We start from the raw sequence: 56201 nt of genomic DNA, 5'->3' as shown, positions 1-56201 counted from the left end.
AATTTTAATGAAAAATAAAAATACAAATCAATGTTTACACATATGCATGATTTCAACCTTGTGGAAAAAAAATATGTGCATATAGAAAAGGAAGGAAATATGCCAGAATGTTAGCAGTGGTTACTTCTGGATGGTGAGACTATGTGTGACTTTAGTTGTTTACATTATATATTTCTGAGTTTTCTATAGTGATATTTTATATTTACATTATGATAAATACATTATAACTCAAAAAATAAGCAAATGGACAGACAGAACTTACACACATAATGTGGTACAGAGAGAGAAGGTTCAGGAGGTATCCCTTTTCTCTTAGGGGTAAGTATGATTTGGGTCCCCCGTTCAAAGCCTTTCCCATTAACCCCAAGTTCTATAGGGTCAGCTCTTTATTAGGGTGCCTTTCTCCCATAGCACATGAATTACTGGGTCTGGGTCTGAACCGGGTTGCCCTAGTCCTTACACTCATTACACAGCCCAGATAGACTATAATTCAGAGTTTGAAGGAACACTTCGTTGTAAGCAGACTTGTTAGAACAAGGCCAAGAAGGTAAAGACAGGAGCAGGAGGCCGCCTGCTGGGGATGGGTGCCGGAAGCAGCTTCGCCCTAGATCTATCACCCCACCTGACTATGAATGAAGCACTTAGTTTCTTGCTTTGAATCTCCAGTACCTCTCAGTTCTTCCAATCACTTTTAGTGGCCGAGTGAAGGAAACACTTATGAAGTTTCAAAATAAACTTACAACTACATCCATTAACATGAACTGTTGAGTGATGTCTTTTTTTGTTTGTTTAAGCTCTTATAACACCTAGCATAGATTTTATTTACATAATATGCTCAATAAAATAACTGTGAAATGGAACGTAATGGAGTGAAATAATTGTGATCAGTTCACATCCCTTCTCTAACTCATGCTACAGGGATTGAGGCTTGACATACACTTGACTTCCACTCCAATGCAGTAGAAGAACACCCTGATGCTACCACAGTACTGAGAAACCATGAAGAATACTTTGTACTCAAATATAAGCTTCTTTCTGCAGGTGCTACTTCCCACAGACTGCCCCAAGCCTGGAAGTCTTTCCATGAGCCAGTAAGGAAATGGGATATAGAGCTTCCAGAAAGAAAAGTATCAGAGATGGTCTCCTCACCTGGTATTCATACCTCTCCCACCATGATCTAGACCAATTAATCGTTTCAAGTTTTATTCTTCCTTTATACTGTATCATAACAGCACACCTTAGATTTGGGGGGAAAGTCACAATTTTAAATATCTTCTCCCATTATTCTCCAAAGTGTGGCAATACTTGGCTATTGTAACCATCAGCACAAAGCACATCAGCCAAACCAGACTCTCCACCATTTCCCAGACATAGGCTGTAATTCACTTCTTGTTTTCATCATTCTTTCTCAAGAAATACCTTCTTCTTTCCCTTTCATCCAATTCCATATGCCTCATCCCATCTCTACCAAAATGCCATCATCCAATGAAAGCTTTCTTAATTACAGCAGCCTGGAAAGGTGTCTTTACTCTGAATTTTCACAGTATTTGGTTATGCTTCTGTATGTCAGCTACCAACTGATCCTTCCTATTTTAGTAACTTTAGGTTTATAATAGTTGTATTGAGATAAAGTCCATTCACCATACAATTCATTTACTTACAGTATATATAATTCAATGGTTTTTAGTACATTCACAAGTTGTGCAACCATCGTCTTACTCAATTTTAGAACATTTTCATTACCCCAAAAAGAAACTCTGTGCCAAGCAGTCACTCCTCATTCCTTCCATCCTCAGTCCCTGACAACCACTAATCTATTTTCTGTTTCTATAGATTTGCCTATTTTGGACATTTCATGTAAATGGGATGACATGTTATAAGGTCTTTTGTGACTGCTTTCTTTCACTTATGTGTTCTCATGTTTTCAAAATGTATCCATGTTGTAACATGTATCGGTACTTCATTTATTTGTATTGCCAAATAAAATTCCATTGTATGGATAACCACATTTTATTTGTCAATTTATCAGTTGATAGAACTTTGAGTTGTTTCCACTTTTTAGCTCTGATGAATAATTCTGCTATGACCATTTGTGTACAAATTTTTGTGTGAACATGTTTTTAGTTCTCTTGGATCTATACCTAAGAGTGGAATTTCTGGGTTGTATATGGTAATTCTTTTTTTTTTTTTTTAACTTTTGAGGAACTAACTACCAGACTGGTTTCCAAAGTAACTGTACCATATTAGATCTCCACCAGCAGGGTAGGAGGGTTCCAATTTCTCTACATCTTCACCAACACTCATTATTTTTTGGTTTTAGCCATCCTCGTGGGTATGAATAGTATCTCTTTGTAGTTTTGATTTGCTTTTGTTAATGATATTGAGCATCTTTTCATATATTTATTAGTTATTTGTATATCTTCTTTGAAGAAATGTCTATCGGATCCTTTGTCCATTTTTAAACTGAATTATTTGTTTTATTATAGGTTCATGTTTAATCTCTGTTACTATAAGTATCTTGAAGGCAGTGATTGTATTTGGATAAAATCATAAACTTTGGAGTCATATTCCACTATTTGTTTATCCAGCCCCATCATAGCTGTGTGAATTGGCAAGTTACTTCATTTTACCACATCTCAGTTTTCTTGTTTGTAAATAGGGATAATAATATCTACCTTATAGAATGAGTATGGGGATTAAATAAAATAGTGACTACAAAGCCCCTAGGACAGTGCCTGGCACTTGAAAACAACCAATAAATGTTAGCCATTATTTTTAGTTATCTCTATACATTTCCAATGTATCGTTCACTTTTTTACACAAAAAAGGTGCTCCATGAGTATTTGAGAATGAATAAATTGGGGACTAGAAGTATTTTAACTTGTTTATAGTTGTTGCTATGGCTAGCTATCCATGAAAAGGTAAAACAACCCAATTATGAAACATAGGCTAAGCAAGTGCATAAAATTAAAAAGATATATAGCCATCCAGATTCCCAAAACAGTTGCCAAGGTAAATATCTCACTAAGTAAGAGAAAACCCCCTAAATGGAGTGATTTCAATGGGAATAGTCATCAGGATGCTTTTATAGCTCTAATAAATGCTTAGCCAAAGACTTCCAGATCCAAAAAAATGTCACGTCATTATTTGAATCTTCAAAAAATTTCAATAAAGAAGACTGGTTTGGGGAAAGATATTCAGGAAAACCACTTAATCTATCAATTCTACAGTGAGAATATACTAAGGAAAAGAAATAAACTGCTAATAATAACTGAACTGTAGACCCTAAATGACCAAACTGTCTGCAGACTCACTCTGGGCCCCTGTAAATATAGAGGCCATTGTCTCTTCACAATGTATCTCCCTCTGCCTTCAATGCTACCTTAAACTGGCTTTTTGAGATTTGGACTACAGTTGGTAGGAATTTGGCAGAACTTTAAACCATCCCAGGCCAAAGTAGATAAGCCAAACTGAGAGGGATTCAGCAATGGAGATAATTCGAAACCTTGCATGCCAGGCTAAGCAACTGACCTTCATCTGGTAACTAAAGAGGAGACATGGGGTCAGAGGAGGAGGGAGAGGGATGGATTGAAATAATGAAAGCAGTGCTTCAGAACGCCTATCTGAATCCAGAGGTAGCTGCAATGAAGGTAGAAATCCAGTTTACGAGGCATGATGTCTTGCTATAACTAGGGGACAGGACAATAAGCATAAATTTTGGGAGTCAAGACTCAGGGATGAGGAGAGTTTAGACCAACCTCTCAATTTTAATCCCTGAAACATGGCATGGCCCTGGCAGAAAACCACAGTTTATGCAGTAAATTATGCCATCATGAGTAAAGATTGTTCTCAACTTTCTCTTTACCTCGATCATGATAAAATAAGGGTGAGAAAGTAATGGTTGTAACAATAAATACTATTACTATTAATGCTAATAATATTAATAATTGCCACTACTGGGGCGCCTGGGTGGCGCAGTCGGTTGAGCGTCCGACTTCAGCCAGGTCATGATCTCGCGGTCCGTGAGTTCGAGCCCCGCGTCAGGCTCTGGGCTGATGGCTCAGAGCCTGGAGCCTGTTTCCGATTCTGTGTCTCCCTCTCTCTCTGCCCCTCCCCCATTCATGCTCTGTCTCTCTCTGTCCCAAAAATAAATAAACGTTGAAAAAAAAATTTTTTTTTAAAAATAATTGCCACTACTCATGGAATATTTACCTTGAACTAGTTACTATGGTAAGCACTTTAGATTTAGCCTTATAATGACCCTATGAAACAGACAATGTTCTTCATAATTAGATGAAATTAAAGCTTAAAGGTATTAAGTAACAAAATCAGGATTAAATGAAAGAAATCTGATTTCCAGAGGGGGGAGATCTGAAACCTATATCTCATAATAGCCAAAGCCCATGCTTTAACTGCATCAGTATGTTGCCTCCCAGCTAGTATGGTTTACAGAAGGATCCTCCATTCAGCTTATTTCCTGGCTTTTCTGCAGTTATTTGGGCAATAGGGCCATCTTAATCAGGTATGCCAAAACCTATTCATGCTTTATTTCATTTACTATTTTTTTTAATGTTTTAATTTATTTTTGAGACACAGAGAGACAGAGCATGAGCAGGGGAGGCGCAGAGAGAGAGAGAGAGAGACAGAATCCAAAGCAGGCTCCAGGCTCTGAGCTGTCAGCACAGAGCCCAACACGGGGTTCGAACTCTGGACTGTGAGATTTTGACCTGAGCCGAAGTTGGACGCTCAATCGACTGAGCCACCCAGGTGCCCCAATTTTATTCACTATTTATTAGGCACATACTATGTCTCAGTGTGGGGTAGAGAGAGTTCCTGCCCTCAGGAAACCTAGAAAGAGTGGCCAAAGGAGGAAATGCCCTTCATTTGGTCTCCCTTCTTTTTTTCAATAAAAATCCTAATCAGGAGACCTATCCTGAAATATACTCAATTTTACCCAAGAGTAGCCTGATGGTTAAGTTTTAATAAGTGGACAAATATGCCATGTACTCTCGCAATTCCTTGAAATCCTTATCCCTTTCCCTAGATAATGCATTGTGCTGTGCTGTCTCCTTTTCCCTTCACACTCTCCAGTGCCCCCCACTGCGTCTCTGGCATCTCCTTCAGCTAGCCACAAGACACAGCCCATCACTGTGAATGACAACAAGCCACCAATGCTCCTTTACCTTCCACGGGGTTTTTAGAACTCTCCAGGCTGCCTGGATAGTTTTAAGGACCACTATAGTGTTGGGGGATGCTGCTTACACTTATCTGGCCTCAAGGAAAAGAGATGCAACCATGGTTGTTGAGATAGGGCTCATTATGAGCAAGAAGGGGATTCTCACATGAAACATTTCTTCAAAACTTTCTGTCAGGCAGCTTCGTTCTCTATTATTGAGGTTATCTCCATCTTTCCCCCTTCATTTTACTGATTTGTAATCTTAACTATTTGTGAATCACATTCAAATAGTTTTTTTCTCATTTTATATGACATTCCTGTCACTTAATTTTTATCAGACATATAAACATTTTTAGAAGCATAAAACTGTATTAAGTAATTGCAATTTCCACATATAAGGGCCCTGCCAGTATGTGATCTTGATCCAAAGCAAGGTCTAATTTTTTAAGAGGACCCTTTAGAAACAGGTTTCAAAAGCAGGGACACTATAGGTTTTAAAACATTCGATCTCTGGTTTAAACTGTCCAAGTATATCCTCCCACTATAACTCAACCAGGGTTACTATAACTCAACCAGAAATTAAAATTTGGCAGCCAGTAAGAGGCATAAAGTTTCTCACACAAATAAGTGTCAAGAAAAAAGTTACTTTATTCCTTTAGGAGGAAAGCAAATTAATGTCATTGATTATATACTAATTTTATACAATTAGTAAAAAAAATTACTTGATATTTTTCTCATTTCTACTCACGACTTTTCAAAATCAAAAAGTAATTTCAGAGGAGACTGAGTTTAGGGCAAATATGTTAATTATAAGTACTAAATTAAAGCCAGCGTCAGGATTTTGCCAGTTAATTGCAGTTTTAACCTGCAGTAAAGTGTCAATGCTTGGTTCTTAAACTAATCAGTTAATTTTAGCTATCTGAAATTAACAAACCCCCTTGGCTCCCAGATTCATTTCTAGCCACTACAACTTAAAAACCACGGAAAAGCTTCTGTAGCTAAAAAATAGAAACACCATTACTTGATATACCTTATTTTTATCAATACTTTATGGATGGAGAAACGGAAATGAAATCCCTTGTCCAAGGACACATAGCTTATTTAATAAGAGAACCGGAGGAAGGATCCAGGGGTTCTGATTTTCTAGTCCAGCTGTCTTTGCATTTTGAAGTCAGTTTGGTTAATCCCCAGCCTCTAAATTCCTGGGATTGCTGTACTGAAGATGACTCATCACTAAATTCCTGTGTTCTCACTGAATCCTGCAGCGTAGAGGGCCCACTCCTAACCTGGGAACCAAGGGGGCGGTGCACCATGACGCGCGAACCCTCGAGGCCAGATAAGCAAACAGTCCTAGGGCTGTTTACCGAGGCAGTCCCTCACTCTGGGGACAGGTCATTGGGACCTCAGGGACTATAAACCCTCCGAGGTTCAAGGCTCTACCTGGCAGCCACCCGGCCCCTGCCCCCACGCCCGCTCTCTATCTCCGCGCTGCGCGCCGCGTGAAAAGCAGCCCAGCCCCCGAACGGCGCGCGCACCCCGCCGCCTAGCGTCGCGTGACCCGGCGGGGGCGCGCGGGGTTAGCGCCAGCTCGCGCCACTTCCGACGCAGCCCTCGGTTCAGGTTCCGGGGCGCGGCGGAGCTCCCGGCCTGTGGGTCGCGCGCGGTGCCCTTCGGTTCCGGGGCCACGCGCCCCGCGGCGGCCGCGATGGAGGAGGCCGGAGCGGCGGTGGTCGCTGCGGGGGAGGCTGAACTGAACATGTCCCGCCTCAACGTGTCCCCCGAGACGCTGGAGTTGGAGCTGGAGGCGCGGGGCGAGGAGCGGCGCGGCGCCAGGGAGGCGCTGCTCCGGCTGCTGCTGCCTCATAACCGTCTGGTGTCGCTGCCGCGGGCGCTGGGCAGCGGCTTTCCACACCTCCAGCTGTTGGACGTGAGCGGCAACGCGTTGACCGCGCTCGGGCCTGAGCTGCTGGCGCTGAGCAGCCTGCGCACGCTGCTGGCCAAAAACAACCGGCTCGGAGGGCCCGGCGCGCTGCCCAAGGGCCTGGCCCAGTCGCCGCTCTGCCGCAGCCTCCAGATGCTCAACCTCAGCGGGAACTGCTTCCAGGAGGTGCCCGCCTCGTTGCTGGAGCTGCGCGCGCTGCAGACCCTCAGCCTGGGCGGCAACCAGCTGCAGAGCATCCCGGCCGAGATCGAGAACTTGCAGAGGTGAGCTGGGCCGTGCCCCCAAAAGTCGGGGAGCCTGGGGCGGTGTCCGGGAGCCCCGGAGCGCTAGGCCTGGTCTTGGCGTCGTACAGTTGTCACGTAACCGCCTTCTTCCAGGCCCGCTCCTTAATTCTTTGGCAGTGAGCACTGCCCGGCCATCTCAGCGAGTTTGTACGTGAATAAATAAGATCGTTGTGTGTGACAGCGTTTGGGAATTGTGCTTGCCCCAAGCTGATTTTGGAAGCAGTTTTTCTTTTTTCTTTGTTCCGGGGGAGTGATCCGAACTGAGTAGGTACTCACACAAATGTAAATCTGAGGTTGTCATTTCCTTGCTCTGTCTGGTGGTTTTCCATACCTACAGATCAAAGTTTATGCCGTTTAGCATGACAAACAAGATACTCTGACCAAACCCTTGCTTTCCACTGCTCTGTATCGTTTCTCTGTAGCAACACTAGCACTCCTATCCTTTCTCTACTTTCCTTTCTCTGTCGCAATACTAGCACTACTACTTGTGAAAATAAGTGAGCCGTGCAGTTTATCAGCACCTTATGGACACTTACTAAATATGTGTTGAATGGATGCAGTGCCTCTGTACATGTGCAGTTCCCTTTGCCTGGAATGTTGCCTGCACCTGCCAAGCTCCTATTCATCCTTCAGAACCTATCTCCAGGGTTATCTATTTTCTTCCTCTACTGCTTCCTGAACAACAATTAGTTATTGACTAAACTGTCCTTTTGTACCTCATTCATCCTGCCATTGCGTTTACCTTATTAATTCTTTGTTCACAGGTCCGCCTCATGCACTACATTATTCAGTAAATAAATTTTGAATTAAATGGAAGGAGGAAGCAGAGGAAATAGGATAGCAAAAGTCTCCTAAAAGTGCTCTGCAAGGGTGTGAGAAAAAGAGCAAAAGGAAGTGTATTGTCCAAAGTGGAAAAAAAGTATCTGTCATCTGTAGAATATTTTCACATCTTGTTTTGAGTTTTCTAAGATAACAGAATATTAGAGCTAGAAAGAGTTAAATAGTGAAAAGAACATTAGCCTGAGAATAAGAACTCTTGGTGTCCCAGCCTTAGGCAGGTCACTTAACATATCCTGACCACAGCTTCCAAATCTGCAAAATAAGGCATTTGGACAAGATGTCCCTTCTTGACTCATCAACAGATATTTATAAAGTACTTGCCATGTATTATACACTGTCCTAGGTACTGGGGATACAAAGGTGAACATGATCCTATTCTCATGGAGCTAACACACTAACAGGAGACATTAAACAACTAACTTGTAAACCTCATTATTTAATTACAGTTATTATAAGTTCTATGAAGACAAATGGAGTGTGTTGAAATAACAGAGGGACATGACTTAGTTTGGTTCTTGAGGAAGTAATCTGAATTGAGCTTTTGAAGGAAGAATAAGAATTAACTAGGAGAGGGTGGGGTGGGATCAGTCCAGGTAAAAGGAACAGTGCATGTAAAAGCCTGAAGGCAAGAGGGACTGAAGGCCAACATTTTGAAAGGAGGACATTGTACTAGAGCATAGTAAGAAAGTGGCCAAAAGGGAAAGTGGCAAATGTGAACTTGGACCATTCCCAGGCCATGTTGGATCTTCAGGCCATGGTAGAGTTTGGATTTTATTCTAAGTACACAGGAGAGAGGTTTTTTGCTTTTGGTTTTTTGGTTTTGGTTTGTTTTTTAGTTTATTTATTTATTTTGAGAGACAGCAAATGCAAGCAGGGGAGGAGCAGAGAGAGGGAGAGACAGAATAGAGAATCCCAAGCAGGCTCTATGCTGTCAGTGCAGAGCCCAATATAGGGCTCATTCCCACATCCCTGAGATCATGACCTGAGCCGAAATCAAGAGTCGGATGCCCAACTGACTGAGCCACCCAGGTACCCCCACATGAGAGAGTTTTAAGCACATCTGTCTTGATGCTGCACAGCAATGGAGTGGGGAGAGGGTGGATAAGATAAGAGACTTTGAGGGCTGGTTAAAAGGAGGTCATTCTAGGAGAATGAGAGATGATGCTAGCTTACATGTAGATGATGCTAGGAGAGCTAGTAAGAAGTAGAAGTGTTGGAAAGAGATTTATACATAAAATTGACAGTTCTTGGTTTCCTCATAATTTGAAGTTCCATAATTCCAACCATCTCACTTAAGTCTTCTTGATATACTAAAAAAACAATTATTACTTCTATCACATTGGGGGAAAGGTAGGCAAAAATCATATTTATTGAGTACTTATAATGCTGTAGGCTCTGTAGTAGGGGCTCTAAATATGCTTTTTAATTCTCACAATACCTCTATGAGATGAGAGGAAGAAACTGAGGCTCTGAGAGGTTAAGTTATAAGAACCCAAAGCTAATGACTGATGGAATTGGATTTGATATGAGGATCTCTGACTCCAACCCCAAGAATTTTCCACAGTGACAGAGTAGGGCCAACACCTAATCCTTCTGACTTCTATTGCATATGTAATCAGGAGGATTGGTCAAAACTGTTTGCCTGGTTGACCTGGTTTTCTGAGCTAATAAACTGTGCTTTATGGTCATTGTACCTTTGGCTCAGTTGTGTGTAGGATCTTTTTTGTCTGTGTTATCATTTTTCAGTTGTATGCTCTATTTCTCTTTACTAATCAGAATCAGTAAAGGTTTAGGCCATGCTCCAAATTTAAATTCTAGTTGAGTGTAGGCTAAAAGGGTCATGTAGAAATACAGTCTTAGAAGTAGAAACAACCTGGGCAATGTCCTGATTCACCCCTTTTTATTATTCTTTTTTAATTTTTTAATTTTTTTAAATGTTTTTATTTATTTTTGAGAGAGATCAATCAGGGTAGGGGCAGAGAGAGAGAGGGGGACACAGAATCTGAAGCAGGATCCAGGCTTCGAGCTGTCAGCACAGAGTCTGACACTGGGCTCAAACCCACAAACCATGGGATCATGACCTGACCCGAAGTCGGATGCCCAACTGCCTGAGCCACCCAGGCACCTGTTTATTTTTATTTTTTAAAGTTTATTTATTTATTTTGAGAGAGAGAGAGAGAGAGCACAAGTAGGGGAGGGGCAGAGAGAGAGAAAGAGGCTCCATGCTGCCAGTGTAGAACCCCATCCAGGGCTTGAACCCATGAAACCACAATATCATGACCTGAGCCGAAACCAAGAGTCAGACGCTCAACCAACTGAGCCACCCAGGCACCCTACCCCTTTTTATTTGATCAGATGAGGACAATGAGATTTAGTATCAGTCACTTAGTTGAAACCAGCTAGTGACGATGAGATTTATGTGGTTCATGTACTTTAAAATAAAGCCTGTAGTGAGTGATAGTATTTGAAAATGATTCAGTATGAGGATGTCACCTCAAGAAAACTCCTTTCTTTATCCACAAGTGTATGGTTCTTATCTTTCTTTTTTTTAATTTTTTTTAACTTTTTTTTTTTTTTTTTTTGAGACAGAGAGAGACAGCATGAACAGGAGAGGGTCAGAGAGAGAGGGAGACATAGAATCTGAAACAGGCTCCAGGCTCTGAGCTGTCAGCACAGAGCCCGACGCGGGGCTCGAACTCACAGACTGTGAGATCATGACCTGAGCCAAAGTTGGATGCTTAACTGAGCCACCCAGGCGCCCCGGCTTTTTTTTTTAATTTTTAAAAAATGTTTATTTTTGAGAGAGAGAGAGAGAGAGAGACAGCGTGAGTGGGGGGAGGGATGGAGAGAGGGGGGAGACACAGAATCCAAAGCAACCTCCAGACCCTGAGCTGTCAGCTCAGAGCCTGACATGGGGCTCGAACTCAAGAGCCATGAGATCATGACCTGAGCTGAAGTTGGATGCTTAACTGACTGAGCCACCCAGGCGCCCCTGGTTCTTAATCTGTCTGTGTTTCTCTTCCGGTTTTCTGCCTTTTTGTTCAGAACTGTCTCACTATAATTCCATCTCCCTGTAACCAACCATAATGTAGAACTAATTTATATTTTTGTTTTTTTTTTTCTTTTTAACATTTGTTCATTTTTGAGAGACAGAGAGACACACAGCATGAGTGGGGGGAGGGGCAGAGAGAGAAGGAGACACAGAATCCAAAGCAGGCTCCAGGTCTGATCTGTCAGCACAGAGCTTGACATGAGGCTTGAACTCTCAGACTGCAAGATCATGACCTGAGCTGAAGTCGGACACTCAACCGACTGAGCCACCCAGGTGCCCCAATATATTTTTGATGTTCTTAATGTCATTTTTATTTGGGTGGAGAAGCAAAACGTTTTCTACTTGTACCTGTGGTTAAAGTTACTGGCACTAAGGGACTCTCATGTATTTTTTCAGTAGGTCATGGGCCCTTGCTAGAGAAAAGACACCCATTTCAGTATCCCTAATGATTGGAAAAGCAAAATACTTTCCAAGAAACAAATTTAAGGTTGGTCTGTTAATGCGAAACAGAAAGGAAAGGAAGAATTCTATAAATTCTGTGAATGAGTTTTCTGTTTTCAATATTCATCAAATACTAAAAAATAAAATTGTTCCAAGCCTGATGAACAGAAATGCAATGTTGACAAATACACACCACAGGAACTTGTAAACACTACAGTTTTGATTTAAATTCAGCAATAGTTTCTTTTCTCCTTTCAGAAGCATGTTTGGAAACAGTGTGTTTTAGAAATTCCCACAAATCATGAAAGGCTTCAAGTCTCTAGACCTTTGGAAATTGAGCTTCAAAGTGAGAAAATAAGCCTGAGAGTGTAAATTTAATATGCTGACTGTGTACTCTGATTAATGGTACCCATCAGTTGCAAAAGAGAATTTATATGATTTTGAAATAGTGGGCTTTTTATATTTTAGAAGATGGAGATACTTTCTGCCAATGTCAAGTAACTACTAAGGTTTGGTATCCTTTCTGTCTGTGTACCTCCCCACTTACTCCAAAGCATTGATTAAAGGAGACATGGAGTCATAACTGACAACCAGATACTAATTTCTCTTAGTTCTTGACTTAAACAAATAGGAAGGAATATTTAAGTTTGCTCTCAGATTCACTCTTCCCTTTCTTCACCTTCTTTTCTTTTCTTCATCATTAGATTATATTGCAAATTGTTATTTAACTATTGAATTCTTCATGAAAGGACTCCCAGGATTGCTAAATTTTTTCCCAGGTAGTCTTCTAATTAAAACAGGCCCTTTTCCAGGATAATTTCAGTGATTTGGGCCCCAAATGTTCTATTCTATTCTACTCTATTTTATTCTATTCTAGTAGCTCCCCTCACTGAAAAAGAGATTTCTGAGTAACTAAGCATGAACTTATACCATATTTAGTAGGATCAAAAATCCTGCCCAGAAACCTTTTTTACCAGTGCCTAAACACTTATGTGCAGGAGAATTCAGTCTTCTATGCAAACAGTTGATTGTTGCTACAAGATGATCTTTGAAAGAGAAAAAATAACATATCAAAATTAAAGTTGTCTGCTACTTTTACTAAGCATTATAAATCAAAAGGGAGAAATACAATCTTGGAAAAATTTGCATAGTCAAAAATAGGAAAAGAGTATCAATGTATGTTTAAAATGACAAAACTTCAGGGGCACCTGGGAGGCTCAGTGGTTGAGCGACTGACTTCGGCTCAGGTCATGATCTCATGGTTTGTGAGTTCGAGCCCTGCGTTGGGCTCTGTGCCGCCAGCTCAGAGCCTGGAGCCTAGAGCCTGCTTCTGAATCTGTGTCTCCCTCTTTCTCTGACCCTCCCCCATTCATGCTCTGTCTCTCTCTGCCTCAGAAATAAACATTAAAAAAAATTTTTTTTAATAAATAAATAAAATGAAAAAACTTCAGATTCGGGCTGGCTTTTTAAATCACCATATTATCAAGGATGGCTGAGATTATGGACTAGATAAGAAATTCACAAATGAAAGAAATTATACCTGGGAAAATACATATAATAATGTACTCACTAAAGGACTTTAAAATAAGTATGTTTTCTAACTTCAGAGAGGTAAAGGCAGGAACTTCAACAATGAAACAAGAATAAGAAGATTAAAAAACCAACAATTATGAAAACCTCAGTTAGAATCCCTAGAAATGAAAAAATGTAATTGTGAACTAAGTGTGCTGAAAGGTGGACTGAAGTCAGCTGATGAATGAATTGGTAAGCTAAAAGATCTTACTGAGGCATTCTCCTGGAATACAGCACAAAAAGATAAAGAAATGGAAAGTATGAAAAAAATGTTTCTTTCATGGAAAATTGATTCCCACATTCAAACTGCTGTTTAGTAGAAATTCTAGAAAGAGAATATAGGAAAGGCAGTGTTTAAAGCAATAGTAGCTGAAATTTTCCACAATTAAAGAAAGAGTGCTCTAAACTGATATCTTGAAACACCATAGTAAAACTTTAGAACAATGAGAATACAGAAAAAAGACACAGCTCCTAATGAGAAAAAAACTGATTACGTACAAAGAAACAATAGTAGTAATACTGGGTGTAGTAAGATAATGAAATAATAGCTTCCTAGTGCTAAGGAAAAGTAACTGTCAACCTAGAGTTTTATGCTCAGCCAAGCTGTTATTCAACAGTGAAGGAAAGAGATAAAAACAGAGACAAAGGACTCGAAAATTAAGACCATGGGTCTTTGCTGAAAGGACTCGTAAAATATATACTCCAAGAAAAATGGACTTTAAAAGAAATAGCAAGCTGTTTACTAGCAAAGGCTTATACCTCACAGGTTGAAAACAAGCTTATCTGGGCCCAACCTATTTTTAGGTATAAGTGGGAACTAATTTTAATAAAATTCAGAATTATAAGAAGAGGGTTAAAACGGCAGAGGAGTAGGGTAACCCTAAGCTTGCCTCCTCCCCCAAACAGCTACATAAATAGCAAAATAATCAAATAATTCTGAATACCCAAGAAATCAGAAGTCTTAGAGAACAAAGCTGCATGTCTGCAAACAAACAGAAACACCTGTGGAAGGTAGGAACTGCAGAAGTTGATATGTGGGAGAAAAGAGCCATGGGTGCTGCTGTGGAGAGGAATCCATGATCCCAGTGAGCAGAGTACAGAGTCTAATGTTTTGGAGGTTAACACCTGGTGGTGCTTCTGCAAGGAAGCAAGCAGCATGATCTGAGAATCCCCTGGGTCACATGGGGAGAAGCATGTGACTCCCCTGCTTGGAGTGCATTTGGTAGAAGTGATACGGCCTCTCCGGGGGCAAAAGACCTGGCAGGCACTGTAGAGCTGCTCCATTCACCAGTGTAGGAACAAAGACACTGGCTGAGGACAGCAAACCCTGGCTCTGACAATGTGTTACGATATCATAAACTCTGAGCCACTGCTTCTGTGCAAGTCAAGTGACCATTTCCTGGGACAAGACAGCACCGGCCACAATACAGTGAAACCCTCCCCCAGAGGATCACAGCAGGCTGTGGGGGCCTCTGAAGTGTGGGGTTCAAACACAGCCATGCCTGAGAGAAAACTGAGGAGAGCTGCACCACCTGGCCGGTGGACAGCTCAGACACAGCCGGGTGGAGGTGGGGATCTGACAGAAGCCAGGGACACAGGAGGGGTGATTGCACATCTGCAAGGGTGCAAACTTCCCACTCCAGAGACTAGAGAGCAGGGTGAAGCCATTTTCACTCCTAGCCCACCAGCACTGATGGACCACAGTGAGCTAAATAGCACCACCAAGTGGAGAAAGAATCTTTTAATTTTAATTTTATTTTATTATTTTTTTTCTTTTTTGTTTTTCTCCCCTCCAAAATGACAAGACACAGGAATTCATCCCCAAAAAAGAACAGGAAGAAATGATGGCCAGCGATAAGATGTCTGAACTAGAATTTAAAACAATTATAAGGGTTCTAGCTGGGCTTGAAAAGAGCATAGAAGACTAGAGAATCCCTTACTACAGAGATAAAAGAATGAAAATCTAGTCAGGCCAAAGTTAAAAATGGTATAACCAAGTTGCAAACCCAAATGGAGGCCATAACAATGAGGATGGACAAAGTAGAGGAGTGAATTAGTGATACAAGAGATAAAATTAATGGGAAATAGTGAAGCTGAAAAGAAGAGGGAAACAAAGGTAATGGAGCATGAAGGTAGACTTAAGGAACTTAGCAACTTATTAAAATGAAATAGCATTTGTACCTCAGCAGTCCCAGAAGCTGAAGGGAGAGGAAAAAGGTCAGAAAGTTTATTTGAGCAAATTACAGTTGAAAACTACCCTAATCTCGGGAAAGAATCAGACATCCAAATCCAGGAGGCACAGAGAACTCTCATCAAAATCAACAAAATCCAGCCAACACTAAGACATATCATGGTAAAATTTGCAAGATACAGAGATTAAGGAAAGAATCCTGCAAGCAGCAAGGGAAAAAGCAGTTCCTAACCTACAAAGGAAGACAAATCAAGTTATCAGATCTCTCCACAGAAAACTGGCAGGCCAGAAGGGAGTGGCATAATATATTTAAAAAGCTAAATGGGGAAAATATGCAGCCAAGAATACTTTATCCAGCAAGGCAGTCATTCAGAATAGAAGGAGAGATAAAGATTTTCCCACACAAACAAAAACAAAAGGAGTTTGTGACCACTAAACCAGCCCTGCAAGAAATATTAAAGGGAACTCTTTGGGAAAGAAAGACCAAAAGCAACAAAGACTAGAAAGGAACAGAGAATATCTCCAGAAACACCAACTCTATAGGTAACACAATGGCACTAAATTCATATCTTTCAATAATCAATATGAATGTAAATGGACTAAATTCTCCAATCAAAAGACACAGGGTATCAGAATAGATTAAACCCACAAGACTGATCTACATATTGCCTACAAAAGATTCATTTTAGACATAAAGACACCTCCAGATTGAAAGTGAGGGGATGGAGAACCATTTATCCTGCTAATGGACATGAAAAGGAAGCCGGACTAGCCATACTTAGATGAACTAGATTTTAGAACAAAGACTGTAACAAGAGAGGAAGAAGGGCATTATATCATAATTAAAAGGTCTATCCAACAAGAAGATCAAACAATTGTAAATATTTATGCCCCAAATTGAAAACACCCAAATACATAAATCAGTTACTAACAACCATAAAGAAACTCACTGATAGTAATACAATAATAGGAGACTTTAACACAGCACTTACAGGAATGGACAGATCATCTAAACAGAAAATTGATAAGGAAACAATAGTTTTGAATTACATACTGGACCAGATGGCCTTAACAGGTATATTCAGGACATTCCATCCTAAAGCAGCAGAATGCACATTCTTTTCAGGTGCACACAAAATTTTCTACAGAATAGCTCCATACTGAGTCACAAATCATGCCTCAACAAATACAAAAAGATCGAGATCATACCACGCATATTTTTAGACCACAACACCATGAAACTTGAAGTCAGCCATAAGGAAAAATTTGGAAAGACCACAAATAACATGGAGGTTAAAAAAAATCCTATTAAAGAATAGGGCTAACCTATTTCCTGGGCTAACTAGGAAATTAAAGAAGAAATTAAAAAGTATATGGAGGCAGATGAAAATGAAAACACAGTAGTCCAAAACGTTTGGGATGCAGTGATGGTGGTCCTAAGAGGGAAGTATATTGCAATTCAGGTTTATCTCAAGAAGCAAGAAAGGTCTCAAATATACAACCTAACCGTACACCTAATGGAGCTCCAAAAGGAACAGCAAACAAAGCCTAAAGGCAACAGAAGAAGGGAAATAATAAATACTAGAATGGAAATAAATGATACAAAACAAACAAAAATAAAAAAATGGGTGACTCAGTTGGTTGAGCATCCAGCTCTTGATCTCAGTTCAGGTCTTGATCTCAGGGTCCTGAGTTTGAGCCCACATGGGGCTCCACACTGGGCATGGAGCCTACTTAAAAAATAATAATAATGATAGAAGAAACCAAAAAACCCAGTAGAACAGATTACCAAAACTAAGTGCTGGTTCTTTGAAAGAATTAATAAAATTGATAAACCCCTAGCCAGACTTATCAAATAGAAAAGAGAAAGAACCCAAATAAATAAAGTCACAAGTGAAAGGTGAGAGATCACAACCAACAACTCAGAAATACAGACAATTGTGAGAGAATATTATGAAAAATTATTTGCCAACAAACTGGATAATATGGAAGAAATGGATAAATTCCAAGAAACGTGCAAACTACCAAAACTGAAACAGGAGGAAATAGAAAATATGAATAGACCCATAACTAGCAAAGAAATTAAAACAGTAATAAAAAATCTCCCAACAAACATGTGTCAAGGGTCAAATGGCTTCCCAGGAGAATTCTACTAGACATTGAAAGAAGAGTTAATACTTACTCTTCTCAAACCGTTCCAAAAAATAGAAATGGAAGGAAAACTTCCAGACTCATTCTACGAGGCCAGCATTACCTTGATTCCAAAACAAGCAAAGACCCTACTAAAAAGGGGAATTACAAGCCAGTATCCCTGATGAACATGGATGCAAAAATTTTCAACAAGATACTGGCAAATTGAATCCAACAGTACATTAAAATACTTATTCACCACAATCAAGTGGGATTTATTTCTGGGCTGCTGGGGTGGTTCAGTGTTCTCAAATCAATCAGTGATACACCACATTTATAAAAGAAAGAGTAAGAACCATATGATCCTCTTGATAGATGCAGAAAAAGCATTTAACAAAATACAGCATCCATTCTTGATAAAAACCCTCAACTAGTAGGGTTTGATGGAACATACATCAAGATCATAAAGGCCACATGCGAAAAACCCACAGCTAATATCCTCAGTGGGGAAAAACTGAGAGCCTTTCAGCTATGGTCAGGAACAAGGCAAGGATGTCCACTATTTAACATAGTACTGAAAATTTTAGTCTCAGCAATCAGACAACAAAAAGAAATAAAAGGCATCCGAATCAGTAAGGAAGAAGTCAAACTTCCACTATTTGTAGATGACGTGATACGCTATGTAGAAAACCTTAAAGACACCAAAAAATTGCTAGAACTAATATATGAATTCAGGAAAGTTGTAGGATACGAAATCAACATACAGAAATGTGTTGCATTTCTATACATCAATAATGAAGCAACAGAAAAAGATCAAGGAATTGATCCCATTTGCAGTTTAACCAAAAACCATGAGATACCTAGGAATAAACCTAACCAAACAGGTAAAATATCTGTTCTCTGGAAACTATAGAACACTTATGAAAGAAATTGAAGAAAACACAAGGAAATAGAAAAGCATTCCATGCTCATGGATTGAAAGAACAAGCATTGTTAAAATGTCTATACTACCCACAGCAATCTACATATTTAAGGCAATCCCCATCAAAATACCACCTGCATTTTTCACAGAGCTAGAACAATCCTAAAGTTTGTATGGAACCACAAAAGACCCTGAATAGCCAAAGCAATACTGAAAAAGAAAAACAAAAATGAAGGCATCCTGATTTCAGATTCCAGGCTAAATTATAAAACTATTGTCATTAAGGCAGTATGGTACTGGCACAAAAACAGGTACATAGATCAGTGGAACAGATAGAAAACCCAGAAGTGGGCCCACAACTATATGGTCAACTAATCTTCGACGAAGCAGGAAAGAATATCCAGTGGAAAAAAGTCTCTTTAACAAATGCTGTTGGGAAAACTGGACAGCAACATGCAGAAAAATGAAACTGGACTACTTTCTCACACTATACACAAAACTAAATTCAAAATGGCTGAAAGACCTAAATGTGAGCCAGGAAACCATAAAAATCCTAGAGGAGAATGCAGGCAGCAACCTCTCTGACATCAGTCATAACAACTTCTTGCTAGACCTGTCTCTGGACATGATTGAAACACAACAAATGAACAAAAGATATTGAGACATACTGTGGCATTAGAAAACACAAGTCTAAATATATCAACAATCAAGTTGTGTACGTTTGTAAAGAGTTCACTTGAAATAACCCAATGAGTTAAAAGTAACAAGATAGAAAAAGATGTATCAAGTAAATCTCTACCATTTTGCATCTGTGCTACTGCATTAGGCTCCAGACTGTTCATCCTGCTTCCTCTCCTCCCATCATACTCCCCTCTCCCCACCACTTACCATGCTACTTTTCACACAGTAGCCAAGTGGTCTTTCTAAAGTGTAAGTTAAGTTAGACAATTAGCCTTTGTTCAAAACCCTTCCTACATAGGATAAAATCCTTACTAAGGCCCAAAGGTCCCTCTGATCTGGCCTTCCCAGGCTATCTGTCTGACCTCTGACCACCACTGTCCCACTTCTACTACACTGATGTACCCACACTGGCAACACACCAAGCATTTTTCAGCCTCAGGGATTTGTACTCATTTATTCTATTCAGATCTCCATTCACATGTCATCTAAGAGAAACTTTCCTGAGCACCCTGTCTAGAATTTCACTTTAATCACCATCTGATTACCTCCCTTTTTCTTTATAACACTTAAACATATCTGTCATAATCTATATGTGTTCTCTGATTTATTTTCTATCACTAGATTGTAAGGTCAAGAACTTGGTCTTATTTGTACCATATTCCTTGGAATAGTGCCTGGCACATGGTAGGTGCCCAGTTCATATGTGTTAACTAGGTACTTTATATTATATATTACTCTATTTTGAAGAAGAAGAAACGGAGGCATAACGAGAATAAGTAATTGGTCTAACTTCTTATTCTGGTGAATGGTGGATTAAGTGAAATAAATACTAACAAATAAAAGAAGACAGTATTGATAATGAAAAGAAATAAATTTTAAGGCAAAATGGATTAAAAGGGAAAAAGAGAAATGCTTCATGTGAGTTAAGGAACAGTTTAACAAGGATTTATCTGTATTATAGCTCCTGTATTTTCAGAGGGAAAGAACAAAACTTGGTAATTATAAAGGGAAGAAGGAAAACTATGGTTCTGGTAGAAGACTAAGCAGCAGAACAAGAAGGCCAAATAATGAGAGATAATTGTAAAAATTTGAATTGCAGTTAATAAGCTCAGTCCTAGTAGCTACATATTCATTGTACATGTGTAAAATATGAACAAAAATAGACCATGCTCTAGGCCACAGAGAAACAAGGTTATGCAGAACATATATTTAACAACAAAGCTCCCAACAAATTAATAAGAGAAAGCCATATAACTTATGAGAAAAATGGGTAAAGGATATGAACAGGCAGTTCTCTAAAGATACACAGATGGCCAAAACATACAAAATTCACTAGTAACTAGAGAACTGCAAATTTAAAAAACAGAATTGTGTCATTTGTCATACAAATAATAACAAAAAACTAAGGGAGATGATGATAATAAGTGTTGGCAGGTTTACGTGGTAAGAAGTGCCCTTAAATGCTAATTGTGGATTTGTAATTAGCTGTACTTCTGCAGAGTAACTTGGCTTTACCTTTTAACATTTCCCTTTTAACCTGATTTCCTAAAATCTTCCCCTGGAACTCTGATTAAATTTGGATGGGGCTTCGATTTTGTAGCTTTAAAAATACCCCAGGGAATTCTTACCCTGGAAGTTTGGGTATAGTAGGTATTTTCTCTTTAAGACACACTTAAAGGTGTCTTAAAGAATGCTAGTGTCTACTGAGTTAGCAGATTTAACAGGAAGACAAAACAGTAATGAAAAAGATCTGTATGTATACATTTTAATTATATTTATATACATTGTAAGAAATGATTCTGCCACTCTCTGCCGAAATCTTTTGGAGAGAGCCTTTCTACAATCATCACCACAAAAAGTAGCAGTACGTTTTGGTGCAATATATTTTATGTCTGAAATATTGTTAACTTGATGGAAAATAAGGTGACTATCTAGAACTTTAATTTCATGATAGTGGTCAGTTTTACATAATTTATTTAGATAGTTCCTGAAGAATGCATTTGCAATAGTAAGAACAAAGAAGAAATGTAGAGTTCAGCCATGTTTTTCCACTGTCTTCAGAAAAAGGTTAGTAGTTTTCCCATTGCCTCACAGTGCATCAAATCCAAGCCTACCATCACAGAATTTGGGCTTCATGTAATCTGGCTTTCATTCAGCCTTCTCTCTGGGTTCTTCAATATGAATTCTCTTCTTCTGTGTTAAAAGATGTGTTTGTTGTCCCAAAAAAGCTCTCCCCTCCAACCTATTTTCTTTCCTGCATTTGCATGGGCTAAAGTCCAGCCAAAGTCATAACACTTTTGCAAAACCTGTCTCAGTCCCTACTACTGTGTCCTTTTCTTCTCTACTTTTTAAACTTCTCTATTATTTATGGACTGTTCTGCTTACTTTGGTATCTTAATCATGTTATTCTTATTTATGTCTTCGTTTTGTGTTTAATTATAATATTGTCTAACGATGGCATGTCTTACCTGCTTACCTGTCATATAAGCTCCCTGAAGGTTGCTTTATTTCTCTAGAGACCATATAGCACTTAGCACATCCCTAAGTAAAACATTTGCTGAATTAATAAATAAATGTTTGTTGTAATAAAGACATTGGAATTTCTTGTCCAGTTTTTGTTTGTTTACATTTGTTTTTATTTGTTTTTACAGTTTAGAGTGTTTATATCTCGGAGGAAACTTCATCAAAGAAATCCCACCAGAATTAGCAAATCTGCCTTCTCTAAGTTACTTGGTATTATGTGACAACAAAATTCAAAGTGTGCCTCCTCAGCTTTCACAGTGAGTAGTTTCAGGCAATCTAAGTACACACAGAGATCCAGGCTTAGGAATTTTTGTCCTAAGTATTCATCCCACGTATTTTATATGTAAAAGAGAATTAGACATTCTCAAAGTAAATGATACATGAGAATTATAGTTTTGAGGTTTGCTGTGAGTTGAGTTGCTTATTTTTAATACTACTTTTAAATGCCCTGGTTTATTCCTCAAAATATTTGGTTAGCCAGTTTTCTCTAATCAAAAATAGAGTAATTTGGCATAGATTTCTCTAGGGTTTATGGAATTTTAATTGATTTTATATTTGATATGAAGCATTCCTGTCCTGATGAAATAATGTGAAAGAACTTGCTTTCTGTTGCATTTTAAATCTTTGTAGGTGTCTGAATGATAAGGCATACTAAAAAAAAAAAATCTTTAAATCTAGCATTTGTATTAGCCTGGCACATCAGAATACTAATTCTACACTCTCTAAGATTCCATGGGCAAATGTCATTTCATGATATTTACAAGTCTGCACTCTAGTTTCAGTTCCTTTTTATTTTACTTCATTGACCTTAATTGCTCATTCTCTTGGGGAAATCAAGCTCTTCGCTTAACTCTCTCGGTAGTTAGCTTGCTCCCTGCCATTGATTTTTATACTACCTTCATTGTAGGTTGCATTCACTTCGTTCCCTCAGTCTTCACAATAACTTGCTGACATACCTGCCTCGAGAGATCCTCAATCTTATTCATTTGGAAGAATTGAGTTTGCGAGGAAATCCATTGGTTGTTCGTTTTGTTAGAGATTTAACCTATGACCCTCCAACTCTCCTGGAATTAGCTGCACGGACCATTAAAATTCGAAATATTTCCTACACTCCCTTCGATCTTCCTGGGAATCTTCTTAGATACTTGAGTTTAGCCAGCAATTGCCCAAACCCAAAGTGTGGAGGTAAGTTCATTCAGTATATATGTTTCCTGTTCCTTGAGCTTTTTTTTTATATTGATAGTCGAAATGTTTTTAATTACTTGTCTTCTTTCAGAGAAAGGCATTTAATCTGTTTCTGTTTCCCTCATCCTTTCACCCTTTTACCAAAAAGAAGACATTTCTCCCATCTCCCCCTTCCTTCCTTCCTTTTTGTTTTTCATTGGTTTTGCTTTTTTGCTTGTTTGTTTGTTTGTTTTTACAATTCATACAGAAGGGAAATACCCAGAAAGTCTCAGCATGTCTTTGAACTGTCATAGGATAGTAGAGTAAGACAGTAAAACGAGAGGAAATACAAAAGAAGCATTAAACAGTCCTGACAGTTTAAGTTTGCGTGAAAATCAAGTGAGATCATTAGTGAAACTGCTTTGAAACCTGTAGATTAAGAACCTGTGGAAATGTAAGATTATTTAAGGTTTATTTCTTTATTTTGAGAGAGAGAGTGAACAGGGGAGAGGCAGAGAGAGAAGGAGAATGAGAATCCCAGGCAGGCTCTGCACAGTCAGCCCGGAGCCTGATGTGGGACTCAAACTCACAAACCGTGAGTGAGATCATGACCTGAGCTGAAACCCAAGAGTTAGACACTTAACTCACTGAGCCACCCAGGTGCCCCAATAGTCCTAACAGTTTAAAAAGAGTCTCCAAAATGTGTAGCCACCTTTCATATTTATTTGAAGGACATTTTCATAGACCCACTGAGTATCAGGTACCTTCATAGAACATGATTCAGGATGTAGGAGAATGGGCTGAATGTGCCAGTTTTGGAATGTACCCTGGACTTATATATTCTTGTAAATCCCTGGCTCAAAATTTCTTGAGTTTAGAGTATTTGGAGAGAATTAAAGAAATGGTAGACTGTAAGGCAGAGTAAAATAGGAAATCAGAGTACTATTGGAAATCAGTGGAGGGAGAGAGTATATTTAATTAGGTCTGGAAAAGAGATGATTCTTGAAGTATGAGTTGAATTTTGATATGGTAAAATTGAGGATAGGAAACTTTTCAGTTGGAGAGAGCAAAATTGGAGACAAAACAGTATGGGGCACACTATGGTTTGAGTAATAATTGCTCAAATGTGCAGTTAGGGAAGTAATGAGAGAGGAGTAAAAGATACATTGAGGCCTAACTATGAAGGGCCTCAAGTGCCAGGGTGTGTGGGTGGGAGCTGGTGACTGATAGCAGGTCATTTTATTTTGGCTCTCTCCTAAAAGACTTCTTTTTAAAAATCCAATATATGAGGCTACAGAAAGGTTTTTACTATTGTAGGAGAAATGTAGGTGCTAAGGAAATGGTGCATAATGATGATCAGAGCCAAGTGAGATTATCCCTGAAAGTCCCATTGTGTCTTGAACTGTTTGAAGGTTAAAAGAGAAAATGATTTAGGTTCCTCAAAGAATATTAAAAAATAAAAACGACACTGTTGGTTTAAAAAGGAAAAAAAAAAAAAAGACAATACCCTGGGCCGTTTCTGGCCACTCACTCTTAGAAATAGAAGGTGTTGTGCTGTGCCAGATTAGATGTGCTTACGCTCTTCTTCTCTGTGGTTCTCCTTTCCCAAGTTGGCTTTGACAGTGGTAAGGGACAGTATCCTTTTAAATGCTTTTTTTAAATGACTTCTTTAGTATGTTGGCGTGTCCTTTATCTCAGAAACAAAAATACTTTAAAAATTATTAGTTTAAAAGTTAAGATTATTAATTATAAATTGAGCCTTTGATATTTTCCCCTCAGACTCATTAACTCTTGAACCCTAAGTTAAACAAAAATAAATTTATATCTTGTGTGGATTTTTTGTCTTTGTAGAGTCTGAGATCTCAGAAATGACAAGGTAGTATTGTACTGTTTTAGCGCATGGTAACTCTATAATGCTTTATTTTATTACTTCCATCTGTTTTTAGGATGCTAACACATTTTAGGGAATTTATTATCAATATTAACTGACCACTTTATAGCATGTATTTATTTTCCTAAATTGTTCAAAGTAACATACCATGAAATACCCTTTTTAAACTATGAATTATTCTTACAGTATCAGAAAACTTTAAAGTTAATGGGGAAAGTATTAGGAAAAAGTTAAATAGAAATCATTGTTTCTCCTTTCCTTGAACCACATCTTTTTACTTTAGTCCCTTGTGTGATATACACAGAGTAGTTGGTGCCAGAGGAATCTTAGAAAAAAGAGGTTGAGATCCGCTGCAGAAAGGTGATGGGACCCAGAGTTGTAGATGTTCCAGTTAATACTGAACCCTGAGCCACAGCAACCTCTGCTTTCCTCTCAGCTCTAGCTGTATTTTTACTTAGCTGAAAGACCCCAGATTCAGGAGCACTAAAGTAGGAATCAGAAAAGGGGAATACTAGTTTCAGTCTACCTAACAATATATAATTGTGTGAAAATCAAGTGAGATCATTAGTGAAACCGCTTTGAAACCTGTAGATTCAGAACCTGTGGAAATGTAAGATGGCATTTTGCTTTCCCAGTGTATATGAACAGGAATACCAGAAGTCATCTCCTTCCTGCACATTTTGTAAATGACAACTTAATCTTTTAAGATCATTATTAAAGCAGTTTTGTGGGCTTTTTTTAAAGCTTCTTGACTGAAGGGTAGTACCAAGGAGTAACTTGGGGAACAGAGGAAGAACACAACGGTGGGTATCCTGTAATCTCTCCATCAGCCCCTGTCCACCAAGTCACCCAGAGAAAACAAGCTAAGTAAACAGTATCCCTTTAATGCCAACTCCCTTTAAGTTAAATCTTATCTGGCCTTCTCTTTGCAGCCAAATTGCCATCCCTAAGACCTTCTAGTATTTCTGTAAATACCTATAGAAGCAACTACTGCTTCTGCTTAAAAGAGAAGACTGTATATGACTTTTCTTCAGAATGCTGGAGAAGGGGTTGAAAAAGAAATGGCTCTTTGCTTTGTAATGATTATTTTGTACTTAATTCCTTCTTCTTTCCAGGAGTCTACTTTGACTGCTGTGTCAGACAAATTAAATTTGTGGACTTCTGTGGGAAGTACCGCCTCCCACTGATGCACTACTTATGTTCCCCAGAGTGCTCTTCCCCTTGCAGTTCCGCCTCTCACAGCTCCACATCCCAGAGCGAATCTGACTCAGAGGATGAAGCTAGTGTTGCTGCACACAGAATGCAGAAAGTTCTTCTTGGTTGAAAAGAATGCAGGGTGGTGTGAAACACTAAAAGAACTGAGCAAACGTGGTTAGAAAAGAAAATTGAAGTTCACTGGAAACCAGATCTTCATCTTGAATGTCTGTGAAAGAGTCAGAGATGATGGAAAAGATTTTGTATTTCATCTTCTTATTCAGCAGGAATGAGTCCAGTTCCATGTTTGGATTCTTTGAATATAATTCACTCTGAATGGCAGTTTCAAATTTAGCTGATTCCTTGCAGTTTTCACTTAAGTTTTTCATGAACCATACAGCACATTGGAGCATTCTGAAGAGCAGTGTTATAATAAACCATGGTGGTGTGACTTGTGACAGTTGAGATGAAGAAAGAAGTGATCAGAGCTGTAATTATTACCAGAATTGTTCTTGGGTTTAGGCTGAACACTATCCCATAACAGGATCTGCCCTCCCTTCTTGTATCACCCGTGTGTCTAGATTACAGAGCCATTCAGATAAGTTCACAGATGGTTACATAGGACCTAACCCTTTCTGACCTACTAACTGGTAAAGTAAGGAATATAACTTTTATGTGAGATTTTAAAACTCTTCAGTACTGCTCTTTTGTTCTATATGATTGTGGTTTCCCTTCTATAATCCAGCAATGACTGTTATAGTGCCTTAATCCTAGCAAGGTTTTAGAAATTTATTCAAGGAATGATGCCAGAGTAGCCTGTATAATCTGACATACTATGCAGAACACTGTAAAATATACTTTAACAGAACTAGATAAACAACTATATATCTGACATCAGAGCTCATGGCCACCTTAACTTGAATTTTTTGTTTAAACATGAAGTGATCCCTTGTAAGCAATCACTTTTGCATTTAATGGGAGGCAACAGTCTTGATTAATCTTTTCATTAAGACAGATAATAGCTTTTGATTTAAAAATCTGTCCGATTTCTTTTGACAGAAAAGAGATGTAAGCTCAGAAAACTTCTTTGTATCTTGCATTAAAGGAGTGGGAAGATGATTTAAAAATTTTTAGCTCACCTCTGACTCCTTTGCCTGTGTGTACTGAACTGTAACTTTCTGTACATTTTAAAGAAAAACTAGAAAACTACTACAACAAGCCAAATAAAATTGTTGGCAGCACTCATTTATGTAAAGACTTTAAAGCAGTCTCGAAATCGTGTGAAATAGAGCAATTTCTAAAACTAGTTTAACCATAGAATACTTTATGAAAGTAATGTATTGATAACAAGAAATTTATTGAAGACATCTAAAGTATAGCAGAAAAATGTGTCACAAATTAATTGCTATTAGAAATGACCAAATTTTTATTAACTAGTTTAATATGCAATAAAAATTCAATGATAGTACAATTATAAGTTGATATTATAAAATGCACAACACATACTAGCAGTCATTAGATAACTGACCAATAATAATAACATGATGTTTTGTTGGTAAATGTTACCTATACAGTCGTACGCAGGTCAGAAACACATTGGAACATCAGAGGATCTCCTTTCTGACTTCTTGGCTTTCATGACTGGGGCACACCATTTCTTAAAACCAGATTGTTGTATAATAATAATAATAATAATAATAATAATATGTACATATGTTAGGGTTTTGTCTCATATGTTATTTTTTATTTTAGAAGAAAATATACTGTAGGATAGTTCAGACTTTATTATTTTATTCATGAAACATCATGAGAGTTTCATGACTGCAGTTGTGAAACGCTGCTATAGAATGAATCCCTTCACCTCGTTATAACGTAGTAAGATTCTTTTTTCCTTTTGATTCAGAAATTGTCTGTCTGTAGAAGTAATCTAGTATGTTTCTGCTGCCTAGCAATGTAGTACATGGGTGATTATATCATAATATGGAAGTAATGGAAAGCCTTTGTTTACTTTTCCACTTGAGCCACAGCAAGCTGCATACTACAAAATTAGGAAAGGTAAAGATGACTTAGGCAGTGCCTAAGTGGCAAACCCAAAATGTTTGTAACTGACTTAGTTAATATCAATACATAAAATATTTTCATAGAAAATAATGTATTCATAGTAATATATCCAAATTGATAGGACCAAATTTTTCTGGCTTAAATGCCTCAGTTTACTAATTTATTACCAGCTTGACCTAAGTAACAGCTTGGGTAATCTTCTGAGAGTTAGTCTTCGTAAAATAAATGGGTAGGTATGTCAGTATAGTATTTAACCATACTTACCTCTTTCCAGCTTCCCAGAAAGAAGTTATACTGATTGGTCTTTACAGATGTAAATAGGTCCAACCAGAAACAGTTTCTGGCCTTTGCTTTATATGTAGATGTATACCATAATATACAACAAAATGTTTGTTGTACGTGGACATTTGAAAATCTAAGATCAGTGTGTAGCTGTCTCTAGTGACTTTTACAAAACTCTACATTTCAGTTGTTAGTTTTATCTTTTTTGGTTTTTTGTTGTTGTTGTTTTGTTTTCAGGAGTTAAGGTGCCAGTGTTGCAGGGGGACCTTGGGCTAGTCTTGTCCCTTGAACACAGATCAATATATTTTTTCTTTTAAATCTTTGACCTAACCTTTTATAAGAGCTGCTAATAATTTCTAAGATTTTTTGTTTCTCTCCTCTACCTTACCTTTTTTCATAAACGGTGATTGGTAGAAATTAGCCAGAAGATGAGATGCAAGGGACTTGATAATTTAACAACCAGATAATCAATTCCCGAATCATATAGCTATGTATTTTAAATGTAGTCTCTCTCTTTAGTTGCTAAGTCATCTGTTTGTGTTTAAACTAGTTAATAAACTTTATTTTTTGAGATTTACAAAACCTGCGCTAATTTTCATAGTGAAATAAGTTTTTGATACTGCTCTAATTTTAGTGACCAGAACTTTTGTGTATCAAATTACTTCACCACAGCATTAATGTGTCTAGAATGGAATTCTTCAGTGTTAATATTTGAAATGGAAATGGGTACATTGAACATTCTTAGTAATCTTTATTCTTAGAATCCAATTCTCAGCATCACCAACTCAGTTTGAATAGTCCTAGGATTTTAGGAAATAGGAAGATTAGCTGATAGAACATTTTGCTTCCATGGTGCCAGGGGTTGGCTGACCTAACGACAAGCTAGTCGAGGTTCTTAGTATTCCTTGTATTTGAGTACCAGAGGTAGATCTGAGGGTTTACTGTTCATATTTTACTTCTATATGTATGTCAGAGGAGTCTCTTATTCTGAAATTTCTATTCTTTGGAATTTTAAGTAACCAAATTTAAAAATAAAGATGCATTGTAAACTGTACCTCAAATTTGAGAAATTTTTATGTTGATGTAGATGAAAGTTAAAGGCAGTCCACGCTAGTGCAGTGTGATACTGCAGACCAATTCTGCCAAACATTGTAAATATCAATTTAAGCAAAGAGTAGGAAAAGGCTGTTTGCTGGAGTGTTAAATGAAAGAAATCTTTATAACAAAGGGCAGGAAAAGAGAAGTCATCAGACACCCCAGGATAGCCCTGAGCCAAGAAAGTTCTTTAAAGTAATAGTGAATTGTTTTAAAATCATGTGGCCCATTGACAACCATCTGAAAGTCTTTATCACTAAGTTTCTTTGGTTTCTGCTATTGGGAGATTATCCACATCCCTCTATGATGACAAGCCAGCAAGTAAATAGGATTTTCTTAGAGCCAACTTTGCTCTTTCCAAAGGGAGAAAGTAATACCTCATTAACCTGAAATTTATGGTACAGCCTTAGTTAGTGTTTACCTTTTCACTATGTAAAAAAAGAAAAAAATACTAAGCAAATAATTGGTGCAAATAAAGTTTGATCTTTTAAAGCATTTTAGCAGTATTTATTTATATAAAATGTTTTTCTAAGTAATAAAACCCTTTGTAGGCAAAACATCAGTTATAATATGTGTATGTAATTAGTTAAGCTGCATTTATTTAGAAATACCTAATTTTTACTTAAATGACCCTCTTCTTATCCAAAGTAGAGATTGTATTATGTTAGTATAAATACTCTGCATTTAGTCCAAAATAGCTTTTAAAAGTTCTGCTGGGTGTTAACAATAAAGGCTGATACGTATGTTTTTAGGCAACATGATCTGTGATACTTATTTCTGATTCTGTCTGTGTAGAAAAGAAGTACCTGACTGTCACTGTTTCTGTATTAAGCACCATACTCTGTATAACACTAATGTGATGAATTTAATAGAATCCACTTTTGTATTTTCATTACAGCCATGATCTTTTTAAAGGCAACAGTGTCTTCATATATGCTCAGAAAGTGTGTGCCTTAAATCCTTCATTGTAGACCCAAAGTTTGGGGCACTGTCATTTAGTAAGTGGTTTATGACAGCCTAATGACCTTTTGCATTTGACTTGAGGGAAGTAGACTGTGAGTGACCTGAGGAATTCCTTCCCCTAAAACAGGGCCTAATGTGTATGAGTCTAGAGCTTCTGGAGAAAGAATCCTAATCATGCATACTATGGGAGAAGGTCAAGCCATAAGGATCAGGGTCCTCTGAAATAAAATCAGTGAAAGGTAAATTCTTTTTTATATTATTTTGTAAAGAAAATTTATCTGCTACCACTAAGGGTGACAGCATATAAAGGCTGTCATGTTAATAGCATGATGCAAAGATTTTACTGCTGTGAGGCCTAGGATATTTTGAGTGGTTTCTTTGTAACACTAGGTTGCAAGGGGCTATGTTTTAGCATTTTTCATGTAAATATCTCCATTTTTCTGTCTCTCCGTGGTCCATATTTGTTGTGAATTGATGTATAAAATAATAGTTCACTAACAACAAACATTATTGAATTATTACTCACAGGGTAATACTGATTTAGGTGCTACTAGACCTTTACCTGGGATTTGTTAGTCTCAGTTTGTCCTAAGGTACAGTATTCAATCTAGTAAATATTAAAACTTACTAGTTTAATGAAGGTTATGTATATGCCATTGTACCAGAAAGCCATGGTTTGACTGACTATATGCGTTCACCAGAACTTACTTTCTGTAGTTGTGAATAAACGGGATAAAACTTTTATTCTAAATTGTAGTTAGAAGAAACTGGGATAAGATTGAAAATGCTGTTGCTGGTACTATAAAACATTACTAAATTGGTTAGTTCTTCTGTCTACAACTGATGTTTTAAGAGAATCCTTTTAAACTCAAATGGTTGACATTGATGTGGTCATTGATGTGATGTATGTTATTTAGAAGGAATATTAATTTCAACAATCACTTTACAACAGTTTAATCATGGAGAGACCTGTGTGCCTATAATTGGTGTTTGTTGCATTTCTGAGCCCACTTTGTATTCATGAGAAACGAAAGTATAATGGGAGAAATATTTTAAATTACCAGTATTTTAACTTTAACTTTTTATAAAGTTTGGGACTTTAAAGTATCAACAAAGGATATTGAAAATATATGTACTTTTGCTTTAGTCAGATTACTTTTTATTGTCTGATTTCTTAATTTTATCTACTTGAAATCTTGTGAATTACAAATATCTATAAATATATAGATATTTAAAACTTAATGATAACAATAAATGTAATTCAGCAACATGATTCAACAATTATATTTCCTTTTCAGAATAAGATACAGTTAAGTACGTCAAATTTATATATTACTTGGTAATGGCAAATGCTCTAAAAATATATTTAAGCTACTTCAATTCTATACCTCCTTTTTCCCCCCACAGGACTCACAAGAGAATGTGATGTTATATTAACCCTCTGTGTGAATTTTGCCTTATTAAACATTGTGCCTTATTTTATTAAAAGTGCTTTCTTGGAATTTGATTCTGTATTCTGGAAAAGTGGCAGTATTTTAATTTAATTGAACTTTTAGAAAATCTAAAATCTTATAATGTTGGTATTTGCCCGGTTACTTGCTGTACCACTGCTCATCTATTTGTTGAACTTTTTCAGTACATGAATACATACATTAAATTAAGCATGTATTAGCATTCACTCTCTGTGCTGGATGCAAAGGATAAAAGATGAATTAGACCAGGTACCTTTCTACCACAGTTCCTTCTGCTTCCACAGTCTTATCAGACTTATGGATGCATGTTCTAATAAGAAGTTGGTGAGGTCATTTTGCTGATGAAGGTCAGGTACTCCATTTCATTTAGTCCAGAATCAAACAATCTTAACACGAAGTAGTATAGTACTAACAGCACACTAATATTACGGTACTTAGTATTGTTCTTTAATGCCATTATTTTGGTGGCCCTATAACACCTGACATTTTTCTAGATTCCAAAATTGGAAAGAATATTGTGGTTGGTTATGAGTTGAGGTAAGCAGAGTGGGTAGAAAAGACACATTCTTTGCAAAACAAAACAGGTAAATGTTTCAAATTTGCTGAGATGGAAAAAGCTTACCACTTCCCTGGTTAGTATATAGGAGGGCTTCTTGGCTAAGATAGGCTCAGAAATTGAAGGGCAGAAGAGAAAAAAACATTGGGTGTGTTAGGGTCAGGGTAAAGATAGGAGCCAAAGGCTAAAAAATTTTAGCGGTCAAAGGCTTTATTTAGGAACTAAGGTCTCGGGCGAGGTTCCGTGACTCAGAGAGAGAGAGAGAGAGTGAGGAGTCAGGGAAGTCGCCCCCAGGTGTGGTGGGTGAGGTTTTTAAGCTGCAGCGGGTCCAGGTTTAGGTCCAGGTGGGCCTTTTTCGCATCAGGTCATGCTGTCGCTGGGTGATTGGTTGACTTCCAATTCGTTCTGGCACGCTACTAGGGGCTTTTCATTGGGTTGCGCTGGCAAGATGGCCGTCCCCTCTACTGTGGTTCCAAAGACATCCTAACATTCCAACCTCTTACTGGTGATAATGGGCGACGGATCTGATCTGGCTGCTTCCTGCGGGTGTAAGGGCGACGTCATGTTATGTGGGGTCTGAGGTTGGAATGCGGGAATATGGCCGGACCACCATCTGGTGAAATGCAACCTGGGAAACTTCATGAATTCGTTTTCGTACGAAACGGAGAAAACAAGGTAAGAGCATAAGTATTATACAGATACCAACTAGTGGGGTGACTATACTGAGGAGCCAAGTTAGGAGGGGTGATTGCCACCAGGAGGTTAGGGGGTCTGAGGATCCTGGGTGGGCGGATAGAGTTTTTTAGATTTCCTTTAGGTGTTCTATATTGGTTTCAACTAAGCCTGATTCATTGAGGTAGTAGCAATATTCCTCCCTCAGGAACAGGCATGTCCCCCCTTTTTTCTGCTGTCAGGAGATCTAGGGCTCGTCGGTTTTGTAGAGTGACCTGTGCTAGGGAGTTGATCTGCCTTTGTAAGGCAGATAGGGAGGTTGCTGAGGCTTCTAATTTATTGAGGATGTCTCGGCCCAACAGAGGGACAGGGCAGGAGGGGATGACTAGGAAGGAGTGGTGGAAGTGGAAGCCATCCAGGCAGCAGGTGAGTACCGGTGTGCATGGGGGAATGGAGGGGGTGCCATTTATGCCCATGACAGAAATGGAGGACGGCGTGGTGGGGCCGGAGTAGCTCGGCAGGACGGAATAGGTAGCCCCGGTGTCCAACAGAAAGGAGATGGACTTACCCGCTACCTGGAGTTTTACCTTGGGCTCAGCGTGGGTCACCGGAGTTACTGAGTCTGGGCCTCATCAGTCGTCATCCTCCATCTCCAGCAGTTGGAAGGCAGAGTCCAATCGGGGTGACGCCTCGCCACGTGGGGGCATTGCTAGTCTGTCGTCCCCTGGGTTAAGACAATCGGATTCCCAATGGCCCATTTGCTGGCACAATGGGCATGGACTGGTAGGCTTTTTGGGATGGGGACACTGATGAGACCAATGGCCTTCTTGGCCACATTTAAAGCTTGGCCCCGGAGGGGGCCATGGTCCAGAGGGCTTTATTGTGGCTGGCCTCGGGGCAGCTACCAAGGCTTGGGTCTGTAATTGTACCTTTTGTTGGAGACGGGCCTATCGCCTTTGTTCTTGAGCTTCCTCTCGGCCATTAAAAACTTTAAAAGCCATCTTTACCAGGTCGGCCATAGGGGTTTCAGGACCATCTTCGGCCTTTTTTAGGTTTTTTTTCCGAATAGCAGGGGCTGATTGGGAAATAAACTAGGTGGCCAATACTGTGGCCCTGGCGGGGGTGGTAGGGTCTAGTCTGGTATACTGGGTAAGTGCCTCTGTGAGCCGGCTAAGGAAGGCTGCGGGGTTTTCATTGGGGTCCTGTGTTATTTCTTGAAGTTTGTTAAAATTTACTGATTTGGTTGAGGTTGCCCTCATGCCTGCTAGTAGGCACGGGATCATCTGGTCCCGGCGCCGGTGACCATTGCCTGCATGTTGGTAGTTCCAATTGGGGTCGGGCGCCGGGACAGCATCGGCCCCTACAGGCATAGTGGGGTCGGTCATGTGGGTTTGGTCTGCATGTTCCCTGGCTGCGGCCTGGATGCGCTCCCTCTCCTCAGGGGTGAGGGTAGAGGTGAGGATTACATGGATTTCATGCCATGTGAGACTGTAGGCTTGGGCAAGCTATTGGAACTCCTTAATGTATTGGGTGGGGTCAGACAAGAATGACCCTAGCCGCTTTTCAATGGTGGATAAGTCTTGGAGGGAGAAGGGGACGCGAACGCGAACCAGGCCTTCAGGTCTTGCCACCTCACGGAGAGGTAAGATGGCCGCTGGGGTCTGTTCGCTGGGAGGGGCCTGAGCACGAGTTCGGGATGATATGGGAGGTGAGGGCGGGTCGGCTGGAGGTTGGGAGTACGGAAGGGGGCGAGGGCTGGTGCGCGGCGTGGCTAGATCCTCTAACAGGTCGGAGATCGGGGAAGTTGGTGAGGTGGGGTCATCAGGGGTTTGTGGGCGGGCAAGGAGCATGCATGCAGAGGGGCAGGAGGAACATAGGTTGGGGCGAGACCTGAGGTCCCAAAAGGCCACGACGTAGGGTATTTCTCCCCATTTTCCCAGCCGATGGCAGAAATTGTCCAGATCGGTTAAGATTTGGTTATTGTAAAGACCCCTCGGGTGGCCATTGAGAATCATTATCTAATTTGTACTGAGGCCAGACTGCAGTGCAAAGACGGATGAGTCGGTTACGACGAAGTTCACCTTTTCACCTTGTAAGCCCAGGAGCCGTAAGTTTTTTAACAGACATTCGGGGGTAGGTAAGAGATCGAGGAGGTTTAGACTCGTTACTTGCCATTGGCGTGGCAGGGCGAGGCGTCCCTCGCGCCGCAATAAGGGGCCTATTGGTGTGCCGGCCTTGCGGCGTGCGGAGGAAAGGAGACTGACTTGCGAGACGTCTCTCGTGGGTGTCAGCTGTAGTTGGAGGAGGGAAGGAGGGGTCTGTCCTACTTACCGCCTCCTGTAGGCGCTTGAGAGTAGGGTGGTTGGCCTCTGGCTTGGCAAGGAGGGAGCTCAGCCAAGGGAGGCGAGCTACTACCTCCCCCCGACTTTCGGCACCAAATGTTAGGGTCAGGTGTAAGGCAGGGTAAAGATAGGAGTCAGAGGCTAAAAACTTTTAGCAGTCAAAGGCTTTATTTGGGAACTAAGGTCTCGGGTGAGGTTCTGTGACACACACACACACAGAGAGAGAGAGAGAGAGAGAGAGAGAGAGAGAGAGAGAGAGAGAGAGAGTGGAGTCAGGGAAGTCACCCCCAGGTGTGGTGGGGTGGAGTTTTTAAGCTGCAGTAGTTCCGGGTTTAGGTCCAGGTGGGCCTTTTTCGCATCAGATCGTGCTGTCGCTGGGTGATTGGTTGACCTCCAATTCGTTCTGGCACACTACTAGGGGCTTTTCGTTGGGTTGCGCTGGCTGGCGAGATGGCCGTCCCCTCTACTGTGGTTCCAAGGACATCCTAACAGGGTGTAACTGACCTCTTTCCTTTCTTGAGGATAAAACTGCTCCCTAAGCAGCCCCGTTGGGATGTTCTCCTTAGAACAGGTGTCTGAAGAAAAATTTTCTTTAATGGCTTATAAACTGTAGATACTAAATAGGAAGGCAGAACATTTCTGGGGATAGTAACACTTGGACATGTCCTATCCACATCAGTCACTGCCAACTTCATGAACAATTCAATTCCATCAACATTCTCTAGAATGTTAGAGCTAGAAGAAACTTTAAAGGTATGAAATGGACTCACTTGTTTGAGAGATGAAAAAAATTTAAGCAAAGAGAGACTTGTCCGGGAATCAAAATGTCTGAATCTTGAATCCAAGCCTCTGGATTCCCACTTCACTGCTACTCACTATAACATTCTCCTTTATCTAATACCGTATTCTATGACAGGATATCATAACACTATTGGTACTGAATTGTTACTTGCCAGCCACATTCAATGTGATGCTGCTGCACTACATCTCAGAGTATTCACAATTTTAGATCTGGTAGGAAACTGTAGATAATAGTAAATATCTGGGAGCTTGTTACTGTTTACAAAGCACATTCAAGAACCTACCTTAATTAGTCCTCATGACACTTGGGGTAGGGTTAGATTTGGTGAAGTTTGTTGGTGTAGTTTCCCTTCTCTGAGTTTAAAATAAATAAATTGACATGGACTTGAGAAAGGAATCTAAATGTCAGCTTTACCATACCGGAATTGAGCTTCTTACATTCTCCCTGAATCGAATGTAACCAACCAGAATCACAGACTTCCCCTGCAAGGGGCTGTCTACCCCCGGATGGCATTCCACAAGGCTGAGCAGAACATGATCCAAAGGAGGTCAGGTCAAACATAAACCCTATAGTGCTGCCCAATAGAGAAAGCTGGAAAAATTATCATCAGACTTGGGCCATCTAAGCAGATGAATTAGTCTTTCTCCCACAAGGAGGAAAAAGATGCTAGAAAGCTTTCTTCTGGGCAGCTGCTCTCAATTCTCATTGCACATTAGAACCACAATGGAACCTTTCAAAATATATAAATGCATGGGCCCCATCTCCAGACCAGTTGAAACATGATCACTAGAGGTGGAGTCTAGGCATCAATAGTTGTGGAGGCTCCCAAGTTGTAGGTGACTTAGTTGCCCAGCAAGGGTGATAATTCTTTTTTTTTTTTAATTTTTAAAAAAAATGTTTTTAACGCTTATTTATTTTTGAGACAGAGAGAGACAGAGCATGAATGGGGGAGGGGCAGAGAGAGAGGGAGACACAGAATCAGAAGCAGGCTCCAGGCTCTGAGCCATCAGCCCAGAGCCCGACGCGGGGCTCGAACTCACGGACCGTGAGATGGTGACCTGAGCTGAAGTCAGACGCTTAACCGACTGAGCCACCCAGGCGCCCAAGGGTGATAATTCTTAACTGAAAGTCCCCTCATGATGACTTGAGTTCAGTGGACTGGGGTTTTGATAGATGAAGAAATGGGCCCAAAGTGAGATGTGCCCAAGTTCTCTTAGATAAATAGTGACAGAGCTGGGGCTAGAATCCATTTATTTTTTTAATATGTGTGTTTCTTTTAATTGAACACCTACTTTAGACCAGGCACTGACTGCTACTCTAATGGTTTTTTTGTTTGTTTGTTTTTTGGGGTTTTTTTGTTTTTTTTTTGTTTTTTGGTTTTTTTTGCTTCTCCCTGTCAGCCACTCTCTTTTCTGAACTGAAAGTGTTTTGAGGGTGTTTAAGATGGTATATTCAAGTGGATTGGCCATATTGAAGCCAACATCAACTACATCAGAGTGTCTGCTGAATCATGGAAAACAAAAGCAGCAAACAGATCAACTTCACAAGAAACATTCATGAAAGGATGACTTGGTCAAATATTTCAGGTTATAGCCACAAGGCAAGAGATAGCCTTCCCTTTCAGTGAGGAAAACCTTATCAAGTTGTGCTCTGGTTCTTTTGACCATTGATAAAGACATGGCTAACATCTTAAGCATCGGTGAGGAGCAGACTGACATTACCAAGAAAGATAAGAAAATGTAGGCATCTGCCTACGGTCAATCCATAAACATAGATTCCATGATAGGAAAGCAAGTTCAACTAAACTACACATTTTTATAAGCACTACACATAATTTCTACAATAGTTTGTTTTCGATCTAGCTATGAGGCTGTATGATTATTTTACTACTTAAATCTGAATAATCATGCACTCTTAATACCTTTGTAAATAGAGAAGATTTAAATGGAAAAGCAAACCTGTTCATGATGCCATGGAAACTCATGGAAAAGAAAATATTCCATGATGCCATGGAAACTCATGGAAAGAAAATAAAAATATGTGAAATAAGTTTAACTTTGAAATTAAGCTTAGGTTACAGCCAAAAAGCTACAATTTTAGAATTTTGTCCTTATTGTTCATTTTAACCTCTTTCAAACTTGACAGTGGTCTCCAAGTTTCTTCCTTATTTTAAGTCTAATTTTATCTGTGCTCAGAACTCTTTCTATTTTTGTAGCTCTCAAATATTTGTAAGTTCTTGCATTATTCCTTTTACCCTGTTTATTCATCTCTAGTTAGGTCTTTTAATCTTTCCTTCTAGACTGGTGCACATACAGCCAGGGGCAGAGTTAGTAATAAGAACTTTACCCCTGAATCTGCAGTTAAAATTCTACCCTTTATAAAGCCTACACGTGTCTGTTGTAGTGAATAACATGTCAATGAGTCTCTCTGAAACAATCTTTTTCATTTCTTCTGAGGGCAGCATGTCATATAAAAAAGACGTGTGTAATTGACTAATGGATAAGAAGGAATTAGATGAATACCAGGTGTCTATGACTTAAACTGCAGCGTAATTATAATTAATTCTTAATTCTGGCTTGCTAGAGAAATTTCTCTCTAGTTCTAAGTGATCACAGAATCAGTGAGAGTTTGAGAAGTCATCATCACACCACTTTACACAAGAGGACAATTCAACTATCCGGGTGAGAACCTATCTTATTTTTAAGTACCTCAGAGAAGATTTTACTTCTTTAGCAATTGTGAAGCTTAACAATTGTCACTGGAGGAAGTATTTCCTAAGGTTCTTGTGATTTGTGCTAGCCAGATTAGATATGGCCACAAGTTTTAAATTATTTATATCAGCAGAGAGGCGCAACGACATTAGTAATACAAAGTATATGCAAGAGTGTGTGCGCGCACATATGTGCGCATGCATGCACACATGTACATGCATGCTACTCATTATATTCCTTGTGTGCCTTTGGCTCCAAAATGTTGCTTCTCCCTTCCTCTCATGACATCCTCTCTGTCCTTTCTCCCAATCCAAAATTCCTCCCATCACTCTAAAAACCAATGTACACAGGAGTCACACTTCTAATAAGTGTGCAAAACCTCTTAGGAAGAGGAAAATGAGAACACAACAGGATCACAGCTCTATGCAATGGAGACCTAAATCCAATAATATAAGAACTGGACATCAACCTGGTAAGTTGAGAAAAGAGAATTCTTCACAGTGAAGCCTTCAGCCTTGACACTAAGCAGCAGCCAGGCTAGTGTAGCTACAGGAGCTGAGGTATCTAGGAGGAGGAAAGAAGGACAAGATGTTTCCCAGCCACTCTTGGCTGATTATTTAATGGATGCCCCAGTAAGGAAGGATGGTGATTGATACGTGAACCACAGTGAAGTTATATATGCATATTATTTGTAAGTTTGCATATTAATCATTGTAAACTTATCCCAAAGAGAAGATTCACTCTTTTACATATTTTTGTATATCCTTATGAACTCTCAGGTAATATAATCTCTTCAAGGTGCTGTTAAGGAGAGGAACTTAAGGGGTGCCCGGGTGGCTCATTCTGACCGGCTCAGGTCACGATCTCACAGTTCATGAGTTCGAGCGCCGCACTGGACTCTGTGCTGACAGCTCAGAACCTGGAGCCTGCTTCAGATTCTGTGTCCCCTTCTCTCTCTCTCTTTCCCTCTCTGTCTCAAAAATAAATAAACATTAAAAATTGTTTTTTAAAAAGGAGAGGAACTTAAGTTGGATCAATCATTATTAATATTGAGATAAGCCCAAATCCTTGTACAATCCCGCATATTCCCACATATACATACACACACAGGTACCCATGCATATATACATATCTGCCCAGCCAAAGGTTGAAGTTTGATCACTGGGCACAGAGAGCAAATTGTGCCTGTCACTTTCACCTGACCATGTGGCCCAGAGAGGAATAAATGAGCTGCTAGGTGATCTTGCAGGCAATACTGGGCTTATTGTGTGATAGGATTGATTTTTTTTTTCCTCCTTCCAAAGATGCAGTGCCAAAGCCATCTTACAGTAAAGACCAAGAAGTGGATCTGACACAAAGCAGGTGTTTCTTTTTCTCAAATCAGAATTTGAAGGGATCTGTTTATCATTAATAATCCTATTACCCTGATGAGGGTGATTTTCCTTTGCATGCCCTTTAGCCCCAAATAGCTAACATTTCATCTCTTTTCTTTATGCAACCATGAGCACCAGGGCAAGATTAGGCAATCATTCATATATGAACAGATCCAGAAATACAGACCCATGGGTGCACTCCTCATAAAATTAGACAGTTAGGAAGGTGGGAAGGTCATATTAGATGCAGACATTGATTTAAGGAAATCTCTTTGTACTAAAAACCAGTCTTCAAAAGATAGCTGCATCACTAAAGAGTTTGGGCACCTGTGTCTTGCTTTTCTTCCTTTTCTTCCTCTTCATTCTCTTATTCTCCTCCCCCTCCTTTTCTTTCTCTTCTTTGTCCTTCTCCACCTTCATTATCATGATGATGTGTAGGTCACAGAATTAGACATGGAGGTCAAAGAGGTATTCATACCTTCTAAGGGCTTACTAAGTGCCTAAGGACTAGAACACCAAGAAGATGTCAGTTTGAGTACAGTTGCCTTCTCATCAACTAGCAACTACAATCTTTTGTCAAATGGCAGCTAAGACCTATGGGTGTATGAATAAATGTGAGGCTATGGGCACTATATGAGTCCTGGAGTGGGAAAGATGCCAGGATTCCCCTCCCAAGACTATAAGACAGACCATCACTGGAAGTGCTCAGAACAAAAACAAACCAACATATCCAGGGAAAACTTGGCTTTCCAAGATCTTGTGGATCCTAAGGGTAAAGGTTGATTTCAGCCCCACATGGATGTATGGCTTTTTCTGGGTCCCCAAAAGACAAGAAGGAACTGAATGGTGAGCTATGTCTTCCCTGCCTCTGAGGCTGAGAGAATCAGACCAGGGAGAAAAGGGTATCTTCCTCCCTGCTTCGATAAAAGTCTTATGAATAGTTTGTCTCTACACAATGAGCTCAAAGAGAGGAAACCACTTTGCTTTCCACCATATCTATGACTGCTGCCTGTTAAGACACCACAAATAGCCCTGAGCCCCACTGATTCAACAAAGGAAATAACAACATATCCAAAGAGACTCAATAGCAGACAGGAAGATCAACCGGAACAGACAGAACAAATACCAAGAAGATACAAGTGCAAGAAAAAAGAAAGACCTTTAGCCCTAAGAAGAGAAAGGGATGGGGGAGGGAGAGAAAGAGAGAAGAAAGGTGGAAACCAGAGTGGGGAGGAAAGGAATGGGGGAGGCAATGGGAAATGGAAGAAAAAAAGAAAAGATTTTTAAAATAATACTGCATAAATGAAAGGAGAGAATGATCACTGTTGAGACCTAAATTAGTGGGCTAGAAGATCAAATGGAGAAAATATCTCGAAGCACAGAGCAAAAATAAAAAGTGACTGAAATCATGAGAGAAGATGGGAGACTTAAGGATAGATCCAAGAGACTTAGCATACAATATAGGAAATGTGATTGGAGAAAAAGTACATATGAAGGAAAGACAATAATTAAACATATAAAAGGAGAAATTTTTCTTGGACCAAGAAATACCTAAGTCTACAGATTGAATGAGATCTGCAAGTTCCAAGCTGAACTGATGAACACACACACACACACACACACACACACACTTAGGAATATACTGGTAAAATTTTTGAACTCTAAGGGGAAAAATTTTTTTACAAACTTCCACATAGAAAGTTGCCTTATTATAAAAAAAACAGAATCAGATCTCTTATCTGCATCACCAGCAGTCAGAAGTTAGTGGAATACTAACGTCTACAGATGTCTGACAGAAAAGGACTGCACCTCAAGAGCTCCATGACCAGCCAAGACATAATTCAGTCTCCACAGTGAAAGAAGATTGCAGATATGTAAGAAGACAGAGTAACACCTATGTTTTCCCACTAAATACTTTAGAAGGGGCTCTAGTCAAATAAAAGAGCCCAAGATGATAAGGAAGGAAATGGTAGTGAGTAACAAAACTTAGAATAAATAGGTCAATATAAAGACAGATATAGATACATAGATAAAATACATATGTAGATAACCACAGGCTGAGCAATGTGTAAGTTGTTAAAAAAACAAAGACCGGGGCGCCTGGGTGGCGCAGTCGGTTAAGTGTCCGACTTCAGCCAGGTCACGATCTCGCGGTCCGGGAGTTCGAGCCCCGCGTCGGGCTCTGGGCTGATGGCTCAGAGCCTGGAGCCTGTTTCCGATTCTGTGTCTCCCTCTCTCTCTGCCCCTCCCCCGTTCATGCTCTGTCTCTCTCTGTCCCAAAAATAAATAAACGTTGAAAAAAAAAAATTAAAAAAAAAAAAAAAAAACAACAAAGACCAACCTTGAAAATTCCCTGTGCAGATAAAACCAGGTCAGTCATACAAACAAAGTTTAATTTAGCTTATTTTGCAATGCTAACGTGACCTGGGTCATTTCTTGCTTGTGCCTCCAGAAATCATAAGCAATAGTTAAACTGTTTCCCAAGGTTGATCTGAGGTAACCACTGATTAATTCCCTATCATATAGGAAGATTCTAATATTATAACCAATTTCTGTGAAGAATAAACAGTCACTGCTTTCTTACTACATAAGCTGCTTCAGAACAATATACCTCTGAGTCTGAGTTCATATTTTGGCAAACTGTCTCTTTGGTGTATGTGCAATAAACTTCTATTATTTCAATGATTCATTGGTTTTACTAATGTTATTTCTCAACTTTTGATAGGTGTATAATCCAAACAAAATAACAGCCAAATATATAAGGCAAAAAATTAGAAGAAATACAAGAAGAATTTGATAAAATGCATTTATAGTGATAGAGTTTAATACTTTATTTCAGAATTGGGCAAATCTGGTATATAAAAAATATGGGATGACATACGAGTTGAATAATACAATCAATAAACTTGATGTAATAGTTCTGTATAGAGTCTAATATCCCTCAAACAAACAACAAAACATTTTGGAGTACCCATAGAAAATTTACAAAAATCACTCATATTTGACCACAAAGAAAGACTTAACAGATTCTAAAAACCACATTCTCTCATCTTAATTCAATAAAGTTGACAATAAATAATGTAAGGAAGACTAAAAACCATATACAGAGGAAATCAAAACAAAATTATAAATACAGTATTTATAAAGCAATGAAAAAGAGAACGCTTTTTACCAAAACCCAAACATCACAGTGGAAACTGTACTCTGAAGAAAATATATACCTTAAGTGATTTCATTATTAAAGAAAACATAAAAAATAAAGTTCATTTTTATCTTAAGAAATTAGAAAAAAGAGCAACAAAGTAAAAAAAAATTGGGAAGAGCGAATTAATCAAGATTAGAGTTAAAATGAAAGTAATAGAAAAGAGGTAGAAAGCACAAATAAATATAAAAGCCCTCCTTTGCAAAAGATCTGACCTAATTGAGAAGAACTGTGCAAAAGTAGATAAAATTATGAATTCTGTCAAAGATGACAAGTACAGGAGAAATTAAAAGTATAATAAGAAAAACGTATGGCAACAAACTGGAATCCTAAGGAAAATGGGTGATTTCCTAGTAAAAATACAGATTGCCAAAATGGATCCTGAAATAAGGAAAATATAAGTAGACCATTTAGCATAGAAACGATAGAAATGTTTAAAATGGTACTTAAAAACCTTGCATTGGAAAAGCCCACAGGATTACATGAGTTCATAGCTGAGTGTTAGTTGACCTTTAGAAATTTATGATGTTATTTAAATAGTCAAAGCCTAGAGAAAAAAAAATGGGACTCTTCATTTAAAGAGAAAAAAAATGAGACTCTATTCTTTAAAGCTTGATGTTGTTGACATAGTTCATCTAATCTAAGGTGCAAATGATCATAAAATTCACATTATTTTATGTACCATTAAAAAGTACTTTCTTAGCTAGCACTTACAGTTTATATTTTAAGTGTATGGAAAGCACTGCTTTAGTCCTATTTTAAAAGACTATCTTCTATCAGTCTTGTGCATTCATTAAAAAAAAAAAAGGTCTTCATGTTCATACTCAAGCTCTTCTGAATCATTTTCAATTCAAAACTGTTGATCTTTGTTTTTTTCCACACAATATTGTCCTCCATACCATCAAAAGTATTGGCAATACTGCCTTTCCCAAAAGGAGGTCTATGAGTGTCTCTGGGTTTGTTTTTTATTTTTATTTTTTCCCAAATGCTGGCGTTCACATTCACAAGTTTAATGCCATGGCTTTAAAAAAAATTTTTTTTTAATGTTTATTTATTTTTGAGACAGAGTGTTAGTGGGGGTGGGCAGCAAAGAGAGGGAGACACAGAATGTGAAGCAGGCTCCTGGCTCTGAGCTGTCAGCACAGAGCCCGATGTAGGGCTTGAACTCACAAGCAGTGAGATCATGACCTGAGCTGAAGTCAGACACCCAACTGACTGAGCCATCCAGGCACCCCAGTGCCATAGCTTTCTTACGCCTGCTGCAGATGTCAGTGGAAGGTCTCAGACAAGTTCACACAGGCACAAGCACAGAAAATGACAGCTATGTCATGACTTAGGCCTTGCCAACAGCAACTGTCAGTCACATCCTTATTTCTAAGATACTAAAATATGAAAAAACATACATTCCCCAAATTGGTGAAAAAGAGTAGTACAAAACCAGAAAACTATACACTAAGCTCACATATGGAATGTAGGTGAAAACATAGATAAGGTATTAGCAACTGGAATCCTTCAGTGTTTCAAAAGAATAATGATCAAACTCCAGACCCTCAATTCTGAGGAGACGTTGGGTAATTAACAGGAAGAGGAACTGAGTGAAGATAGTCAAGCCATGAGTAGCACAGTGCTGGTGTCACTTTTTGAGAAAAACAGTACTTGACCAGGGCTGGAAGTACAATCCTAGTTCAGTCATTTAGCATCCATGCAATTTGGATCAGTTCATGTCATTCTCTGGGTCTCAGTGTCCTCAAGTAAACGTGGACATACCCAGGGTCCTTTCAGGCTCTGATGTTCTCAGCATCCATGGGTCTAGGACAGTGTCTCATCCACCAAGAATCCAGCCCGGGTTTTGCATGGGACTCTGTTCAAGTCAAACCCTTGGTTACTCAGGTAGAAAACTGGTCACACTGCCCAATAAATCCTCCTGCTCTTTAATTTCACACAACAGTGCAGAGTCTAATCACAACTCGGATGGAAATAAAAAATTACCAGGCTGCCCTCCTCAACTTATTCCAGACAAACATGCATGTCCTGGCTCCTTTCTGAACCCCCCATAAAAGACTCAGTAGGCCTCATGTGCAATAGGCTTCAATGAGAGTCACAAGACAAGGCATTGAATTTGTTTTTACTGCCTCCTCAGAGCTCTCCCACACACTCTCTCTTCCTGCAGCTCTTTATTTTCCTCTTGATACTTCTTATATTTAAAATGAATTTACATGTATTTGTTTACTTTTTTATTGTGGAAAAATATACATAACATAAAACTTGCCATGTTGACCATTTTCAAGTGTACAGTTCAGTAACATTAAGTACATTCACCTTGTTGTACAACCTATTTACTTAATTCTTCATTTAAAAAAATTATCATATGCCTTTAGAAACAAACTCAAATAGCACCTAAAGTTATCAAGTGAAATATAAGTCTCCCAGTCATTCATTTCAAAAGAAATAACTCTTAAGTTTCTTTTGGATCCTTCCAGAAACATTTTTAATTTGTATACCAGCACATTGTGCTGCCCCTTGCTTTTTTCATTTAACAAAATATCTTGGAGCTGTTTTATGTCAATTCATACAGATCTTGTTTTAAATATGAGATTATGAGACAATTGATTTAATCAGTATCCTATTGATAGCATTGTGTTGTTTCTAGTTTTTGTTGCTGTTGTTTCTCTCACAACTGTTGGTTTTGCTATTACAAATAATGCTGCAATAACCATCCTTATATATATAACTTGTCATTTATTACCTACTACACCTGTCATCTCAACTCCTAACTGTGGAATTGCAGGATCAAAGGGAATGTGCATGTAATTGGTTTATTTTTTTAAAGACTCTCTTCTTGGAAGAGTATAAACATGAAGTAGTTTTGTTTTACCAATTGTCGCTTTTTTTATGTTTATTTATTTTGAGAGAGAGCGAGAACATGTGCAAGCAGGGGAGGGGCAGAGAGAGAGGAGGGAGAGAGAATGCCAAGCAGGCTCCATGCTGTCAGCACAGAGCCTGATGTGGGGCTTTATCCCATGAACTGTGAGGGGAAACCAAGAGTTGGATGCTTAACCAACTGAGCCACCCAGGTGCCCCTGACAATCACCACTTTTAATGATGTTATATTGAATACACTTCAGGATCTTAAGGGTGTCTTGAGAAAATTCCATACATTTCCAGTCCATTTAAAACTTCAAAGCTGATTCAAAGCTCTACCTTTCCTTGAGAGACCTAGGAGCTCCTTCAATGATAGAAATGGAATGGAGGCAAGGTAAAAGGCAAACGCCTCTTTAAATATCTTGGCTGTGCTGCTTCTCTGGCTAAGCCAGGCAGATAGTTGATGTTATTTGTGTGGCAGGCATCAAAATGTTGAGTTCTTTGAAGGGGTCTGGTGAAGCCTCCCTCTTTGCTGCATAGCTCCCCTGACAAAGATGATCTGGCTCCAGCTCAACCTTCTATTCATTCCCCACCTTAGCTTCTAATACAGGACCACTGGGGTCCTTCACTCCACGGCTATTGCTCTCCAAATAGGTAACCTTCTTGGATGGAGTACTGGCTAGATAATTCAAGCACAGATACTTTCTGTAGGATCCTCTCAATACATAGGACAAACAAGTGTCCTTGCCACACTACATCATGGAAAGCCAGCTGCTATACACTTTCTCCAATTCTTTTTCCCATATTAGGTAGGCACAGGGGAAAATAGACCTGTATATGCCTAAGCAGACCTTATTTGGAAATGAAATGTTTATCTCCCTTTCTTTCTGGTGTCCCTAATTTCTATTAATGATTCTCTTGGCTTCCCCACTCACTTGGATTCGGGGAAGGGAAAGCACTCATCCTTCTGTCACCCAAGGAAAGGAAAACCTCTCACCATGATCACTGTAGTCTATTATCAGAAGACCACTATTGACCATTTCTCCCATTCCTCCTGTCTTCTTAAATAGACTCAGAATGCTGTTGAGGTGGTTGTGGTGGTGGTGGTGGTGGTGCCACTTTTCCTTCCTTCCAGAAGCTCTACGGAGGTGTTTGACCCCATCTCAAAGTGATCAGTTGATGGCTCTCTGGAAAATGTATACATATCTAGTTTTTCTTACCTAGTGTCTTGTGGTGTCAACTTTCAGTTTTAAATGAAATTTATGAACAGAAGTCCCTCTCAATTTATTGTTACATTCATTTAGCTACGTAAAAATTACTCTCTAAAAAGTAATGCCATCAACAGCATATGGGAATGCCTGGTTTGCCCAAGCTCTCCCTAACATTCCCTTAACATTTCTGAAGACAAAACTTTTTAGCAAAACCAAACCTCACAACTTTCTTTGTCTTCTACAAAAGGAGGAAGAAAAAGAAGCCAGATTGGAAATGCAGAATACTGATCCCCCTGCTATCATATGAGTATTTCCTGTGTAGATGTTGGACTATTTTGTGTGGATTTGCTTGAGCTCTAATAATTAGCTACAGAGTAATGTCTTAGTTCTGCCAGCCTGAGAGCAGGTACTACCAGAAGGCAGTGCACCTGTTGTGAACATAGGGCCTGCAAGGTAGAGGAGAAACCATGACTCCTGGAGGCCAGTGTTGAGGTGCTTAGGGAGAGACCTCAAGGGGACTGTGTAATAAAAAATTTGGCTGGCCTTTGCCGCTGGGTCCTGGGAGGTAATCTCTAAATCCCTGGAATTTTTGGAGTAATAGGAGAGACTCCAAAATAGGAAATTTTGGAGTAATTCATGGTCAGTCCCTCAGACCATACGTGATAGTTTTTGTTAGCAAGGTGACTTATGATGGGCCCCTAGATCATTTATGCTAATGAGATGACTCAGGATGGAGGCTAGCTATGCCAGATGGTTGGGGTTTTAAGTGATGTGATATCAATTCAACTTCTAGAAAAGGGAGAGGTCTGGAGATTGAGTTCAGCTACATGGTAATGATTCAATCACGGCTATATAATGAAATACCAGTTAAAACTCTGGACACCAAAGCTCAAGTAAGCTTTCCTCTGCTGTGTGTATTATCACACATAGATGTGTTGTCCAGGAAGGCAATATGTCCTTGAGGATGATGGGAGCTTGAGATATTCCCAACCTGCCCTACATGTCTCTTCTTTTGGCTGATTTTGCTTTGTATCCTTTTACTATAATAAAAACTATAAGTATAGCACTTTCTTGAATTCTCTAAGTCATCCTAAAATATTATCAAACCTGAGAGGATAGTGGGAACGCTGAAATTTGTAGCCATCAGGTTAAAAGTTGGCCTGAGCATCCCTGAACTTACAGCCGGTATGTAAAGTGAAGGCAGTCTTGTGGAGGACTATGCCATTAACCTGTAAAGTTTAGCCTAATTCTGGGTAGTTGGTGTCAGAACTCATTATAGGGAGATCTAGGCAAAAGCTGGAAACATGAGGTTCACTCACCCTTATTCTTGTGGAGAATCTATTTCCATGACACAAAGAATTAAAGAAATTAACTTCCATCAGTTCTTCTCTTCATTACTGAAGAGTCAAACATCCCTGTGGCTTAGCAAATAGATTGTCCACCTGCAATGTCCTGTCCTATCTCCACTCCAAAGACTTGGCCCAATGGGCTAATTCTGTAGGCCAAGGTAAGAGAATACTAGGTTCATAAGGAACCATAAGTTATTCAACTTTGTGTCCCTCTCTGAGAACCTACAACAGTTCTTCCCTATGATAGTTACTCAAAATAATAATAGTAGTAATAATAATAATTTAATGAAACTCAGGAAGGTCCACATAGAGTGGCCAAAGGGCTTGAGAATAATCCATCTTATGGGTTAAAAAAAGAATAGACCAGACCAAAACAATTATGACTAAAAGGAGATGCGATAAAAGTTTATGAAATAATGAGGTTTTGGATGAGCTAACCAGAGAGTGCTTATTCTCTGTTAAATTTCACAGTATTTAAATCTTGAAGCAGGAAAATTTAATACAAGCACTATACACAGTGGGTAATGGACTAAGAAAACCCATTACTCAGAGAAATAGTGCAAGTTGAAAATAATCAAAAGGGCTTAGAGGAAACTCAAGAGGAATCAACCAAAACAGATTATTTCCTAAGAAAAAAATTAAAATTTTGAATATTTGGGGCACCTGGGTAGCTCAGTCAGTTAAGTGTCCGACTCTTGATCTTGACTCAGGTCATGATCTCATAGTTCGTGAGTTCAAGCCCCATGTTGGGCTCTGCTCTGACAGAGTGAAGTGTGCTTGGGATTCTTTCTCTCTCTCTCTCTCTCTCTCTCTCTCTCTCTCTCTCTCTCTCTCTTTCTCTCTCTCTCTCTCCCCTCTATCTTTCTCTCTGTCCCTCTCTCACTTGTGCTCTCTCTCTGTCCTCTCTCAAAATAAATAAACTTTAAACAAAATTTAGAAGATTTATCATAACTTTCTGAGGTCATGGAGCAGAGCCAAGCATTCACACGATATGTGCTTAGAATTCACTCTAAAAGTAGAGCCCTCAGTCTAGTGGATATGGAGATGACTCAGTCACATCTCCCAAAAGGAGGGGACCCATTAAATCAGATCCTGGCTTAGCCTATTTAGGATTCTCTGGGGCTCATTCAGTTGCCCAGTCATGCTGAACTCTGTGTCTTGCCCTCAGATGTCAGTTTATATATCCCAGAAGAAATCCCTTCAGTCCTCCCTACTGAGTCCCTGACAAACTTCCATTTCAACTGTCACTCTCACATACTCTGGTGGGAAGGGATATGGGACAAATTTTGGCAATTTGTCATCATGTACTGAGGAATCCAGCCCCAGGCCAAAATCCTATGTGTGATATTTCAGACCCGATCATAAGAAATTATAAGGCTTTGCCTGTCTGGCTACATAGGTAGAAGCTGCCTTCCCCACACCAGACTTGATGCATTGCCAAAGCATGGCAATTTTCTGGCAGAAGTCACAGTCAAGGACTCAGCCCTCTTTCTCCCCACCCAAACCAGCCATGCTCATGTACATATCTATATTCCTAACCAAAAAGCCTCTAGATAGAGCCCTCTTTATTGGGCTTGGTCGAGACACTTTACTCCACTTTGACTCCATACCTTTCCATTACTATCCCTTCCCTCCCTCTCCCTCCCCCTGGCCCACAGGTCCATAAAAAGGCGGGAGCCTTTTGTTCAGGTATTCTTGACAGTAAGATGATTCCCCTCATATGTACTGCATTCACCTGAAAAGCTTTTTAAATATGTTCATTAACAAGCTAAATGCCAAGCAATAAGAATTATGAAACTAAATTTTGGTGCATCTATAAGATATAACACTATGAAGGTATTAAAATTGATATTGGAAATAAATGAAAAGATGCTTATTGTAAGTATTCAAAGTAGAATATACTCTGTATTTGTATTCATGTAAAAAAAATATGTGGTCAGACTAGTTACCAATGTTCACCTCCACAGCATTACCAATGGTTACTTCTGGGTGGTGAGGTTATACATATCTGATTTCCTTGCCTATCTGTATTTTCTAATGCAGGATAACCATATATTATTTCTTTAATAAGAAAAAACAATAAACATAATTATTTTTAATGTGTGTATACTCCTTGAATGAACAATTCTAAATCTAAGAATTCATCTTAAGAGTATAATTTTAGGGGTACCTGCGTGGCTCAGTTGGTTGAGTGTCTGACTTGGGCTCAGGTCATGATCTCATGGTCCATGGGTTTGAGCCTTGCGTCAGGCTCTGTGCTGACAGCTCAGAGCCTGGAGCCTGCTTCGGATTCTGTGTCTCCCTCTCTCTGTATCTCCTCCCCTACCTCTCAAAAATAAATAAAACATTTTTTAAAAAGTATAATTTTAAATGTGCATGTGAAGATTTAGCTAAGTGATGTTTATTGCAAAGTTGTTTATAATGGTGAAAATGTAGAAACAACTCAATGTCTAGTGCTAGGAGCTTGGAAAAATAAATTATTACATTTGTAGATTACAATAACAGGCAGCTAAATTAAATACTTAATGAAAAGAGGTTCATAATATACAATAGGTTTAAAAAAAAAACAGTTTACAGAACAGTGTATTTCCATATCTTTTGATCCAGAAATTCCACTTCTAGGAAATACTAGCACAAAGAAACAAGTATAAATATCTGGATTATGTCATTTCAGTGAGAAATTAGAGGCTACACACATTTTATCAATGGATAATGCTAAAACACAATGGCACATTCATATAATGGGCTATTAAGGCAACTGTTGACAAATATGAAATAAATTCCTGTGAACTAACATGAAAAATATCATGACGTATTCTTAAGTCAAAACATATCTATATGGAGAGATTACCAAGTACATTCTAAATCTATATTTGTGTATTGTTTCAATAGCTTTACAATAAACATCTCTAAATTTTATAATCAGAAAAATATGTAAAAACATTTTAATACAATAAAGTATATGTGAGAGCATTATATGCATAGCAAAAAGTCTGAAAAAATATTAAAACACTGACTGTTAGTGGTGCCTGGGTGATTCAGTTGGTTGTCTGACTCTTGATTCTGGCTGAGGTCATGATTTCATGGTTCGTGGGATCAAGTTCTGCATGGGGCTCTGCACTGACAGTGTAGAGCCTGGTTGGGATTCTCTCTCTCTCCCTCTCTCTCTGCCCCTCCCCTGCTCACGTTCTCTTTCTTGCTCCCAAAATAAATAAATAAACTTTTAAAAAAAATTGTTGATGGTTATTTCTGGGTGTTGTGAGTAGAGCTGATTTTTATTTTGCTATTTTTTCTATTCAATATTCTTTGAGATTTTTACAATAAATATATGATTTTATAATAAGAAAAACTTTTAAAACTTCTTTAATTTTAGGACTTTCAGTTTCATTCTTAACAATCCCAAATGCCCTGCCCAGGGCTTGCCTACAGCTCCGGACTTCCCACCATGGAAATGCAGTGTTTCACAATCAGAGGCAGCTTAGTTAAAGGCAAAAAAGACAAAAAATCCCATTCACAAAAGACCACACATTTTATGATTCCATTCATAAGGAATCCCAGAATAGGTAAATCTATAGAGAGAGAAAGTATATTAATGGTTTTTAAGGTGAAGGGTTGGTGGGGAGGGGAAATGAGGACTAGGGGGTGATAGACAGCTAAAGAGTATGGGATTTCTTCCATTGTTTTTACTTATATAATTTCTTTTACATTTTACACCATTTATGTTGGTGAGTATATACTATAGTGGTCTAAAGGAATTTTACATTTCAAGAAAGTTCAATAACTATCAGAGCCATGCTGCTTCATTATTCCCATTTCCCAGATAAGGAAACATGCTAGGGAGCAAGTAGCGTGTTGGTTGCACGGCTCACAAGTAGAGGCAAGAAGCCTCTCTGTCGCTGCAGTTCACCCTCTCTCTGCACGTGAACTTTAGTTGTGCTGGGGATGGGCTAGAAACGCTTTTTCTCTCAAGGGCCTCTTCATGATGGCCCCATCTTTAAAAAAAAAATTGTGGTAAAATGTACACAACAAAATTGACCACTTTAGCCATTTTTAAGTTATACAATTCTGTAGCATTAAGCACACTCACACTTTTGTGCATCCATCACCATCATCCCTCTCCAGAACTTTTTCATCTTCCCCAATTGAAACTCAATACCCATTAAACAATAACTCCTTATTCTTCTCTCCCTTTCCCCACAACCCTTGGTAACCACCATTCTACTTCTGTCTCTATGAGTTTGACTACTCTAGGTCGCTCACATGAGTGGAATCACACAATATTTGTCATTTCATGACTAGCTTCTTTCACTTAGCATGATATCTTCAAGGTTCATCCATGTTGTACCATGAGTCCGTTTTTCATCCCTTTATAAGGCTGATTAATATTCCATTGTATGTATACACCATGTTTGTTTATATCTGGTGATGGACTCTTGAGTTACTTCTACCTTTTGCCTGCTGTGAATAATGCTGCTATGAACATGAGGATACAAATAATGGGTTCAGGTCCCTAAGTTCAATTCTTTGGGGCATATACACAGAATTGGAATTGCTGGATCAGATGGTAAGTCTACATTTCATTCTCACCAGATGTTTTTTTTTCCCCCTGAGGTAATAAAATTACCCTAAAATTGGTGATGCTGCACATATCTGTGAATATATTAAAAATTACTGAATTATAAAGTTTTAAGTGGGTGAATTGTATGTTATTGAATAAATAAATAAACCTGGTTTTTTTTTACATTTTTTTACATTTATTTATTTTTGAGAGACAGAGAGACAGACAGAGCACAAGTGGGGGAGAGGCAGAGAGAGAGAAGGAGACAGAATCTGAAGCAGGCTTCAGGCTCTGAGCTGTCAGCACGGAGCCCGATGCCAGGCTCAAAGTCACGAACCGCAAGATCATGACCTGAGCCGAAGTCAGATGCTTAACTGACTGAGCCACCCAGGCGCCCCAAACCTGTTTTTCTTAAGGCAAAAAAAAAAAAAAACCAACACATTTGCTTAAGAATGCCAAGGTTGACCTCTTCTCAACTTTCATCCCCCAAAAAGGCTGCACAAGCAGCAGTCTTCCCAACCTCAAAGGACTGGCACTTTACATCGACTGTGTTGGATTCAGGACATCTAGTTTCGGGGAGTCTGGTGCTTATTAAAACTCTCCCTCTGGCTGCGTGGGGCCACGGTGCATTAAACATTTGGTGACTAAGGTGGGTTGGAGAATGTCCATTTTATTAATTTAATTATTCTTAATACAATGTTTACTTTTGTTTCCCACAGGTGTTCCCCTCTACATCTTGTTCCTGCCTGTCCCATGGAACTCACTGTCTGACAAGTAAGGCCTAGGAGACAGGTTCCCTGCTAAAACTCATAATGGCAATGCTTTCCATTGGTCTCCCATCATTCCAGCAAGCACCAACAAAAGACGTCTCTTACCTTTTAAAGGCTAGTTGGGGGTTGAAAATTTAACCTAAAAGTCATTTAAGTGCATGACTGTAACATGAAAAAAAAAAAAAAAAAACCAAAACCCTTTACAATAATCTAGTAATTACTGTGACTCAGTCCCCCTGGTTCATACAAGACCAGTATCCATACATGTAAAGACCAGAAAGCTTCCCACTCACTTTATAGGAAATTATTTAATTTGGGTTCCTGAAACTGTTCTTACTCATTGTGTTATTAGAATTCTGGAGAGACTCTGCCTTTCTTGGTCAAAGATGATCCTGTTGCTGCTTTTATTTCTTAGGATGATTTCTCACTCTGTCATCATCTTTAAGTATTTTTTAGGTATGCTTCCAGTGTTCATACAAATATTCATTTCATCTCTCTGAACTTCTTTCTTCATTTTTAAAATAAAGAATTTGAACTAGAGTTTCTCTAAAAGCTTTGCCAGTTTTGATATTCTGTGCTTACATACCAAGTAAATTATAGAGGAAAGTATTTATTTGGTGGACATTTTTTTTCCTCTTAAGGAGTTTAGCGTCCATTGGGACCCTTTTTTTCCTACCCAGGGTCATAGACACTTACCCATAGGCTCTATTACCTCTGATTAGCCAGCAATCAGGAAACCACACAATTGGTTCCAATATACCTGTCCAGTTATCTCCCAGTGTTCTCCTTAAAGATCTCCCCAGTTCTCTCAAAGTGGACTTGAGAGAGTGGGCTTATCTTCATTCCTGCCTCCAAGTTCATGATCATGTTGTTCCCTCTACTTGGACTATCTTCTCCTATCTCTGCCTTTTAAGATTCTACCCTTCTTAGACTAGGTCAGTTTCCCTTTCTCTGTGAAAATTTCTTTTTATGGTCCTTGAGAGCAGAAACCATGAAGATATATCTTTGTATCTTCAGCATCTGTCACCTTAAGCCAGAAAAAAATTTCAAAATATTGGATGATAGTATCTCTTTTGAATTGTTGTTATTTGTGTGAATGTCTTACACTACAAAACTACAAATTTCTTGGGGGCAGGGACCATGTACATAATCCTCTGACCTCTTCATAGCTCTTAGCAGGATATTGTACAGAATGAACACCAATAAATAGAGTCTGAGAATGAGAATAATATGAGAATTATTCCCTCTTATTTCCGAGTTCTGAACAACAAAACTATCACTTCAGGAATCATATAATAATCCAAATATCAGTTTTTATGGTAATGCTAGATTAAAGAACACAGCCTGGATTAGAAGCCAAAATGAGTTTCATACTCCTCCTTCCCAAATTGAACTTAACCATATTGAACCAAGCATAGGCAGAACTTGTACAACCACAGGCTATCTACAGAAGGAGGGTCTTCCCGAGTTAGTCTACCATACAAAGAAAAGAAGAATGCATATATCCTATGGGAAACATCATTAAAAAAAAAAAAAGCCAAGCAGGGATTTGGCCATGTGAATGCAGTGATCCTTTTTCTAAAACAATCATACAAACCAATCTACCTCCCATGAGAGACAACAGGTGGGAAGTGAAAATAAGAAGGATTGTAGCCTTCTCCCTAACACTTCCAAGAAATTAGAAGGACTATGTAAGAAAACATGGAAAGGGAGAGGTTGGTATCTCTTACATTTGATAAATATTTATTGAAAAAACAACAAAAGAATAAATGCCATTCTGACAGGAGTCCATTCTTAGAATGTAGCATTCACAAACTATCCACAGCCTTCTAAGTACCAGTGCAAGCTGGAGACAGCCTTTGGAGGTTAGTTTGAGGCCAGGCAGGGAGCATCTCAAGAAGTTGAGCTGGGTGCTGA

The 56201-nt window shown here is 39.1% G+C and overlaps 1 protein-coding gene across 2 annotated transcripts; it reads left to right on the top strand.

Annotated features, from left to right (window-relative positions):
* Positions 1-6421: 6421 nt before the first annotated feature.
* Positions 6422-54511, top strand: LRRC58 (leucine rich repeat containing 58). Of its 2 annotated transcripts, none has more exons than XM_043594264.1 (4): positions 6422-7381; positions 21883-22011; positions 22662-22939; positions 54234-54511. In XM_043594264.1, exons 1-4 carry the CDS (start codon positions 6882-6884, stop codon positions 54290-54292), a joined length of 966 nt encoding a protein of 321 aa, XP_043450199.1. In that variant the 5' UTR covers positions 6422-6881; the 3' UTR covers positions 54293-54511. The 2 variants fall into 2 exon arrangements, with proteins under 2 accessions (XP_043450199.1, XP_043450198.1); XM_043594263.1 differs by lacking the exon at positions 54234-54511 and adding an exon at positions 25925-31911 and having other exon boundaries at positions 6430-7381.
* Positions 54512-56201: the final 1690 nt, after the last annotated feature.

The sequence above is a fragment of the Prionailurus bengalensis genome, chromosome C2 (genome assembly GCF_016509475.1).
Source record: "Prionailurus bengalensis isolate Pbe53 chromosome C2, Fcat_Pben_1.1_paternal_pri, whole genome shotgun sequence".
NCBI classification, from domain to species: Eukaryota; Metazoa; Chordata; class Mammalia; order Carnivora; family Felidae; genus Prionailurus; species Prionailurus bengalensis.
Note: the sequence above shows the minus strand (reverse complement) of the source record. Positions and strands in the feature narration are given on the sequence as shown.

What these genes read in the sequence shown, in the direction of transcription:
- LRRC58 (XM_043594263.1), top strand. Translation starts at nt 6,882, where the DNA reads ATGGAGGAGGCCGGAGCGGCGGTGGTCGCTGCGGGGGAGGCTGAACTG. An exon ending in GAGATCGAGAACTTGCAGAG is followed by an intron (nt 7,382 to 21,882) that starts GTGAGCTGGGCC and finishes TTGTTTTTACAG; the next exon opens with TTTAGAGTGTTTATATCTCG. An exon ending in GTGCCTCCTCAGCTTTCACA is followed by an intron (nt 22,012 to 22,661) that starts GTGAGTAGTTTC and finishes CCTTCATTGTAG; the next exon opens with GTTGCATTCACTTCGTTCCC.